The sequence below is a fragment of the Sorex araneus genome, chromosome 11 (assembly GCF_027595985.1).
Source record: "Sorex araneus isolate mSorAra2 chromosome 11, mSorAra2.pri, whole genome shotgun sequence".
Taxonomy (NCBI): domain Eukaryota; kingdom Metazoa; phylum Chordata; class Mammalia; order Eulipotyphla; family Soricidae; genus Sorex; species Sorex araneus.
Genome location: NC_073312.1, coordinates 32,338,901 through 32,402,840, shown reverse-complemented (window position 1 = coordinate 32,402,840; position 63,940 = coordinate 32,338,901). Strand labels below are relative to the sequence as shown.

At 38.2% G+C, this 63,940-nt stretch overlaps 2 protein-coding genes across 2 annotated transcripts in view; both read left to right on the top strand.

Annotated features, from left to right (window-relative positions):
* Positions 1–3,262: 3,262 nt before the first annotated feature.
* Positions 3,263–42,664, top strand: LOC101541249 (cytochrome P450 2C19-like). The gene is made up of 9 exons (XM_004607346.2): positions 3,263–3,483; positions 9,609–9,771; positions 9,928–10,077; positions 18,082–18,242; positions 20,595–20,771; positions 21,901–22,042; positions 25,050–25,237; positions 41,466–41,607; positions 42,320–42,664. Exons 1-9 carry the CDS (start codon positions 3,316–3,318, stop codon positions 42,499–42,501), a joined length of 1,473 nt encoding a protein of 490 aa, XP_004607403.2. The 5' UTR covers positions 3,263–3,315; the 3' UTR covers positions 42,502–42,664.
* Positions 42,665–59,292: 16,628 nt separating this feature from the next.
* The window catches only part of LOC101542671 (cytochrome P450 2C15-like), an 18,592-nt gene continuing 13,944 nt past the window's right edge, over positions 59,293–63,940 (top strand). Inside the window, exon 1 of the mRNA XM_055118660.1 lies at positions 59,293–59,460. Coding sequence (XP_054974635.1) covers positions 59,293–59,460 — 168 coding nt within the window. The remainder of the gene's footprint in view (positions 59,461–63,940) is intronic.

Below are 63,940 nucleotides of genomic sequence, written 5' to 3'. Positions count from 1 at the left end.
GGTTTTTATTCCCTTTTAGTAGTGCACGTATGGGTTTTCTTGGTACTTCATTTATGGAGTAGAATTTTGATGGAATGAGTTTGAGAATATATTTTCTGTTTAAATACAAAATTATCTAATTTTATGGTCTATTTCTTTTTTTTCAATTTTATTGAATCGCTGTTGAGATAGTTATCATCTTTCATGTTTAGATTACAAGCACACAATGATCAAACACCCATTCCTCCACCAGTGCACATTCCCCACCACCAATATCCCCTGTATACCCCTCTTCCTTGCCTCGATAAGGTCTATTTCTATCACATAATTAACCTGATGTTACACAATGATCTTATCAACTAACTTTTTCTGAAAAATACTGACAGGTAAAATTGTAGCAAAAGTGTAGATTGTGACTCAACATTACACTGACTTGGTTTCATTTACTAGTATTATGTACAGACATTGTATAAAGAAATCAACTGGTCATTGAATTAACTTCTTCAGTTAGAACCTGATCTGTCTATTTTGAGCACATAATACTTTTTTATTTGCATTTCTATTCAACTAATCCAACTAATGCTACTCTAGTAGCTTTTTGTGTTTCAGTAAGTGGCGGGTTTTTTTTTTTCAGGTATTTGAGGCAGAAATTTTGGTGTCATTCTTGACTCTCTTGATTTTCACTTTCCTCACCTTTCACATCTCATTCTGTAGTAAATCCTCAATCCCTTAATAGAATGGAGATCCCTATAGATCTATTATACCCATCTCTTTCTCTAAGAGTCCTTATTTCTTTACGGGTTCTCTTTCTAGTTGGTCCATGCAATGATGAGAGTATGTAGTAAAGTATCTTACTCCTACAGTATTGCTGTCAATAGTTTCTTTATGCCTGCTAATAATTGCTGTATGTATTCTGATGATCCTTTGTTTAATGCATAAGTGTATACATTTTTTGATTGATGTGTAATGTCCGTCTCTGTCTTTTATTACCTGTATAGACTGAAGTCCATTTAATCTGATATGACTATTTCTACCTTTTCATAGCCTTGTCAGTATGATTTGTTTTTAACTGTTTTTTGCTTTAAGCCTGCATCATGATAGTTCAAGTCACAATAGATAGTTAAAGTGAGCCTCTTTTAAAAAGAAGAAACTTGGATTCTATTTTCTGATCCATTCAGTCACTCTGTTGGGCTGTAGCATAACACAGTAGAGCAGGTGAAGGCCCTAGGTGATGGTGAAAGTGTTATTTATTGTGGTCAGGGAAACTGATCAATGGGCTAGAGTACATGCTTCATATATGATAAGTCTGTGTTCAAAGATTGTTTAGAGTGAACCCCTGACACAAAGCTGGGAAGAGCTTCTGAGTAGCATTGGGCGAGCCTTCTCCCATCAAACAAATAAATAAAAGTGTTCCTGTTGGTGCAAAATCTGGCTCAGCCACTAGAGAAAGCAGTATGGAGACTTTCCATAAAAGCAAAACTAGAGCTTCCGTATAACCCAATGATTCCACCTTTTTGCATATAAGTTTCCAAATACAAAAACATTAATTTGAAAAGATATTTTCACACTAATGTTCATTTTAGCTCTTAGTGCTATAGCCAAAACCTGGAAGCTACCCAAATGTCCAATGACAGAAGAATGGAAGAAGTTGTGGCATAGACACATAATGGAATACTATGCTTCTGTAAGAAAAATTGGCACCACACAGTTTGCCACAATGTGGATATAACTGGAGTATATCATGTCTAGTAAAATAAGCCATACATTGAAGCATAAATATGGTATAAATTTACTCATCTGTGATATATACACAAATACATGAGGAAATGGATGGTATCAAATGATAGCAAAACTTTGACTCTGGATTACAGAAGCAAGAATACCAGATAAAGTGGGTAGAGGAACAATGAAGTATACTGATATAACATGGGAAAATTGGCCTATGGTCTTGGACACTTCGGTGATAGTGAGGTGAGGTAACTGTACATCAGAACTATAAGCATTAACAGTAATAAGTATGTGATGCAATCTATATTAAATTTAAAAAATGAGTTTGCCAAGGGAATGGCTGATGGGAGGAGACCTTGAGGTGTTGGGAGAGGGATACTAGCATTTGCGGTTGGCATTGAGTTGCAATATTTTATGCTTGAAGCTATTATTTATAATTTTTTTTGCTTTTTTTTTCGGTCACACCCAGCGATGCTCAGGGGTTACTCCTGGCTTTGCAGTCAGGAATTACTCCTGGCGTGCTTGGGGGACCATATGGGATGCTGGGGATTGAACCCGGGTCGGCCGCGTGCAAGGCAAACGCCCTACCCGCTGTGCTATTGCTTCGGCCCCTATTATTTATAATTTTACTATAAATCAAAGTCTCTAAATTATGAAAGAAAAAAACACTTATCTTTGTCCTATTAAAAGCTATGTGAAATCAAAATGTACTCACTCAAGTTTAAAGGTTGCTTGAAGAAACTTTTCTGACCCTGATTTTAAACAAATTATGTAATTATTAACTAGACACATTTGAAAAAAATCTCAATCCAATCTATCTGGAAACACTGAATCATAGTGCAAATCTAGTTAATTTGGTGGTCTTTATAACTATTGTAGTAGGAAACAGATCTTAGTTTAATTCCTAGTTAAGAAATATTAAGTATGCAATAAAGACAGGGAAGGCAACTAGTTCTTTCTGTTTACCCCTTGTTTATTAAAAAAATACAAAGTCCAATATCTTCTTTTTCAGTTTTTTCAGGAATATGTGTAAAGGAGGTAATATCTCCTGGAAAACACATACAAATGTACTTAAGTGAGTACTTTATATATTTTTACTCATTCAAGGTGTTTAATTATATGAAATGTTTTATGTATAACGTTTTTCATTTTCACAGTATTTTAAGATATAAAAATGTCCAATTTACAGAAAAGCATCCTATTAATCTACATAACAAATATACTTCAGTACTACGATATATACACTCATCTTCAAAGTCATAATTTCCAAATCAATATGAACCTAGAGATAAGTCATCTGATATTAAATTATTTACTTCCATGTTTATAAATCATGGCTGCATATCGGAATCACTTTATTAAGAGTTTTATAACCTGTTCCTCCAGGCAGTCCAAGAGACACAAACTCTAGTGAACTCATTGATTGGCTTGAAGAAAATCTGGACAAAAGTGCATTTTCATTTAATCAGTATTAGTAGATCAGAGTCCACACAGGAGAGTATAAAGTGGATGTAACAAATTGTTTCTTTCATAGCTTCGGAGGCACAAGCTGATTTATTAGGGAGTGTTCAGTTTGAGGTTCACGGTTATCTAAGTAGTAAAGCTTCAATGGATCTGCTTGTGTTCCTGGTGCTCTGTATCTCCTGTTGCCTCCTCCTTTCATTCTGGAAACAGAGCTCTCAGAAAAGACATCTCCCTCCTGGCCCTACTCCTCTCCCAATTATTGGAAATATCTTACAGATAGATGTTAAGAATGTCAGCAAATCCCTGAACAATGTAAGTATGTTTTATGATCCTCCAGTGACTTGTTATGCGTAAATAAATTAGCTTCAAATTTGAAAATGATGTCTAGTCTTGGCACACTATTAAAATCAATCAATGCAAATAAAATTATTCCCTGAAATGATTCACATTTCTTTTGCCATTTTCAATGTATCATCACAAATAGTAGAATGAAATGATGTATTTGTCGGTAAAGAAAAATTTAGAGTTTTGTATGATGGAATCAATATACTACTATGGCAAAAATTTTGTTTCAGTCATTTGCTATGATTTTTGGTTCAGGATAAATGGAAGGAAGAGTTTTGTGATTATAGATTTTATGCCATATTCCTCTACTATAGAAAGTGTGTTTTTCTAAGAGTAACAGTGAACATTGATGTACTCTGAAGTGACAAAGTGGTCCTGATTTCAATAAATTGGTCTAGGAAGAGCTTGACTGACTGAAAGAAAGAAGTAATCAGCAGGACCCAATGTTGGTAACCAAATTCATATGAATGCTAACAAGAACTTCTGTCTGTATATTATGAAGACTCAGACTGGAAAAATTGTGTTTCCATGAAGTGCTGCATGTGCTAAATTACCTCTGTGATACCACTATTCTTTATATTTGGAGGGTTGCAACTTATCAGCCTGGGCATTAGAACATTTCAACCTTCTCATACCTGCAGGCCAGCACCCACCCAGGGACTGGTAGTTGAAGCACAATGCATTAGAGCACCTGAATCTATTTATTTATTTACTTATTAAATGTACTTTTTATTTAGTAGCATTGGCTAAAGGAGTGGAGATCTTATATCTAGGACTACATTGTTTTTTAAAATTTTTTATTTTATAAAGTGGTTCGCATATTTGATTATATTTAATATTAGCACATCAATCCCACTACGGTTATACCTTCCCAACACCATATTTTAGATGTTTCCTTCCTGAACTTCCATTTATCCACCCCTGCCCCAAGAGCAGAAACAAAATAATTTGTTTTCTATTGTTTGTTATGAAAAACCACTGAAAATGCTCCAAAAAAGTTTTCTTCCATTTATCCACCTCTACCCCAAGAGCAGAAACAAAATAATTTGTTTTGTATTGTTTGTTATGGAAAACCACTGAAAATGCTCCAAAAAAGTTTTCTTAGAGAAAAGAATGTGAAAATTGTTATACTTCACCTAGGGCCCATTAAGCCCTTCTATAAGAAATCAGACATGTTGCTGAAAGTCGAGCCTTGTGTGAAAATATATATATATTATATTTTAAATATTCTTTTAAGACTGGTTGCCTCCTACTTAATCCCCATCAATCAAATGTGGTCAGTACCCTTGGAGTATGAGTGGTGTGAGGTATGAGTTGCCATGAGGCCACCAGTGCAACTGTGTGGTCTACAGATACATTCATTTCTCGATGAGGCTCACCCCAGCATGTGGAGACCAGCCCTGAGCATGGCAGCGGTTGAGAGCTAGAGGTTTTCAGCTGACAGGGCTGGGTTCCTTGGGGTCGGGAGGGGTCTCACCGCTCTCCGCAGAGCACCCTGAATTAAGTGGAGTCCGGGGCCATGGTTATGGTGTGTGTCGTGTTATGCTCCATTCTGGAGAGAAGCACATGAGACTGTGGATCGTGGCCGATGATGAAATTATCTGGCGCCAGCCAGAGTTGGTTTATGGGCTGAATGCTGAGTTGCCAGGAAGCAGCGGGATACAGGCAGAGGATCCCTATTTCAGATTCTGTTGAATCCAGAGTTTTCAGTCACAAAATCCTGCATACCTGGGTTCAGGACTATATTGATAAGACACCATACCTGTCAACAAAATATCAATATCCCCAGACTGTCAGGAGAGTCTCTAAGGGTTTGATTGCATTGGACGTTGTCTCTCTTCTCTCTTCTTGCTTCTTGCTTCATTATATAACGTGTGTGAATGAGAACTTTTGGCATATATCTTTCTCCTGAGTTTCTTCTTAGCATCACCTACACTAGTTTTATTCATGTTGTAGAAAAATGTAGGATTTCTTTTTCTTTTTCCCGTCTTGTAGCTGAGTGATATTGCATTGTCTATAAATAACAAGTGTTTTTTATATATGTATATACATATATATATCTTCTCATTTGCATTTTATGCCCGTAATACCCAAGAAAGAAATTGTTGGATGATGGAGCTCTATTTTTATTATAGTTGAGGTAACAGAGTTATTATAATTATGTTAACATTTATGAATATGATATACAAAGTTACTGCATTTCTACCATCTCTGAAGTGACAAATACTGCTATCATTCTGTTATTGAATGCCTAAATTGTATTTTTTGTTTGTTTTTGCCACACCCAGCAGTAATCAGGGTTACTACTGGTTCTGCTCAGGGATCACTCTTGATGGGACTCAGGGGACCACATGGGATGCCAAGAATTGAATTTAGGTTTTCCACATGCTTGACAAACACACCACTATCTGTACTATTACTCCAGCCCCCTGAATTGTATTTTGGTGTGTGTGTGTGTGTGTGTGTGTGTGTGTGTGTAGGAGAGTTGCCTATTCCCATTTTAAAAATAGGAAAAATAAAGATGAACACACCTACTAGAGATCTACATTTTGAAAGTAGTATGCTTACAACAGTTTTCCCTGATAGCTAAAAACCAGGTTATATATCTTTGTTGAAGTTCCAATTAATAATTTACTCACCGTATTAAGAAATGTGAGGAAGTCAAACAGGGGAATACTATGTTGCTTAAGATGGTTGATGTGGGCTAAATCCATGATCCCAGAGACTCAGAAACAAATCTCGGAACCCAGTGGCTTTTGGCAAAAATGCATCCAGATTTTGCATTAGGTTACCAGCCCCCCGGTCCACCCCAGTTGGGCAATGGTGCCATCTGTCTGCCGGCTCCCCCTGGTGGCTCAATGGCTACTGTTTTCCAGAGGACAATGGTCAACCAGGTAAGGGTGTGATATCATATGCTATTCATAATCAGCAATAGAATACAATTTGTCTGTATGAGCAAGACTTAAACCTGAAAGCTTTGTAACTGCTCTATGGTTTTTCGTCCCTGTCACTGTCATCCTGTTGCTCATCGATTTGCTCGAGCGGGCACCAGTAACATCTCCATTGTGAGACTTGTTATTGGTTTTGGCATATTGAATACGTCACGGGTAGCTTGCCAGGCTCTGCCATGTGGAAATTTATTAGAAAAGTACTAATAATATAAAAAAGTTGTTACTAAGCAGCACCTTGGTCCTATACTATAATGATGCTCAAAGAGTTGAATGCCAGGACCCAAAGATGACAATATTGATTGGGTCCTGAAGTTCTGGAAACCACCAGGACCAAATATGGTGGTGCTTTTGGGACTTTAGGGTAGCACCCTATAAATCTCAGTAGTTGGAAACCTGTGATGTCAGGGATTGAATCAATTTCATATGTGCAAAAAATATGCCCTAACTACTGTCGTAAGAGTTGACCCTTATTGGGGCCAGAGCAATAGCACAGTGGGTAGGGCATTTGCCTTGCACGCGGCCGACCTGGGTTCAATCCTCGGCATCCCATATGGTCCCCCAAGCACCGCCAGGAGTAATTCCTGACTGCAAAGTCAGGAGTAATCCCTGAGCATCGCTGGGTGTGACCCAAAAAGAAAAAAAAAAGAGTTGACCCTTATTTTGCTATTTATCATAGTATTTCAAAATCCTGACATTGTGTGCAATCTAAATTTTATGGAAAGAAAGTTAAGAAATAGATTTATGAATTTCAATTCGAAAAAGATAGTTGATTTAAACAAGTGTCAGGATTTGTACTCTGTGGGAGAATATTTACCCTAAATACATGAGGTCCTAGGTTTGACCCCATGCTTCAAAAAAAAACAAACAGAAAATAGCTGAGTTGGATTATTTTTAAACTTTAACCACTCTATTCCTTAAATTAGTGATGTGCTCGGTTTTTTTCTCATACTTTGTCCTATTGAAGTTCTCTTCCACTGAGTCTTTACTTCACTGAGCAAGGGTCCAAGAGTTTGACCGAGTTGCTTTGAAGTCTTAATCAGGGAATTTAGAAAGCTCTTACTTGCTAGCGCACTTCCCAGATTTTTGTCTCTGACCATCTGGCAGGTGAGTCTCTCAATTTTTTCATTATGTCTTGTGCTATATAAAGCTTGCAAGAAAGTCCTGTGTTCAAGAAGTCCTCAGTAGTAATTGGGAATTCATCACAATAAATTCCAGACAGTGATTCTGTAATTTTGTGGACTTGGATGACTGATAATGTCATAAATTTCTTGCAGCTGCTATTGAGACCTGGACTGAGACCCAGGCTAGTGCCTGGTAATTGAGTAGCAATGAAATTCAATGGGCCTGAGAAGTTGTTGAGGATTTGTGGTCTTGAGTGTGCAGTAGCAGCTGTAATACTCAGCAGACCCACATCTACTAATGGATCTGAATTTTCCAGAACCTGGCAGCAACTGTAGTAGCAAGGTCATTAGTAGAATCTTGTGATCAAGATTGCAAAAGTTTGTCAAGACTCATTGTACCACATTTTTGTGGAAGTTGCCTCTACCAAATTGATGGGTTCCCAGCATCTGTTCAGAAAATCAGTCAGTGAATCCTGGGATGGGTCCAAGAGTTTGACGTAGTAAATGCCTGTAAACGCTGCCTGTCATGTTTGAATGAATAAGCCTGTGAGCTAGCCTGGGTTTGAGATGGCCAGTAACATGGTACTCCTTTTTTCCTTTTTAATTGAATCATTGTGAAATACATTGTTACAAAGATTTCACAATCAGGTTGTAGTCATATAAAGTTCTAAAAACTATCCCTCCACCAGTGTATATTTTCCAGCACCCATGTCCCCAGTATCCCTCCCGCCGGCATCACCCCCAGCCCGCCTCTATGGCTGACACATTTTTTCTTTTTCTCTCTACATTTGGGCATTATGGTTTTCAATACAGATACTGAGAGGCCATCATGTTTGGTCCTTTACCCACTTTCAGCACACATCTCCTATCCATAGTGAACCCTTCTAACAGCCATTGTTATAGTGGTCCCTTCTTTTTCACAACTGTCCTCTTCCCCAGCCCTTGAGGCCGACTTCCATTCGTGGACCAATCCTACTGGCTATTTTCTCTACTATTCTTTGCTGGATACTCCTGTACCTCAAGTTTGAAAAAGTCTGAATGATGACAAGCGTGCACAGTCACAAGAAACTGTGTTGGCTCCATATCAAGTTCAAGCTTGCTGAAGTATGACATGGATACAAATCTCCCAGAACCCCTTAGAAGCAAAGACTAAGAGTTGAAACTTAGGGATTTACAGGGGATGTTGTGCTGAAATTTGCAATAGACCTAGTGAGTATAGAGGGGATTTGCGGTCAAGATTGTGAGTGCCCAGATGTTCCAGAGCTCCAAGACAAAGAGGCCTAAGTGACTACCAGAAATTCAATATCTAATGTTGACAGCCCCTCATCTGTTCTGCTGTAGTCAAACAGGCCTCTGTGTGGCTTAAGAATTTGTGGAGGAGTGGCCTTAGGAGAAAGCTATGCTTCAGTCACACAGTACAAGCCCCAAAGGAGCTGAATGGAACACAGCAGACTATGGGAGATGCTTTGCTAGCTGGCTGGGCTCTGGAAGTGCCACAGAGTGCTTTCTGGCTATAGGCATGTTCCTAGCAGTCAGATGTGGACTAGAGTGGACTAGACATGTTTGGTTAGGCTTAGGCAATTCAGATATCTCAGTTCCCAGTCAGCTCAACTACTATAATGGGATGTTAGAGCACTCCTTGGGATCTGTTTCTAAGAAGATAAATATCTTAGTTGTTTCCTCATTTTGGGGCAAATAAACCTTATTAAATGAGGCAAATAAAGCTTTTGCAGATTTATTTGATAGTTAATTTATGCAATTAATTAACAGTAACAACAAGTCTCACAATGGAGATGTTACTGGTTCCTGCTAAAGAGAATTGATGGACAATGGGATGACAGTGCTACAGTGCTATTAATTATAACCCGTGTACTGTTTCTTGGGCCATTGTTTGACATATCCTAGGTCATCCATAATTGGCAGCTACTACAGTAACTCATGTTTATGTTTTAAATTCAGAAAATTTATTCAGATTATATCAGAGTGTCTTCTTTGACAATCATATGCATCTTCTTTCCAGCTTTCAAAAATCTATGGTCCTGTGTTCACTGTGTATTTGGGAATGAAACCCACTGTGGTTCTGCATGGATATGAAACAGTGAAGGAGGCCCTGATTGATTTTGGAGAAGAATTTTCTGCAAGAGGCAGTTTCCCAATGGCAGAAAGAGCTACTAATGGAAATGGTAGGTGTGAATGCATTCATGTGTAGCATTACTAATTTGGAAGATGATAGAAGTCATATATCAAAAGTGTGTGTCCATTAAAGTAGCTGCCACCTCTTGATTTCATCCTTTTTTGCTTAGGACTTCACTTATACTTTGTATTTCTTCTTCTGGTAGGAATTGTTTCTAGCAATGGAAAGAAATGGAAGGATGTAAGGCGTTTCTCTCTCATGACCCTGAGGAATTTTGGAATGGGAAAGAGAAGCATCGAGAATCGTGTACAAGAAGAAGCCTGCTGCCTGGTGGAGGAGTTAAGAAAAACCAATGGTATAGATACAATGCCCAACTGTTACCCTCTCTAATGACATTCTTGGAAACATTTCAGAGAGAGCCAATTTTCATTCAGGTAGTAGCTGCCAGCTGTTATGTAGTGTAGGGAGGATTTGAGGCATAAAACCAAGAGCTTTTGTGTGTCTGTTTGCTGTGTTTGTGTACACCTCATGTGTGTGCGTTTAGTGTGAATATAAAAGATTGTTTCATCTGTTTTTCTCTTAAGTCTGATAGTTTGTTTTAAATAAGAAACCATGAAGAATAGGTGGTCTACCTAACACATGTATATTTTGACATTTTTCTTTAATATTTGAAACTTCTTTGAGTACATGATTCATTATTGATTTGTCAGAGAGTCTTTTTCTTCATGATCTGGTACTGTTAATTTTACATATCTAGGACTTCATTTCTTCCATGTTAGTTTACTTTGTATGTTAATATTTCCATTCTTATCATTAGTAAATAATAATATTATTAGTATTACTGTGTGTTATAGGTATTAATTTTAATTGAGTAATTTCTCTCTTTATTCTATTTTATTTTATTATTAAATTTTTTTTTAATTGTATCACGATGTGGAAAGTTACAAAGCTTTCAGGCTTAAGTCTCCAGTATACAATGCTCGAACACCCATCCCTTCACCAGAGCACATATTCCACCACCAAGAATCACAGTATATGTCCCCCCTACCCCCATTCCCTCCGTCTGTGTAGCTGATAAATTTCACTTTACTTTATCTTTACTTTGATTACATTCAATATTTCAACAAAAATCTCATTATTATTGTTTGGAGTTTGCCCCCCCCCCCCAAAGTCAGACCTGCTCTAAAGGAAGCATTTGATAATTTGTTTTCTATTGCTGAGAATGAAGAGACATGAGATCTTGCGGCCGCGCGGTTTTGGATTTCTGTATTTTAGTATTTTAGTAACTAAGTTCAGAGAAATTTCTGCCAGAAATTGCATCATTGCAAGCTTGTACCTCTCTGCTACTTTATATTCCACATACAAGTGCAATCTTTCTATGTCTGTCTCTTTCTTTCTGACTCATTTCACTCAACATGATACTTTCAATGTTGATCCACTTATATGCAAATTTCATGACTTCATCTTTTCTAACAGCTGCAGGGTATTCCATTGTGTAGATGTACCAAAGTTTCTTTAACCAGTCATCCGTTTTTGGGCACTCCGTTTTTTTTTTCCAGATTTTGGCTATTGTAAACAGTGCTGCAATGAACATAGAAATGAAGATGTCATTTCTACTATACCTTTTTGCCTCTCCACGATATATTCCCAGGAATGATATTACTGGGTTAAACAGAAGCTCAATTTCTAATATTTTGAGAATCATCCATTGTTTTCCAAAAAAAAAAAAGGACTGAACTAGCTGGCATTCCCATCAGCAGTGAAGAAGAGTCCCTTTCTCCCCACATCCACGCCAACACCGGTTGCTTTTGTTTTTTTGGATGTGTGCCAGTCTCTGTGGTGTGAGATGATATCTCATTGTTGTTTTGATTTGCATCTCCCTGATGATTTGTGATGCCGAGCATTTTCTCATGTGCCTCTCAGCCATTCAGATTTATTCTTTGGGAAAGTTTCTGTTCATTTCATCACCCCATTTTTTTGATCGGGTTGGCAGTTTTCTTCTTGTGGAGTTCAACAAGTGCATTGTATATCCTTGATATCAACCCTCTATCAGATGGGTACTGGGTAAATATCCTTTCCCATTTTGTAGACTGTCTTTGTATTTTGGTCACTGTTTCTTTTGAGGTGCATAAGCTTCTCAGTTTAAGATAGTCCCATTTATTTATCTCTGTTTTTACTTGTTTGGCCAGTGGCGTGTCATCTTTAAAGATACCATTGGCTTCAATGTCGTGAAGGGTTTTGCCGGCCTTGTCTTCAATGTACCTTAGGGATTCTGGTCTGATATTGAGGTTTTTAATCCATTTTGATCTGACTTTTGTACATGGTGATAGGTGGAGATCTAAGCCCATTTTTTGCATGTGGTTGTCCAGTTTTGCCAGCACCATTTGTTAAAGAGGCTTTCCTTGCTCCACTTCACATTTCTTGCTCCCTTATCAAAGATTAGATGATCATATACTTGGGGGTGTGTGTCAGAATATTCCACCCTCTTCCATTGGTCTGCGGGTCTGCCTTTGTTCCAGTATCATGCTGTTTTAATTATTACCGCTTTTAGTAGCGTTTGAAGTTGGGGAGGTTGATTCCTCCTATTTTCTTTTTTCCAAGAATTGCTTTAGCTATTCGTGGGGCATTATTGTTCTATATGAATTTCAGGAGTGCTCGCTCCATTTCTTTGAAGAATGTCAAGGGTATCCTTATAGGGATCGCATTGAATTTGTACAATGCTTTGGGGAGTACTGCCATTTTGACTATATTAATTCTTCCAATCTATGAGCAGGAGATATCTTTCATTTCCTCGTGTCCTCTTTTATTTCCTGAAGTAGCGTTTTGTAGTTTTCTTCATATAAGTCCTTTACCTCTTTAGTTAAGCTGATTCTGAGGTACTTGATCTTTTGAGGCACAGTTGTGAATGGGATTGATTTTATCATATCGCTTTCTTCTCTCTCATTATTTGCATATAAAAAGCCATGGACTTTTGGGGATTGATTTTATAGCCTGAAACTTTACTATACGAGTCTATTGTTTCTAGGAGTTTCTTGGTAGAGGTTTTAGGGTTCTCTAAATATAGTATCATATCATTTGCGAATAGTGAGAGCTTGATTTCTTCCTTTCCTTTCTGAATGCCCTTAATATCTTTTTCTTGCCTAATCGCTATTGCAAGTACTTCTAGTACTATATTGAACAGAAGTGGAGACAATGGACATCCTTGTCTCATCCCTGTTCTTAGAGGGAAGTCTCTTAGTTTTCCCCATTGAGGATGATGCTTGCCGTAGGCTTGTGATAAATGGCTTTGACTATATCGAGGAAATTCCCGTCTATACCCATTTTGACGAGAGTTTTCATCATAAACAGGTGCTGGATCTTGTCAAATGCTTTCTCTGCATCTGTTGACATGATTATATTATTTTATCTTTTCTTTTGTTGATGTGATGGATTATGTTGATTGATTTCCAAATGTTAAAGCATCCTTGCATCCCCAGGATGAATCTCACTTGGTCGTGTTGTATGATCTTTTTCATGAGTTGTTGAATTTTATTTGCTAATATTTTGTTGAGAATCTTCACATAAGTGTTCATCAGGGATATTGGCCTGTAGTTTTCTATTTTTGTGGTGTCTTTGTTTGCTTTCAGTATTAGGGAGATATGAGCCTCCTAGAAACTGTTTGGGAGGGTTTCTGTTTCTTCAATTTCCTGGAAAAGCTTGAGAAGAACTGGAAACAAGTCCTCTTTAAATGTTTGGAAGAATTCTCTAGTGAATCCATCTGGACCTGGGCTTTTGTTTTGGGGAATACTTTTGATTACAGTTTCAAGTTCCATGGTATTAATAGGACTATTTAGGTGCTCCAGGTCTTCTTGGTTCAGCCTTGGGAGATTATAGGAATCTAGGAATTTATCCATTTCTTCTAGGTTCTCTTGTTTCGTGGCACACAGATTTTCAAAGTAGTATCTCATGATCTTTTGAATTTCTTTGGTTTCTGTTGTGATGTCCCCCTTTTCATTTCTGATTCAGTTTATAAGGGTTCTCTCTGTCTTTCTTTCTTTGTGAGTCTTGCTAGTTGTTTATCAGTCTTGTTTATTTTCTCAAAGAACCAGCTCTTGGTTTCATTGATCTTTCAGATTGTCTTTTGGGTTTCCATGTCTTTGATTTCTGCTCTAAGTTTTATTATCTCTTTCCTTCTGTCTGGTTTGGGCTCCTCTTTTTGGTCCTTTTCTAAGCTCTTGAGCTGTGAAGTCAAGTTATTTATGTGGGCCCTTTCTTCCCTCTTGAGAAATGCTTGCAGAGCTATAAATTTTCCCCTTAACATGTCTTTAGCTGCATCCCACAGGTTCTGGTAGCTCGTGTCTTCATTCTCATTTGTTTTTAGGTACCTTTTGATTTCTTTCTTGATTTTATTCCTGACCCACTTATTGTTCAACATTGAGTTGTTTAATTTCCAGGTGTTTGATTTGATTTTCTCATCTGCACATGATTAACTTCTATCTTCAGTGCATCATGGTCTGAAAAGATAGCTGGTGCAATGTCTATCTTGCTGATTCTGTTGAGGTATGTTGTGTGGTCCAGCGCATGCTCTATTCTGGAAAATGTTCCATGTGCACTGGAGAAGAATGTGTAATCCTTTTTTTGGGGGGGATATGAAGCCCTGTATAGATCTATTAGCCCTCTCTCTTCTATTTCTTCCTTCAAAGCCAGTATTTTTTTTTGTGAGTTTTAATCTTCTTAATCTATCCAAAAGTGATAAGGTGGTGTTGAAGTCTCCAACTACTAATGTGTTGCTCGCGATATCCTTCTTAAGGTTTGTTAGCAGTTGTTGTAGGTATTTAGCTGGTCCCTCATTGGGTTTAGGAGTGTGGTTTCTTATTGCTGTACATATCCCTTGATTAATAAAAAGTGGCCTTCACTATCCCTTCTAATCTTTTTCAACCTGCAGTCTATGTTGTCCAATACTAGTAAGGCCACCCCAGCTTTTATTTATTTATTTTGTTTTTTTGGGTCACACCCGGCGATGCACAGGGGTTACTCCTGGCTCATGCACTCAGGAATTTCTCCTGGTGGTGCTCGGGGACCATATGGGGTGCTGGGAATCGAACCCGGGTTGGCCGCGTGCAAGGCAGATGCACTACCCACTGTGCTAGCTCTACAGCCCCCACCCCAGCTTTTTTGAGGGAGTTGTTTGCTTGCAGGATTGTTTTCCATCCTTTGACTTTGAGTCTGTGCTTGTCCTGGCTATTCAGATGTGTTTCTTGCAGGCAGCAGAATGTTGTGTTCAGTCTCTGAATCCATTTGGCCACTCTGTGTCTCTTAATTGGTGAATTAAGACCATTGACATTGAGAGAGATTATTGTTATTGGGTTTTGTGCCATCTTTGTGTAAGGGTTTGTTGTGCTTGTAGGGGTTTTTCTTGTCTTACAGTAGCCCCTTTAGTCCTTCTTTTAGGTTTGGCTTTGAGTCTGTGAAGATACTGACTTGTTTATTTGCAAAATAGTGTATTGTTCCTTCGAGTTTGAATGAGAGTTTGGCTGGATGAAGTATTCTTGGTGTGTTAAGGTCTAGCAGATTTCTATTGGGGGGAGGCTGGAGGAACGAGACCAAGACAACTCTTCTGCAAACACACAGGATTTATTCAAGCCAACATGTCAGTGACCCTGCAGCGCGCACGAAAACCGGCACAGCTGAGGGCCTCGAACTCAAAAATCAAACCGTTTTTGTATCCTTTTGGGGGAGAAAAGGCAATCACGCATACTGGATCAAAGGGAATCACACATATTGGATCAAAGGGAATTACACCTATTGGATCAAAGGGAATCACACCTATTGGATCAAAGGGAATCGCACATAGGTCACTTAATTTGCTTATCTCAACATTTGTCAACGGTTAACTATTCCCTTGCAAATGTTTGCTTACAGTTCCTAGAGCAGTTTGTTGGCCCACTTGGTGACCATTTACTGCCCAGCGGTAGGTCGAGAAAACATCTTTCAAAGCAGCCAAGCAGTTACAAAGGCAAATTTAACCCTTAACCTGCCCTCCTCTTCAGGTGAAGCATTCATTTAATTGATTTTTTCCCCCACTATATCCCACCACTGCCTTTGGTCTTGGAGGGTTTCCTCTGATAGGTCTACTGTGAATCTAAGGGATGCTCCTTTGAATGTGATTTCCTTCTTCGACCTTGCTGCTTGCAGTATTGTGTCTCTATCCACAATGTCCATCATTCTAACTGTGATACGTCTTGGAGTTTTTCTGTTAGGGTCTCTTTTGGCTGGCACCCTTCAGAATCTGGATGTCTGCATTATCCACCTCTGGGAACTTTTCAGCAATGATATTTTTGACTGTGGCTTTTTCATTGGGGTTGGTTCCCTGTCTTTTTGGTACTCAGATGATTCTAATGTTGTTCCTCTTGTAAACATCCCCTAGGACTCTGATTCGCCCTAGAGCTATTTTGAGATCTCTCCCCATTGTTTGTTGTTGCCTGTAGGGTTCCTGAAGCTCGTCTTTAAGCTCAATGATTCTGTCTTTCGCTGTATCCATTCTATTGTTGATGGCACCCACTGAGTTTTTTTTAATTCATCTACTGAATCCTTTATTTGTGACATTTTATTTTGTAGCTTTTTTTATTTCTGCTCTCATTTATACCCATAATTTTTCGGCTGTCTGTTGTAGCATTTCTGTCAGGTCCTCCTTTAATTTAACGAATACCTTGTCAATCTTTCCATTGAGTTCATTGAACATCTTCAGTATTTCAACTTTGAATTCTTTATCGGAGAGCTCAAGTTTGTAGGAAATGTCTATTGAGGCTTCTGGACTCCTTTCAATGTCCTCTCCTTGTGGTGGGGATTTGCACTGTTTCTTCATGTTGATGTGGTGGAATGAAAGAGGGACCTTCAAGTTCACTATCACTGTTCCTTCTGGTTGTGAAAAAGGATTCTGAATGGGCTCCCTCTCGCATGTGAGTGAACCTAAACGAGCGCCCATCTACCCCTTTTCCACCCTCCAGCGCCGCTGTGCCCAGTTTGCTCCCTCCTACTGGGTACCCAAACATTGCGGTAGTGGGCGTGGGCTCCTTTGGAGCCAGCTATATTTTCTGAATACCAAGCAATTTGTTGTTACATCTCAGTCTTCATCACCTATGTCCCTGGTATCATCCTAGCTATCCCCAAAATAGTTTGCCAATAGGTTGCTAGTTTATGCCAATTTCTCAGAAGTACCAATGAATATAAGCAGCTGTTCAAGTCCAAGGTAAAGGAGCACATTATCAAAAAGCCTCACTTGAGGCCTCGTGTAAAGATTAGAGGAACATCAGAGAAGGACATGTACTAGAGGTGGTACAGAAGAAGGTGACCACCACAGACCAAGTAATTTCTCTTTTTATTTTCTCTAGCAGAGTCTGTCAATTTTGGTTAAGTTTTTCAAAAGAGCTCTACTTTTATTGCTGTGTCCCATTGTTATTCTTATCTATTTTATTTATTCCTTCTTTAACCTTTATACTATCCTTTTTTGCTTTAGGCATAATTTTCCTTTTCCTAGTTTCTTGAGAACTAAAGTTACATTGTTTATTTGTTATCTTTATTTCTTCTTTTTTGGAATATAGGAAGGGCCTCTCAAAATGGAGCTTGGAGGTGAGGCACTTGTAGTGATATGAAATCAAGTATATTGAATGGTTCAGAGTGAAGGCCTGAGGATATGGTGGTGTTCATATCATTGTGGCTAGGGACCATCAGGTCAACCAAGGAGGTGATTTGGGGCTTCAGAGATATATCTGATGATACTAGGGCATTGGAGATGTACAGTGCCAGAAATTGGACCTATTGGACTAGGTCCAATGCATGTGTACCATTTCTCTTGCCCCATCTTTCTTTTATTATTAATGTAGCTTTTTTATCACTTATAAATTTTACTCTTAGAATTGCTTTTGCTGGCACATATGCTGCCTGAGCCCATGTGTTGCTTGCTACTATGTGGCCAAGCACATGTGTCACCCGCATCTCCCCTCTTGAGATGTGTACTTTCATGCATTCATGTCTAGTGCTAGGATGTATGTAAGGGCTCTCTCCACCCTTGGATAAGCCCGCATTCTCTCTTGAGTGCATTACTCTTACTATTCTCTCTTCCACTTATCCCTTCCTCCTTCCCTCAAAAAGCCTCTAAATGAAATCTGTTTACTTCAAAAAAACAAAGAATTGCTTTTGCTGTAAGCCATTAGTGATTTGTCTGTTTGATGCTTATCAAATATTTTATTGTTAAGGGAATTTATAAGTAAGATGTTGCTCTTAAGTTTCTAGTGATAATTTTTTTCTTGCTACAACAAGCATATGTCTGTATTTTCATTGATTAATTTGGTTAAAATTTTTTTTTATTATTCTTCTGTAGCGTCACCATGTGATCCTACTTTTATCCTGGGTTGTGCTCCCTGCAATGTGATCTGCTCCATTATATTTCAGCATCGTTTTGATTATAGAGATCCACATTTTCTAAGTCTAATGGAAAAACTTAACGAAAATTTCAGTATTCTGAGTTCTTCATGGTTGCAAGTGAGTGTAAATTCCTTTCCTTTTTTTTTTAGTTTTATTTACTCCTCATGCTTTATAATACTGTTTATGATGCATTGTTCATTTGTAGATGAAGTTCTTAAGTATGCATTGTTCCAACATATGAACACTGTTCCATGCAAAATTCCTTTCCTTTTTTTTTTTAGTTTTATTTACTCCTCATGCTTTATAATACTGTTTACGATGCATTGTTCATTTGTAGATGAAGTTCTTAAGTATGCATTGTTCCAACATATGAACACTGTTCCATGCATGACACTTTTGTCCACGCATACAATATTCCAGTACCATCCCTTCCACCAGAATGTCCTCTTCCCCTTGTCCCACCCCAAATGTCCTTGAGTAGCCCCCTATTCACCCTTACCTTTCATCCCTTGGTGGAATCAGTTCTATAGACCAACTTTCTGGTTCTGTTGCCTTTGATCCTTTGCTGTTCCCTTCTATATATCTATATAACCCATATGTGAAAAAAGAGAATTCTGTAGGATTGTGGGGGTTTTGTGTGTGTGTGAAGCAAGGTAGTTTTTATTGAAACTTATTTAGAAATATATGAAGGGAGAGAGAGAGGGAGTAGTACATGTTCAATAGAGAACATAGGCTTCTCCAGAGTGGAGATAAGAAAACAAAGAAGCATAGAGATAATCAAGATACATGTTCAAGGGAGAACATGAGATTGAAGAACAAGCTGAATGTTTTTCCTATTAATCATAATGTTTGCTGTTTTCTCCAAGTTCAAACATCTAGTGCACCAAACTATGAAGTAAATGTATGAATCACAATTTCTACTCAGTGCTTAGCTTCATAGAATGCTCTTTAAATATAGGAAGAAAAATTCTGTACAGAATAAGAAACAGAAATTCACGATAATTAAGCCTTTTAAGTGTTCTTTTTTCCTACAAAAGCCCAAAGTTCAGCTTTCACAAAATAATTTTGTATTTTCCTAAAAAATGTGCACACTGCTAAACATCCACACTTCCTTTATTCACAGATAACATAATATATTCAACACTTATCAACATCATTATATTAGTTGCTAGAAATAAATTAGGAAGAGAATATCTTATTTAAGAAAAGAGCATTTTAGGGTTCACACATGATGTCAAATAACACTGATTAAAGTGAGAATCTTTGATGATTTTCTTTATTTTTTTGCTTTTGAGTCAAGTCCAGTGATGCTCAGGGGCTACTCCTGATTCTGGACTTAGGAATTACTTCTGGCAGTGCTCTGAGGACCGTTTGGGATGGAGATCTAGCCCAGTCAGCCATATGCAAGGCAAATGCCCTATGTACTTACTATTGCTCCTGCCCTTTTTAATCATCTCTTTTTTATATCTTAATAATCAAGGCAATTATTTATTTATTTATTTGTTTGCTTTTTTGGGTCTACCCAGCGATGCTCAGAGGTTATTCCTGGCTCTGCCCTTAGAAATTACTCCTGGCTTGGGGGACCATATGGGATGCCAGGGATTGAACCTGGGTCAGTTGCGTGCAAGGCAAAAGCCTTACCTGCTGCACTATCACTCTGACGCCCTCCAGGCAATTATTTTCGAGTGATAAAGTAACTGGGTTTATGATTTCCCAGCCACAAACAAATATCAAGCATTACCCTGTAACTAGATAAGATGTTCTAACTTCTGTTTAAACCATGTGATATCACCCGAAAATTTAATTTAACTACTCTACTCATAGTTACTGTGTATAGAAAGTTGAAAGGTGCTGCATAGTATATTCAGGATTTTCCCACTTCTAAATTGTTGATTCTGTTTGAGGCTATGAGACCTAATTTAAAAAAAGCAGTATAAAACTATAGCTATATCAGGATGCTCATCCTACCTTCACCTCTATTACCCACACGATGGGAATCTTAGTGTTTATGTCATCCAGAATTTCAATACTGTAGGGAACTGAAGTAAACAATAAAATAATTAATGCAAGATGCTTCATATTATAAGCATGATGTATGAATATAGAAAATAATTGTGATCTTGATCTGCTTGTCAGAATTTTATCCTTCAAACACATCTATCAATGTATAAATTATTAATGAGTAAAACAAATTTTCCCTTTAAGACAAAGAACACTTTTAAAATTTTTGGCCAACGTTTGTCATGTGGTGTATGTCTTCATTAAACTTTTATTTTTCATTGGACTGAAGAGACTGCTCAGGGATTAAAGCACTTGCTTTGCACGTAGCTGGCCCTATTTGTTCCACATCTTTGACAGGAGTAATCCCTGAGCATAGATCCAGGAGTAAGCACTGACCAGCACCAGGGGAGTGCACCCCCATGAAATACTCATTTCAAAACTTTAATAAATCACTGTTTTCTCTTTTAGCTTTGTAATGCTTTCCCTATTCTCATTGACTATTTCCCTGGAAGTCATAACAAAGTATTCAAAAATGTTGATTTTGTTAAGAATTATATTTTTGAGAAAACAAAAGAACATCAAGCATCTCTGGACATTAGTAATCCTCGGGACTTTATTGACTGTTTCCTCATCAAAATGCAAGAGGTAAAATGTGACTGGTAGTTTAGTTATTTGGTTTATTAAGAATGTTGTATTTAAAACGAGTGCTATATTTAAGAGGGAGCATTCTGTGTAAGGCAACTAATGTTGACAATGTCTTTTGCTATTTCTTGCATAAGTTAATATAAACAAAATATTACAGAAGAAGTAAAATTAAATTGTTAAGATAAGTGGAATATATAAGTTCTTTAGGCACTTATAGTGGGGAGGTGTCGGGAGGAGAGAATTACACTTTAGGTAAAGTAGAATCAAAGGATTACAAATAAGTTACAAAATGCAAAATATCATTCCATAATTGAAGGTGGATTCTGATCGTGGCACACTTAATATTGAAGACTAAACCAAAACTTCTATTTTTCTGAGTTTTCTGTATGTCTGGTAATTGGAAATAAAAGTTAAAATGTTGTTGCTGTAAACAGTTGAGGGAGTTTCAAATAACCAAATTGTAAGAATGGAGGAATAGAGGTGAGGATTGGGTGTGAATTGGTGGATGGAAGAGAGAAACCACTACTGGTATAAAGTGGTATTAAATGATATAAATGCAAAATTGGAGATTGATATCTACAAGTACAAATTTTTGCTACTTGAATTGAAAAAGACAATTCTTCTAGCATGAATTTGTATTGCATCAGGTTAAAAATCAGTTGACTGAAAATGTAGTCATAGTTGCTTGCTTGTAGGAAGTTTTTTAATTGAGAATCATGAGTATCCCGACTTTCTCATTTTTTAATTTTCAGCTAGGATACCAGGATAGGCTTGGGAGATACCAGGCTGTACTCAGAGCTTACCCCTGGCCCTGCACTCAGGGGTCACTCCTGGTGGGACTCAGGGAACCAAATGCGGTGTTGGGGATGGAACCTGGATCAGCCTCTGCAAGGAAAACAACCTACCTATTGTACGCTTGCTTTGGCCCAGATTTGTCATTATAAAGTTTGTTTATCCTTTTCTGGGTCTCTTGACTTTCAATATAATTTTAGGATAACCTTTTCAACTTATGTTGATAAGCCTGCAAACTTTTGATATGTTGACTTAATTTTTTAACAGAATGAATTCTTTTGGATTTACTAGTTCTGGAAAAATTATATATCAAATAATCATATCAAATTATTCCTAGGAAAAGAACAATAATAACCTGGAGTTTACTTTTGAAAATCTGACTATCACAGCTGCTGATCTGTTTGCAGCTGGGACAGAGACAACAAGCACCACGCTGAGATACGCTCTTCTCCTCCTGCTGAAGCACCCTGAGGTCATGGGTATGAGCAATATAATAGATGGATGGAATGCAGAAATATCTTGCAAGGTTTAGATGTGCTTTCCATCTTGCTTCTTAGAAAGCATCAGTAAATAAATATCTGTATGATCAAATTAATGAAAGGATCATGATGGGAGGGTTGGAGCAAAAGCACAGTGGGTAGGGCGCTTGCCTTGCAGTAGACTGTCCCGGGTTCAATTCCTCCGCCACTTTCGGAGAGCCTGGCAAGCTTCCGAGAGTATGCCGCCCACATGGCAGAGCCTCACAAGCTACACGTGGCGTATTCAATATCACAAAAAAAATAACAAGTCCCACAGTGGAGATGTTATTGTAGCCCACTCAAGCAAATCGATGAACAACAGGACCACAGTTCTATATCATGATGGAAAATCTTTATATAATACAAGAAGATGAAATCTAGGAAAGGTGAAGATACTACTGACTACTGGCAATATACAAAGTAATAAATGATGATCTGGGTTTCAAGGGAGGTTTTTTGTGTCAGTCATAACCAGCATCAATTAATCGGGACAGCATACTAGATTTTTATGAAAAGTTCTCTTTGAATAGAAGGTAGTTTATTTACAGATCTAGAGATCTGTAAATAATATATACAATTCTAAAGTATATTGTTCTTAAGTCATAGTAATAAAGTGGGAAGTTTTCTTATCAAAACTAAGTAGGAATTTAGAAATCTAGTATTTTTTGGAGAAAATGTACTCATTAAGGAATATGTTTAAAAAAGTCAAATTCAGGACAAAAGATAGTACAGCAGTTAGGGAGCATGTCTAGTATGCACTAGACCTGGGTTTGCTGGGTTTCATTCCAGGAACCACATGGTGCCCTGAGCATCGTTGAGTGTAACTCTGAAAGCCCCGGAGCACCACCAGTTGTAGCACTAAATTTCCCCAGCACCACCTGGTGACTTTGGTGTCCATAGGATCCGAATAGTGTTGATGTACTTGGCCCTTGGCCTCCTGAATCCGATGTAGTGGAGGAAATGGAACCCAGTTAGGATCTCCTGACATCCTAACTGCTGTACTCTTTCCAGGCCTCACCACAACTCCTTTTATCAGGTAATGGTTTCCCTCATATGATGAGAGAGGGTTACTCCCCAGGGACAGTACATGGACCTACACTCAACCACACTCACAATGCAAAGGAAAGCATTATTTGCACAACTGATAAGAAAGATTATGTAAGAATCAATCTCCCAAGCTTAGAAACTTTGCTCTAAAATTGGAAATTAAGTTGTATATCAATCAAAAGAGATGCATTTTTAAACCTGTGTTATTTATAATTTATTTCCCTCTTATCCCTTTCTCATTTGAAAGTCATAAATCGCATCATAGGAAGTCATGGGATCAGAGAACTCTTGAAGGGGAATGAAAGTGTCAGTAAGTCAGACCTAGAAAAGAACACATCAAAATTAGGGTATAAATTGAGGGGAGATGGTAGGAACAACAGAGACGTGAGAAATCACCTCAGATTTTTCTCATGTTCACTGTATCACTGTATCACTGTCATCCCCGTTGTTCATCAATTTGCCTGAGCAGGTGCCAGTAATGTCTCCATCGTCCCAGCCCTGAGATTTTAGCAGCCTTTCCTTACTCGTCTTTCCAAACGATAGGAGGTTTCTTTCAGGGTCAGGGGAATGAGACCTATTATTGTTACTGTTTTTGGCATATCGAATATGCCACAGAGAACATGCTAGACACTGATGTGTGGGCGGGATACTCTTGGTAGCTTGCCTGGCTCTCCGAGAGGCATATATATTTATTTCCCTCTATGATAATGTGTTGAGGGTTACGCGGTCCAGGAACATTTTCAATCATGTGTGAGACTCGGCCCGAGCTTGTGGAAAGCAGCCTGGAGTGTGGTGGCAGTCGTGTAGTGGCGATACCTTATAGAAAATAAAAAAAAATTAAAAATTAATTGACAACAAACAAACAAAAAAGCAGCTGGAGGCTATGGGTTCAGTATTAGAAAGTGAAAAAAAATTGGGGGATTGCGTTGGACCACACTTGCTTGGTGCTCAGGGGACCATATGGGGTGCTTGGCATTAAATATGAGTCTACTGCATACAAGGCAAGTACTCTACTTGCTGTACTATTGCTTCAGCCCAGAAAGTAAAAAAAAAATTATCATAACATCTGAATTGTGTTTTTGATACACATTTAGCAACTTTGAGTTTTAGAGAAATAATTAAGTACTAAACTTTCAAGTTTTCTGATTTGCTCCATCAAAGACCACTTTTCGATACTTAGTAATTTTATCCTCTAATTTCTGTATTAGCAAGGAGCTCTCTATAAAAAATTTATTGTTGTGGGTTTGAAACTATATGTTCCTATTTGGAAATAATAATGAGATTGTATAAAATTATAATTTAATTTTGAGAGACATGGTTAGGTCCAAGTAAGTACTCAAAATGATTATGGTTATATTGCTGGGGTGCATTGTTTATGTAATCAGAATGACATTGAAATAAAGATTCTGATAGTACTTTTGGTGTAAACATATTAAAGATGTAGAACCTGGAAATAGGAGGTGAGGATGTAGGTGACCTCCAGACTAGCCAATCTGGTAGATAAGAGATATAAATAGTAAATACAAAAAAATGAAAACTCAACACCTACAGATAGTTACATTATAATTTAGTTTTCAACCATTTTTAATTTTGATTAAAACAATGCTTGATTTCTTTTTGTGTGATTGAAGACTTGAATTTTCTGATTGAATTTTCTGATGTAATTCTGTTCTATTTAAAAGCATTCCTGCATTTTCCTTTGTATTGTGTATTATAATAATAGATAGGTATAGACTATCTTTTTTGGCTTATAGGTAATGATATTTATCTGTATAATAGAATTATCTATGTCTAAGTGCATTTCGTGACGCAAAAATTATGTTGTGATAACTTCACAAGTCTATTTCATGCATCCTTGAAGTGGTATTCCAATGTGGCTTGAGTTTTTCTTTTTCTCTGAGTCATGATTTGTGTCTTACAGCTAAAGCCCAGGAAGAGATTGAGCGTGTGATTGGCAGACACCGGAGCCCCTGCATGCAGGACAGGAGCAACATGCCCTACATGGATGCCTTGGTGCACGAGGTTCAGAGATTCATTGACCTCCTCCCTCTCAACCTTCCCCATGCTGTGACCCGGGATATTAAATTCAGAAATTACATCATTCCTAAGGTAAGATTTATTTTTCTTATACTGACCTCTGCTTACCAATTTCCCTTTTCACATTATACATATCCAATTCTTTATGAACACAGAGAGATGTACAAAAATAAAAAAAAACATATCTGGTTTCTACCTATATGTCTTCCTTAGAATGATGACTATTCAAATCTTCTGCTAATTTTTATCTTTTTTTTAGGTAGTTTTTATTGAATGAAACTGCTTACAAAGATGTAAGGGGAGTGAAAGAGGGAAATGTGTTCAAGAGAGAACACAGGCCTCTCCAGAGTAGTAATAAACAAGCAAAGAAATGTAGAGACACTCAAAAGAGAAACGTATTCAGGAGAAAACACAGGCTTGAAGATCAAGTCTTGTACTCATTTTTAAATTGAGTTGTTTTTGAACGTTTTGTTGTTGTTATTTGTTCTGGATTTTTAGGTCACATGTGGCTCTGCTCAGGTTTATTCTTGATTGTGTGTGCAGGATGACTCCTGGAAAGACTTGGGGATCCATTATGAGGTGTGGGGGATCTAACTTCAAGGCAAAAGCCTCCCCAGCTGAGCTCTCTGGCCCCTGTTTGTTTTTTGTTGATGAGCTGTAAGCTTTTCATATGTTTTGAATAATTGTCCTTTGTCCTATATATGGTGTTCAGATATCTTCTCCCAGTCAGTAAGCTGCCTTTTTGTGTGTGTGTGGTTTCTTTGACTGTCCTAAGGATTTTAGTTTAATTTAGCTAATTTATTTTGAATTTTGTTTCTTATGTCATTGGATTTGAGTCCCAGATACATCTCTGATGTGATGTGCACTGTCTATCTGATGTTGGAGTGTGCATTGTCCATGCTTTCCACAACGTAATTTGTGGTTTTAAGTCTTACAGCCAAGTCTTTAATACATTTTGAGTTATTTTTTATACATGGCATAAATATTTAGTTTTATTTTTTATAAATAATTTTTGATCAGTAAAAAAGGGTTATTGAATTTTTTGTTGTTAGTTTTCTGAATTATTTTTTTTTTTTTTTTTTTTTACTTTTTGGGTCACACCTGGCGATGCACAGGGGTTACTCCTGGCTCTGCACTCAGGAATCACCCCTGGCGGTGCTCAGGGGACCATATGGGATGCTGGGATTCGAACCCGGGTCGGCCGCGTGCAAGGCAAACGCCCTACCCGCTGTGCTATCGCTCCAGCCCAGTTTTCTGAATTCTTTATAAATCTTGGGTATCAGCTCTTTGCCAGATGTATGGTGTGCAGTTATACTCTCCCATTCATTTGGGTGCCTCATCATTTTAACATTGTTCCTTTCACTTAGGAAAAGGTCTGTAGTTTGATGAGATCACGTTTGTTAGTTTTACTTTTGTTTTTCTGCCAATTGCAATTGAGTAAAGAAAGTGCCCATAGGACAATATTTCCACTCCTATTTTTTCTATGTGTTTTGTTGTTTCTAGTCTTTTTTCATTTAATTTTATTTTTTAATCTTTATTGTCATTAAAATTATAAGAATATTACTTACATAATATTTGATGTTTTTTATTATTTTTTTCTGAATTTATTCTTTATTTGTTCATTCTTTTTTTATAATTTACTTTTTTAATTGAATCACTATGTTGAAAGTTACAAAGCTTTCAGGCTTAAGTCTCAGTTACATAATGCTCAAACACCCATCCCTTCACCAGTGCATATATTCCACCACCAAGAACCACAGTAAACCTCCCCTCCAGCCCCCCACCCCGCCTGTGTAGTTGATAAATTTCACTTTACTTTCTCTTTACTTTGATTACATACAAACAAAAAAACCTCACTATTATTGTTTGGAGCTTCCCCCCCAGAGTCGGACCTGCTGGAAAGGAAGCATTTGATAATTTGTTTTCCATTGCTGAGAATGAGGAGATATGAGATCGTGTGGCCACAGTAGCGGCCGTGAGGTTCTAGATTTCTGTATTTTAGTATTTTAGTGACTAAGTCCAGAGGGCTTTCTGCCAGAGGTTGCATCATTGCTAGCTCGTACCTCTCTGCTACTTTATATTCCACATATGAGTGCAATCTTTCTGTGTCTGTCTCTTTCTTTCTTCTGACTCATTTTACTCAACATGATATTTTCCATGTTGATCCAGTTATATGCAAATTTCATGACTTTATGCTTTCTAACAGCTGCGTAGTATTCCATTGTGTAGATGTAACAAAGTTTTTTAGCCAGTCACCTGTTCTCGGGCATTCGGTTTTTTTTTTCCAGATTCTGGCTATTGTAAACTGTGCTGCGATAAACATACAGGTGCAGATGTCATTTTGACTATACTTTTTTGTTTCTCCGGGGTATATTCCCAGGAGTGGTATTGCTGGGTCAAATGGGAGCTCAACTTCTAATTTTTTGAGAATCGACCATATTTTTTTCCAAAAGGGCTGAACCAGTCGACATTCCCACCAGCAGTGTAGGAGGGTTGCTTTCTCCCCACATCCACACCAATAGCGGTTGTTTTGTTCTTTTGGATGTGAGCCAGTCTCTGTGATGTGAGGTGGTATCTCATAGTTGTTTTGGTCTGCATCTTCCTGATTATTAGTGATGAAGAGCATTTTCTCATGTGCCTTTTAGCCATTCGTATTTCTTCCTTGAGAAAGTTTCTGTTCATTTCTTCGCCCCATTTTTTGATGGGGTTGGATATTTTCTTTTTGTAGAGGTCAACCAGTACTTTATATACCCTTGATATCAACCCTTTATCGGATGGGTATTGGGTGAATATCCTTTCCCATTCTGTAGATTGCCTTTATATTCTGGTCACTATGTCTTTTGCAGTGCAGAAGCTTCTTAGTTTAATATAGTCCCATTTGTTTATCTCTGTTTCTACTTGATTACTTAGTTCCGTGTCATCTTTGAAGATACCTTTAGCTTCAATATCGTGAAGGGTTTTGCCGACCTTGTCTTCGATGTACCTTATGGATTCTGGTCTGATGTTGAGCTGTTTAATCCATTTTGATCTGACTTTTGTGCATGGTGTTAGGTCGATGTCTAAGACCATTATTTTGTATGTGGCTGTCCAGTTATGCCAGAACCATTTGTTGAAGAGGCTTTCCTTGTTCCATTTCACATTTCTTGCCACCTTATCAAGGATCAAGTGAGGATATATTTTGAGTTGCATATAGGGATATTCCACCCTGTTCCATTGATCAGAGGCTCTGCCTTTGTTCCAGTACCATGCTGTTTTAATTGTTACTGCTTTGTAGTAAAGTTTGAAGTTGGGGAAGGTGATGCTTCCCATCGTCTTTTTCCCAAGAATTGCTTTAGCTATTCGTGGGTGTTTATTGTTCCATATGAATTTCAGGAGTGTTTGATCAATTTCTTTTAAGAATTTCATGGGTATTTTAATAGGAATCGCATTGAATCTGTATAGTGCTTTGGGTTGTATTGCCATTTTGACAATGTTAAGTCTTCCTATCCATGAGCAGGGAATATGTTTCCATTTACTCGTGTCCTCTTTTATTTCATTGAGTAGTTTTTTGTAGTTTTCCTTGTAGAGATCCTATACTTCCTTAGTTAGGCTGATTCCTAGGTACTTGATCTTCTGGAGCACAATTGTGAATAGGATTTTTTTAATGTCACTTTCCTCTGACTTGCTATTTGCGTATAGAAAGGCCATAGATTTTTGAGTATTGATTTTATAGCCTGAAACTTTGCTGTACAAGTCTATTGTTTCTAGGAGTTTCTTAGTGGAGGTTTTAGGGTTCTCTAGGCATAGAATCATGTCATGTGCAAATAGTGAGACCTTGATTTCTTCCTTTCCTATCTGGATGCCCTTAATGTCTTTTTCTTGCCTATTTGCTATTGCAAGTACATCCAGTACTATGTTGAACAGAAGTGGTGAGAGTGGGCATCCTTATCTTGTCCCTGATGTTAGAGGGAAGGCCTTTAGTGTTTCTCCATTGAGCATAATGTTTGCCATGGGTTTGTGGTAGATGGCTTCAACTATCTTGAAGAAAGTTCCTTCTAAACCTATTTTGGTGAGAGTTTTCATCATAAATGGGTGTTGGATCTTGTCAAATGCTTACTCTGCATCTATTGAAATGATTATATGGCTTTTATTTTTACTTTTGTTGAAATGATGGATTACGTTAATTGATTTCCAAATGTTAAACCATCCTTGCATCCCCGGGATGAATCCTACTTGATCGTGATTTTTTTTGTTGTTGTTTCTAATTTATTTATTTAGGTTTTCTTTTTTTTTTTAACAACACACAGTAAAAATTTATTCATATTAATAACTCCATTTGTCATGGGGGTTGTTGCTTAGATGTATGGGATGGCACATGCATGCTGGCTCTCTGAGGTTACACAGGGCTGGCTCTCTGAGGTTACGCAGGTGCTGGCTCTCTGAGGTTACTCAGGTGCTGGCTCTCTGAGGTTACGCAGGTGCTGGCTCTCTGAGGTTACTCAGGTGCTGGCTCTCTGAGGTTACGCAGGTGCTGGCTCTCTGAGGTTACGCAGGTGCTGGCTCTCTGAGGTTACTCAGGTGCTGGCTCTCTGAGGTTACTCAGGTGATGGCTCTCTGAGGTTGTGCCGGTGCTGGCTCTCTGAGGTTACACAGGGCTGGCTCTCTGAGGTTGCGCAGGGCTGGCTCTTTGAGGTTACTCAGGTGCTGGCTCTCAGAGGTTGCACAGGTGCTGGCTCTCGGAGGTTGCACAGGGTTGGCTCTCTGAGGTTACACAGGTGCTGGCTCTCGGAGGTTACACAGGGCTGGCTCTCTGAGAGAAAAGGCCTGCCGGTTCTCTGTGGATTGTGGCATCAAGATGGCGCCGAGGGTGGGTCGAGGGCGTGACTTCCGGCGGCCGGGACCACTCAGAGTTTGGGCTGGCGCCGCCCCACTCCAGTGGCCCCCGCGGCTCGGATCTGTCCCAGTCCCGAATCCTGGAGCCGTGTTAGTTGCTGCTCAGTGTCGCTGGGGTTCCATCCGGAGAAGGTGTGCAGGCGGCACCTCCTCCCTCCGGCCCCCCGGTGTTGCTGGCCCCGATTCGGGTCCGGAGCATTGTCCGGGCCGCGTTGCTCACCAGAATGCCTGCCGCTTCTCTGATCGTGATTTTTTTAATGAGTTATTGGATTCTATTTGCTAGTATTTTGTTGAGAATATTTGCATCCGTCTTCATCAGGGATATTGACCTGTAGTTTTCTTTGTTTCTGGTATCTTTGTTTGCCTTTGGTATTAGGGAGATATGAGCTTCATAGAAACTGTTTGGGAGGGTTTATATTTCTTCAATTTCCTTGAATAACTTGAAGAGAACTGGCAACAGGTCCTCTTTAAATATTTGAAAGAATTCGCTAGTGAATTCATCCGGGCCCGGGCTTTTGTTTTTGGGAAGACATTTGATAACAGTTTCAATTTCCTTGATATTAATGGATCTATTCAGGTATTCCAAGTCATCTTGATTCAGCTTTGGGAGATTGTAGAAATCAAGGAATTTGTCCATTTCTTTTATGTTCTCTTGTTTCATGGCATAGAGATTTTCAAAGTAGTCTCTGATGATCTTTTGAATTTCATTGGTTTCTGTTGTGATATCCCCCTTTTCATTTAAAATTCGGTTTATTAGGGTTCTCTCTCTTTATTTCTTTGTGAGTCTTGCTAGCGGTTTGTCAATCTTGTTTATTTTCTCAAAGAACCAGCTTTTTGTTTTATTGATCTTTCGGATTGTCTTTTGGGTTTCCCTATCGATAATTTCTGCTCTAAGTTTTATTATTTCTTTATTTCGGTCTGGCTTGGGTTCCTTTTGCTGGTCCTTTTCTAAGATCTTGAGCTGTGAAGTCAAGCTCTCTATGTAGGCCCTTTCCTCCCTCCTGAAAAATGCTTTCAGGGCTATAAATTTTCCCCTTAACACAGCTTTAGCCGCGTCCCATAAGTTCTGGTAGCTTGTGCCTTCATTCTCATTTGTTTCAAGGTATCTTTTGATCCCTTCCTTGATTCCCTTTTTGATCCACTTATTGTTCAACAGGTAATTGTTTAATTTCCAGGTGTTCGATTTGGTGCTTCGTGTTTCTGTGTGCTTAGCTTCTATTTTCAGTGCATCATGGTCCAAGAAGATGGTTGATACAATTTCTATCTTGCAGATTCTGTTGAGGTATGTTTTGTGACCCAGCACGTGGTCTATTTTGGAGAATGTTCCATGTGCACTGGAGAAAAATGTATATTCTTTCTTTTTGGGGTGTAAAGCCCTGTATAGGTCTATAAGCCCTCTCTCTTCTATTTCTTCCTTCAGGGCCATTGTTTCCTTGCTGAGTTGTGTTCTTGTTGATCTATCCAGATGTGATAAAGCGGTGTTGAAGTCTCTGACTACTATTGTGGTGCTAGTGATGTCCTCCTTAAAGTTTGTTAGGAGTTGCTTCAAATATTTAGCTGGTCGCTCGTTAGGTGCGTATACGTTTTCTTTTTTTTTTTTTTTTTTTTTTTTTTTTTGCTTTTTGGGTCACACCCCAGCGATGCTCAGGGGTTACTCCTGGCTTTGCACTCAGGAATTACTCCTGGCGGTGCTTGGGGGACCATATGGGATGCCGGGGATCGAACCCGGGTCGGCCGCGTGCAAGGCAAACGCCCTACCCGCTGTGCTATCGCTCCGGCCCCCAAGGTGCGTATACGTTTAAGAGTGTGATTTCTTCCTGTTGTATGTATCCCTTCATGAATAGAAAATGACCGTCACTGTCCCTTCTAATTTTTTTTAATCCTGAAATCTATATTGTTAGATACGAGTATGGCCACCCCAGCTTATTTGAGGGAGTTGTTTGATTGTAGGATTGTTTTCCAGTTTTTGACTTTGAGTCTGTGTTTGCTCTGACTGTTCAGGTGTGTTTCTTGTAGGCAGCAGAAAGTTGGGTTTAGTTTCCGAATCCATTTTGCTACTCTGTGTCTCTTGATTGGTGCATTTAGGCCATTGACATTGAGAGAGATTATTGTCATGGGATTATGTGCCATCTTTCTGTAGGGTTTGTTGTTCTTGTTAGGGTTTTCCTTTGTCTTATAGCAGCCCCTTTAGACCTTCTTTTAGGCTTGGCTTTGAGTCTATGAAGTTCTTGAGTTGTTGTTAATCTGAGAAATAGTGTATGGTTCCTTCGAGTTTAAGTGAGAGTTTAGCCAGATAGAGTAATCTTGGTGAGACGTTCATTTCGTTGAGTTTTTTCACTATATCCCACCATTGTCTTCGGCCTTGGAGGGTTTCCTATGATAGGTTCTGCTGTAAATCTAAGGAGTGATCCTTTGTATGTGATTTCCTTCTTTGACCTTGCTGCTTGCAGTATTGTGTCTCTATCCACGATGTCCATCATTCTAACTGTGATACATCTTGGAGTTTTTCTGTTAGGGTCTCTTTTGGCTGGCACCCTTCTGAATCTGTATGTCTGCATTATCCAGCTCTGGGAATTTCTTAGCAATGATGTCTTTAACTGTGTTTTTTTTTCGTTGGGATTAGTTCCCTGTGGTTCTGGTACACCCATGATTCTTATATTGTTCCTTTTGAGGTTGTCCCCTAGGACTCTGATTCGCCCTAGAGCCATCTTTATGTCTTTTGCCATTATTTGTTGTTGTTTGTAAGCTTTGTGCAGGTCATCTTCAAGCTCACTGATTCTGTCTTCTGCTGCAGTCATTCTACTTTTGAGGGCTACTAGTGAGCTTTTTATTTCATCTACCAATTTCTTTAATTGTGTGACTTCTGTTCATAGGTTTGAAATTTCTGCTCTCATTTCTTCTGTATTTCTTGGTGGTCCGTTCCAAGGCTGTGTTCATATCCTCCCTTAGTTTACTAATTGTTTGTTCCATGGTTGTGTTCATATCCTCCCTTAGTTTATTGGTTGTCTGTTCCATGGTTGCTTTGAGTTCCTCGACCATCTTCACAATTTCATCTCTGAATTCTTTATCTGAGAGGAGGTTGTATTTGTGGGTGATCTGTATTGAGGTTTCTGGAATCTCTTCATTTTCTGTTTGTGGCGGGTTTTTTCGATGTTTCTTCATGTTGTTATGGAACGATAGAGGTGAAATCTCCTGATTCTATATCACTATTCCTCTTGCTCCAGGAGGGGACTGTAGGCGAGTTAAATCGATAATGGTAATCTTTCCCCCCTTCTAGAATAATTCCTTATATTACTGCGATATTCCTAGTTTATGTAGGGCTTCTAGTCAAGGCTTGAGGCTATGATCTGTTTATGAGAGCTTTGTGTACCTTCTTGTATTCCTGACACTTTTTCTGGAATTAGGATGGGTTAATGGCTTATTGGCATATAGTGATTGAGATGGCCAGCTTATTTGAGTACATAGATCATAGAGATTTGTGACCTAATGTGCAGTATAGGAGAGGGGGAAAAATAACTGCAGCCGCCTTAGGGGGCGCTGCTCTGAAAATAGGCCACGCCCTTTTAGGCCACGCCCCCTGACGTAGGGGACACTCCCCCACCAGCCAATGGGCTGGACGCAGGTGGCAGGAGGACTGGGATCCCCGCCCTTGCAGACCCCCAGGCTGGGCGGATCTGGCGTGAGAGTTCTTTTTTTTTTTTTAAATTTATTTTATTGAATCACCAAGTGGAAAGTTACAAAGTTCTCAGGCTTATATCTCAGTTACACAATGCTCAAACACCCATCCCTTCACCAGTGCCCATATTCCACCACCAATAAAAACAAAAACAAAAGCAAAAACAAACCAAAACAAAAACAGTATACATCCCACCCCTCACCCCCCAACCCACCCCATACGTGAGTGATAATTTCACTTCCTTTTCTCTTTATCTTGATTACATTCCAGATTTCAACACATAACTCACTATTGTTGTTAGAGTTTCAAAACAGACTCACTATTTTTGTTGGAATTTATCCCCTAAGAATACAGCTCTATTAACAGGGAAATATTTGATAATAAGTTTTCCACTGATGAGAATGAAGAGATAAAATGTTGCGCGGCCGCTACTGCGGCCGTGCCGTTTACAATTTCTGTATTATAGTAATTAAGTCCGCGAAGATTTAAGTTGGAAAATGAATCATTTCTCTTCCTGGAACAGCATGTAGCCAAAGTTAGTTCACAGTCTCCATACATGGGTGCAAGCACTTGCTGGAACCCCAAATCCTAAAGCTGTCTCTGGTTCCCGCTCGTTCCACATCCACCAGCTGTGCAGAGGCAAGGGCACCCGGGCCGAAACCCGGCCGGCCAGAGCCGAGCACCGGCCACGGCTGGGGCTGCCCCGGTATCCCGCGGCTGTTTCAAGTTCAAAGCACACATTTTTTTTTTGGCGTGAGAGTTCTTTCAGAGGGGTGGGAAGAAGAGGGCAGGATCCGGAGTCTGTTTCTAGTCTTATATGCAATACCATAATCTATTTTGAGGTAATTCCTATTTGGTGTTAGGCAGTGGGCTACTTTGATTCTTTCTTTCTTTCTTTCTTTCTTTCTTTCTTTCTTTCTTTCTTTCTTTCTTTCTTTCTTTCTTTCTTTCTTTCTTTCTTTCTTTCTTTCTTTCTTTCTTTCTTTCTTTCTTTCTTTCTTTCTTTCTTTCTTTCTTTCTTTCTTTCTTTCTCTCTCTTTCTTTCTTTTTCTTTCTCTCTCTCTTTCTCTCTCTTTCTTTCTTTCTTTCTTTCTCTCTCTCTTTCTTTCTTTTTTCTTTCTTTCTTTCTCTCTTTCTCTTTCTTTCTTTCTTTCTTTCTTTCTTTCTCTCTCTCTTTCTTTTTTCTTTCTTCTTTTTTTCTTTATTTTCCTTTTTCCTTCTCTCTTTCTTTTTCTTTCCTTCTCTTTCTTTCTTTCTTTCTCTCTCTCTTTTTCTTTCTTTTTTCTTTATTTTGTTTTTTCCTTCTCTCTCTTTCTTTCTTTTTCTTTCTTTTCTTCTTTCCCTCTCTCTCTCTTCCTCTTTCTTTCTTTCTTTCTTTCTTTCTTTCTTTCTTTCTTTCTTTCTTTCTTTCTTTCTTTCTTTCTTTCTTTCTCTCTTTCTTTCTTTCTATTCCTTTCTTTCTTTCTTTCTTTCTTTCTTTCTTTCTTTCTTTCTTTCTTTCTTTCTTTCTTTCTTTCTTTCTTTCTTTCTTTCTTTCTTTCTTTCTTTCTTTCTTTCCTTTCTTTCTTTCTTCTTTCTTTCTTTCTTTCTTTCTTTCTTTCTTTCTTTCTTTCTTTCTTTCTTTCTTTCTCTTTCTTTCTTTTTTTCCTTCCTTCCTTCCTTCCTCCTTCCTTCCTTCCTTTCTTCTTCCTTCCTTCTTCCTTCACTTCCTTCCTTCCTTCCTTCCTTCCTTCCTTCCTTCCTTCCTTCTTCTTTCTTTCTTTCTTTCTTTCTTTCTTTCTTTCTTTCTTTCTTTCTTTCTTTCTTTCTTTCTTTCTTTTTAATTTTTTATTAGTGAATCACCGTGAGGGTACAGTTGCAGATTTACATATTTTCAGGCTTGTGTTTTGGTCATAAAATGCTCGAGAACTCATCTCTCCACCAGTGCCCATTCTCCACCACCGATGATTCCAGTATCCCTCCCACTCCCCAATCCCATCCCTCCCCACCCCACCCACCCCACCTCTGTGGTAGGGCATTCCCTTTTGTTCTCTCTCTCCTTTTGTGTGTTGTGTTTGCAATAGGGGTATTGAGTGGCCATTGTGTTCAATCTATAGTCTACTTTCGGCACGCATCTCCCATCCCGAGCAGGTCCTCCAACCACACATTACTTGGTATTCCCTTCTGTATCTGAGCTAGCCTTTTTCCCTAGCATGTGAGGTCGGCTTCCAAGTCATGGAGCAAACCTCCTGGTACTTATTTCTACTATCCTTGGGTGTTAATCTCTTATTCCGTATTTTATGTTCCACAGGTGAGTGCAATCTTTCCATGTATGTCTCTCTCCTTCTGACTTATTTCACTTAGAATGATATTTTCCATGTTGATCCACTTATAAGCAAAGTTCATGACTTCATCTTTTCTAACAGCTGCATAGTATTCCATTGTGTAGATGTAACAAAGTTTCTTTAACCAGTCATCTGTTCTAGGGCACTCTGGTTTTTCCAGATTCTGGCTATTGTAAACAGTGCTGCGATGAACATATAAGGGCAGATGTCATTTCGACTATACTTTTTGCTTCTCCGGTATATATTCCCAGAAGTGGTATTGCTGGGTCAAATGGAAGCTCAATTTCTAATTTTTTTGAGAAGGGTCCATATTGTTTGCCAAAAGGGCTGAACCAGTCGGCACTCCCACCAGCAGTGTAGAAGGGTCCCTTTCTCCCCACATCCATGCCAACACTGTTTCCTTTTGTTCTTTGGATGTGTGCCAGTCTCTGTGGTGTTATGTGGTATCTCATACTTGTTTGATCTGCATCTCCTGATAATTAGCGATGAAAAGCATTTTTTCATGTGGCTTTTGGCCATTTGTATCTCTCCTTGAAAAGTTTCTGTTCACTTCTTTGCCCCATTTTCTAATGGGGTTGGATGTTTTCTTCTTAGGGACTTCAACCAGTACCTTATATACCCTTGATATCAACCCTTATCAGATGGGTATTAGGTTAATATTCTTTCCCTTTCTGTAGATTGTGTTTGTATCCTGGTAACTGCATCTTTTGCGTGCAGAAGCTTCATAGTTTAATATAGTACCATTTGTTTATCTCTGTTTGCACTTGCTTGGCCAGTGGCGTGTCATCTTTGAAGATACCGTTGGCTTCAATGTCATGAAGGGTATTGCTGGCCTTGTGTTCATTGTACCTTAGGGATTCTGGTCTGATATTGAGGTGTTTAATCCATTTTTATCTGACTTTTGTGCATGGTGATAGGTGGAGTTATAAGCCCATTCTTTTGCATGTGGTTGTCCAGTTATGCCAGCACCATTTGTTGAAGAGGCTTTCCTTGTTCCACTTCACATTTCTTGCTCCCTTATCAAAGATTAGATGATCATACATTTGAGGTTGTGTGTAGGGATGTTCCACCCTGTTCCATTGGTCTTCGGCTCTGCCTTTGTTCCAGCCCATGCTGTTTTAATTGTTACTGCTTTGTAGTAGAATTTAAGGTTGGGGAGGTGATGCCTCCCATAGTCTTTTTCCAGTCCCATGCTGTTTTAATTGTTACTGCTTTGTGGTAGAATTTAAGATTGGGGAGGTGATGCCTCCCATAGTCATTTTCCCAATAATTTCTTTTGTTATCCATGGGCGTTTTTGGTTCCATATGAGTTTCAGGATTGCTTGATACATTTCTTTGAAGAATTTCATGGGTATCCTTATAGGGATTCATTGAATCTTTATAATGCTTTGGGGCGTATAGACATTTTGAAAATGTTGATTCTTCCTATACATGAGCAGGGAATATGTTTCCATTTCATCATGTCCTCTTATTTCATGGAGTAGCATTTTATAGTTTTCTTTGTAGAGGTCCTTTACTTCCTTAGTTAAGCTGATTCCGAGGTACTTGATTTTCTGGGGCACAATTGTGAATGGGATTGCTATTTTCATGTCTCTTTCCTATCTCATTGTTTGCATATAGGAAGGCCATGGACTTTTGGGTATTGATTTTATAGCCTGCGACTTTATTGTAGAAGTTTACTGTTTCTAAGTGTTTCTTGGTAGAGGCTTTAGAATTCTCTAGATATAATATCATATCATCTGTGAATATGAGAGTTTGATTTCTTCTTTTCCTATCTGGATGCCCTTAATATCTTTTTCTTGCCTAACTGCTATTTCAAGTGCTTCCCGCACTATATTGAACAGAAGTGGTGAGAGTGGACATCCTTGTCTTGTCCCTGGTCTTAGAAGGAAGGCCCTTAGTTTTTCCCCATTGAGGATAATGCTTACCATGGGTTAGTGGTAGATGGCTTTGACTATCTTGAGGAAATTTCCTTCAAAACTCGTTTTGGTGATAGTTTTAGTTATTCACGGGTGTTTTATCTTGTCAAATGCTTTCTCTGTTAACTATTGACATGATCATATGGTTTTTATCTTTACTTTTCTTGATAAGATGGATTATGTTGATTGGTTTTCGAATTTAAACCATCCTTGCATCACCGGATGAATCCCACTTGGTCATGGTGTATGATGTTTTTGATTAGTTGTTGGATTTAATTTGCTAATATTTTGTTGAGAATCTTCGCATAAGTGTTCATCAGGGATATTGATCTATAATTTTCTTTGTTATTGGTGTCTTTGTTTTCTTTTGGTGTTAGGGAGATATGTGACTCATAGAAACTGTTTGGGAGAGTTCCTGTTTCTTCAATTTCCTGGAAAAACTTGAGAAGTGCTGGCAACAGGTCCTCTTTAAATGTTTGCAAGAATTTGCTAGTGAACATCTGGACCTGGGCTTTTGTTTTTGGGAAAACTTTTGATTACAGTTTGAATTTCCTTGATATTAATGGGTCTATTCAGGTATTCCAAGTCTTCTTGGTACAGTCTTGGGAGATTGTAGGAATCAAGGAATTCATCCATTTCTTTTAAGTTCTCTTGTTTCAGACTTTCAAAGTAGTTTCTGATGATTTTTTGAATTTTATTGGTATCTGTTGTGATGTCCCATTTTCATTTCTGATTCAGTTTATTAGGATTCTCTCTCTCTCTCTTTCTTCGTGAGTTTTGCTAGTAAACCACTAGGCAATCTTGTTGTTTGTTTTTTTTTTTTTTTTCTGAAAGAACCAGCTCTTGGTTTCATTGATCTTTCAGATTCTTTTTTTTTATTTTTTTGTTTCCATGTTGTTAATTTCTGCTCTAAGTTTTGTTATTTCTTTCGTTCTATCTGGTTTGGGTTACTTTTGCTTGTCCTTTTCTAAGGTCTTGAGCTGTGAAGTCAAGCTATCTATGTAGGGCCTTTCTTTCTTCCTGAGAAATGTTTTCAGAGTTATAAATTTTCCCCTTAACACAGCTTTAGCTGTGTCCCATAGGTTTTGGTAGCTCGTGTATTCATTCTCATATGTTTCGAGGTATCTTTTGATTTCTTCCTAGATTTCCTTCCTGACCCACTCATTGTTCAATACTGAGTTGTTTAATTTCCAGGTGTTTGATCTGGTTCTCTGCATCTGTGTGTGATTAGCTTCTATATTCAGCTCATTGTGGTATGAAAAGATAGTTGATACAATTTCTATCTTCCTGATTCTATTGAGGAATGTTTTGTGACCCAAAACATGGTATATTTTGGAGAATGTTCCATGTGCACTGGAATAGAATGTGTATTCTTCCTTTTTGGTGTGTAAAGCCCTGTATAGATCTATTAGCCCTCTATCTTCCATTCCTTCCTTTAGAGCCAGTGTTTCCTTGCTGAGTTTTGTTCTTGTCGATCTATCCAGAGGTGATAAGGTGATGTTGCAGTCTCCAACTACTTTTGTGGTACTAGCGATGTCCTCCTTAAAGTCTTTTAGCAGTTGCTTAAGTATTTAGCTGGTCGCTCATTAAGTGTGTATACGTTTAAGAGTGATTTCTTCCTGCTGTACATATCCCTTGATAAATAGAAAATGACCTTCACTGTCCCTTCTAATCTTTTTCAACCTGAAATCTATGTTTTCGGATACTAGTATGGCCACCCCAGTTTTTTTGAGGTAGTTGCTTGCAGGATTGTTTTCCATTTTTTGACTTCGAGTCTGTGTTTGCTCTGACTGTTCAGGTGTGTTTCTTGTAGGCAGCAGAACGTTGGGTGTAGCTCCGGAATCCATTTTGCCACTCTGTGTCTCTTGATTGATGCATTTAGGCTATTGATATTGAGAGAGATCATTGTCATGGAGTTTTGTGCCATCTTTCTGTAGGGGTTTGTTGTGCTTGTAGGGGTTTTTCTTTTCTTACAGAAACTCCTTTAATCCTTCTTTTAAATTTGGTTTTTAGTCTATGAAGTTCCTGAGTTGTTGTTTATTTGTGAAATAGTGTATTGTTCCTTCGAGTTTGAGTGAGAATTTAGCTGAATAAAGTATTCTTGGTGAGGTGTTCATTTCGTTGACTTTTTTCGCTATGTCCCACCTTGTCTTTGGGCTTCAAGGGTTTCCTTTGATAGGTCTGTTGTAAATCTAAGGGGTTCTCTTTTGTATGTTTTGTATGATTTCCTTCTTTGACCTTGCTGCTTGCAGTATTGTGTCTCTATATGTGGCATTCATTATTCTGACTATGATATGCCTTGGAGTCTTTTTATTAGGGTCTATTTTAGCCGGAAACTTTCGAGCTCCTTGGATCTGGATGCCTGCATTAATCAGCTCTGGAAATTTCTTAGCAATGATGTCTTTACCTGTATTTTTTTCATTGAGATTACTTCCCTGTTCTTCTGGTACTCCAATGATTCTAATGTTATTTCTCTTGAGGTTATCCCCTAGGACTCTAATTTGCCATAAAGTCATTTTGACGTCTTTGCCATTATTTGTTGTTGCCTGTAATCTTTCTGCAGCTCAAATTCAAGCTCACTGATTCTGTCTTCAGTGATAGTCATTCTACTATAAGGGTACCTACTGAGTTTTTTATTTCATCTATCTATTTCTTTATTTGTGTCACTTCTGTTCGTAGCTTTGAAATTTCTGCTCTCATTTTTTGCTGTATTTTCTTAGTGGACTGTTCCAATGCTTCATTCATAGCCTCCCTTAATTTATCAGATGTCTGTTCCATGGTTGCTTTGAGTTCATTGACCATCTTCAAGATTTCTTCTCTCAATTCTTTTTCTGAGAGGTCGTATTTATTTGTGGGTAACCCCTGTTGAGGCTTCTGGAATCTTTTCTTCATCCTCTCCTCATGATGGGGATTTTTGCTCTTTCTTCATATTGTTATGGAAATACAGAAGTAGAACCTTCCAGCTCTCTGTCCCTATTCCTTCTTGCTGCAAGAGTGGATTCTGGATGAACTAAGTTGATGATGGTGGCATTTTTCACCTTCTAGAATACTTCCTTACTTTCAGGCACTCCTCCTGGTTTATATGGGGCCTCCAGTGAAGACTTGAGACTACGCTCTCTTTATAAAGGGTTTGTGCAGCTTCTTATGTTCACTGACAGTTTTTTGTAAAATTAGAATAGGCTACTGGACTAATGGCATTTGGTGACTGAGATGGCCAGGGTGTTCTTCAAAGAAATAGGTTATACAGAATGTGATCTAATTCTGCAGAGCAGGGAAGGGAAAAAAATAACTGCGGCTGAGTTAGCGGCCGCCAGGGGCCTGGAACTGGGTCTCTGATGGGCCAGGCAGGGCAGAGAGGGTCGCAGACCTACTTTGATTCTTTGTAATCTCAGTATCCAGTTTTTCTAACATTTATTGAAGAGAAATCCCTTGCTGCTTAATATTATGCCGTATGTTTTATCCAGCTTTACAAATGCTTTATGACCCAGATTAGATGTGTTTTATTCCAGGGCACAACTGTAATTACATTACTGTCTTCTGTGTTGCATGACGAAAGAGAATTCCCGAAAGCAAAGGTGTTTGATCCAGGCCACTTTCTGGATAAGAGTGGAAAATTTAAGAAAAGTGACTACTTCTTGGCTTTTTCAGCAGGTATTAAAATTTATTTTCTTGGTACATCAGCAGTCAATTGACAATGGATTTGCTGACAATACAGAGTGCTCACTCTAGGGCTAGTAGAATAGTTCTTTGTTCATGATCAAGAACACAATCTTACTGCCCAAGCATTTTTCCCTTGTTCTGACACACCTTCATTATTGGGCCAGATCACTGATCTTTTGGAGAATTCATTCATTTCTTCCAAATTCAGAAAGAATTTTTGAAAAAATATGAAATATTAGAAAATTGCATTTTATAAAATGGGACAGTGTGAGATAAAACTTGAAATTTCATGATATATTGGAGATTATTTAGCATGAGTTTTGTTAAAGTAGGAAAAAGAGTCAGAAAAAATGGACAGATCATCTAATATCAAATTAGAAACAGAAAACACAGCTAATGTATTTGTTTCAAGAAAAATATTAATGGAATCCTTATATATGAAAGCAGGAGTTATAATGTAAAACTACTTTTCAAAGTTCTTCCTTTGTGTTTGTCTCAGTAACTGTTGAAAGAGCACCTTTAAAATAAGTTGTTAGGCAATGTATGTGTGTGTATGTGTGTACACTTTTCATCCATTTGTTAGACCATCATATTTTTTATTCACCCATTTAACCACTCTTTAAATAATTATTGCATATTTTCCCTCTGATATCCAGAAACAGGATTCAAGGACTAACTTTTCTTCGTATTTGTCTTTTTTCAGGTAAACGCTCATGTGCAGGAGAAAGCCTGGCCCGCATGGAACTTTTCTTATTCCTGACCACCATTTTACAGAAATTTAACTTGAAATCTGTGGTTGATCCCAAGGACCTTGATACTACCCCTGTTGTGAACGGATTGGTTTCTCTACCCCCTTCTTACAAGCTCTGCTTTGTTCCTCTGTGAGAAGAATAGATCACCTACTTCTTCTATGATTTTGTCTGAAAATCCCTCCATATAGGGCTTTGTTTACCTCCTTCCCTCTTTATCCTTTTCCTCAGATGCTATCTCTGATATCTCCTCCTCTTATCTGTCCATTGTCTCCAGATTAAAAGACATCCAGTGTTCATTAAAGATGGATTTTCAGAGTTTCACTTTAAAGCCATGTTATTTCCCCATACTCTGTAACATTTTTATGGTCATCACTGTCATTACTGTCATCCCATTGCTCAACAATTTGCTCGAGCGATCACCAGTAACATCTCCATTGTGAGACTTGTTGTTACTGTTTTTGGTGTATCAAATATGCCACCTGTGGCTTGCCAGGCTCTGCCGTGTGGGCGAGATACTCTCGGTAGCTTGTGGGGCTCTCAGAGAGGGACAGAGGAAACAAACCCTTGGTCGACTGCGTGCAGGGCAAACGCCCTACCCTCTGTGCTATTGCTCCAACCCTTATATGCTCATGCTTTCTAAAATTGAATCACAGCATCAATATGCTCATACCTTCAAAAATTGAAAATCAGCACTATAAAATTGAGCAAGGGATTAGTGTATGCCAATATACAGCAAATTTTTCTTATCATCTTCTAAATTTAAAAAATAAAATTTTATGAGCCAATTTTCAAACTTCCTTTTCTCTCTCCATAATGCAGGCAATAAACATAAAAATTAATCCAAAGGGTTTGGGGTTATGTTTGTCCTCATAATGACAGTCACAGAGAAGGACAAAGAGGATTAGTGTAGATGAGCTCTAGTGACTACATGCCTCCTGGAATTTCTTCATGTATCATCTTGGAAATGAAAGAAATTATGCACTGGAGAATTTTCATCCTGTTGGGAAAATATTGACAACAGTGTTCTAAAAGTGTTTATTTAGAGTTCTAGAAACACAAAACTAATTGATTGTTATAATCCAGAGTACTGGTTGCTTCTGAGGATTGTTTAGAAACAGGAATGAATGTGAGTTTTAGTAGAATAGGACTGTTGTCTACCAGAGAAATGAAATTTATCAAACCTGACTAAAGTGTATATTCAGCTTTTATCAGAAGACCTGGGAAACACCCATTAAGAGTATTCTTTGAGGATAATTCTAAAACAAAACAATTTGAAGTTCTTGAAAATAAGTCTTTTCTACATCATTTTATATGGATGAACATTTTCTTTTTTTTTAATTCTTTTATTGATTCACCATGTGGAAAGTTACAAAGCTTTCAGGTTTAAGTCTCAGTTATACAATGCTCAAACACCCATCCCTTCACCAGTGCACATATTCCACCACCAAGAATCACGATATACCTCTCCCCTTCCCCCCACCTCCCCAGCTCCCCACCCCGCATGTGTAACTGGTAAATTTCACTTTACTTTCACTTTACTTTGATTACATTCAATATTTCAACAAAAAATTTACTATTATTGATTTGGAATTTCTTCCCTCTAAAGTCGATCTGCTGAAAAGAAAGCATTTGGTAATTTGTTTTCCATTGCTGAGAATGAAGAGATATGAGGTCAGGAGGCCTCACTAGCAGCAGCATAGTTTTGGATTTCTGTATTTTAGTATTTTAGTAACTAAGTCCAGAGAAATGTCTGTAAGGAATCGCAACATTGTAAGCTTGTACCTCTCAGCTACTTTATATTCCACATATGAGTGCGATCTTTCTATATCTGTTTCTTTCTTTCTGACTCATTTCACTCAGCATGATACTTTCCATGTTGATCCACTTATATGAAAATTTGGAGGAACATTTTCAAACTTATTAATGATAGTTTTCTGAAGCAACATTTTGGAGTATGGGCTGTGGTGTGTTGGAGCCCCCGGTTCAGTTACTGAACCACATGGTCACTACATTTTGCTGGAAGTTACTACACCAATATATCCCAAGTACTGTGTTCAGAGTGTTTCTTTGTATGTCTCCATGTCCCCCCAAACAAATGCAACATTGTTATAGTTGCATAGTACTTCAAGGGAAAATATACCAGCACTAATATAACAATCACCTTCACACAGGTTTTGTGCACCTCTCTTTGTCAACCTAAGAATAAATAAAAACAATTTTCTGTGACAGTAAAAAAAAAAGAATAAGTCTTGTAATAGCCATCCTAATGTATATTATCCAAGGCTTTATCTACACTTGTGTTTTCAAAGCATAGTTGAACTTTGTACTTTTTAATTAAAATTGCAAATTAAACTTGATAAAAAAAATTTATAGGTTCTGAGGAGTTAAGACATATGTCTAGAATTTGTAAGGTAAGGCTGTTAATCTGATACCTATCGAATGTCTCCTGGGTAGCCTTGTAGCCCTGATGTTTCTCAAACACTGTTGGGTGTGACCCTAGTTACTTCTGAGCACTGCTGTTGGTCCTGGTGGTCCTGACTTCCCCTGGGCCCAAGAACTGTAGTGAACTGTCACACCTATACTACCTGTAGACATCACTTGGAGTGGTCCATATGAAAATTACTTCTGCTGAAAAAAAAGAACAATTATAAACTATTGATATGTGCATATGCAGAAATTCCCTGATGAAAAGCAGTCAAAAAATCATTTCTTTTAAAATATCTCTCGCATTTCTTTCTTTTCTTTTTGTTTTGTCTTTTTGTTTTCTTGTTCATTGTTCCACACCTGGCAGTGTTCAATGCTTACTCCTGCCTCTGTGCTCATGGATCACTCCTGGTAGATTCGGAGGTCCATATGATGTGCCAGAGATTGAACTCGGGTCAGCTGTATATAAGGCAACTGCCCCAACTTCTGTACTATTGATCCAGTCCTCTGGTTTTCAACTAACCTCTTTCATACATTTTTGTTAATTTGGGTCTCACACCCAGAAGTATCAGGAATTATTCCTGGCTCTGTTCTTAGAGATCACTCCTGACAAGATTTGGGGGCATATCCAGGAATGACTGCATGCAAAGCAAGCATCTTAGCCCCCACACTATCACTCAGGCCCTAAATTTTCTCTGTTTTATGATGCTTTGTCAAAGCATTTGAGAGTCTTACAGAGAAACTTCTACTCAAGTATGAGTTCTATGATTTCAAGATGACAAATTTTCAGGTATATGTTATACACATACCTGCTACCAAAGTATCAATGAGCCTCCCTATAGACCACTGGATCTTCTCTATCTTTTCCTACCATCTTGAACTCTTCTGATCATTTTATTTCTGGAGTCAGAATTCAGAGACTGGTTTTGTTCTTTGTAGTGTATATATTTCATGTGAATGAAATTATCCACAGTTGCCTTTCCCTTATTTCACTTAACTTGTTGACCTCCATGTTATTGAATAAGGCACAATTTTATCTTTTTTATGGTGGTGTAGTATTGCATTAAAAGTGTATTTACTACAACCTATTGAAGAATCTGTCAGTAAGTATTAAGGTTGATTTCATATTTTTGGCTATAAGAAATAATGTTACTGTGAACACTAGAGTGCAAATTCTAATTTGTATTTTCTTTTTGTTGTGGAAATTCTCATATTGAGGGAGAAAAAACTAAGCAGTGAGTTATGAGGAAGGACACAACACTATTTATTTCACTGGTAGGGCCCAATTGAGCTTGTGTGTGTGTGTTCGGGGGTGGTGTGGCAGTTAGCCCTCTGGAGTCAATTTGTGTTTCTGTGTGTGGAACACCAGAATATTAGAGCCAGGCTGAAATCAGAAGTAAAAGAAATTCTTAGACCTGAGCAAGATGCATCATCACTAGAGATTGAAGTGATATGCAAACCAACAATTTAAAAAAATTATGTACTTTTGGATCTTGTTAGACCAGTATTAGACGGAAAGGTTTGGTTTCTAAAATGAAATATTGATTTCAGTTGGCTTTAATGAGAAGTTAGGCTGTTTTACAAGTAAAAGAGGCACAGAAGCCATCAAAGAAGGCTTTTTGTGTTTATCAGCATTGGAAATTTAAGAGTTTTCTTATGCTGGTATCTAAATGTTTAGTAAAAGATCAAAGGCCTTTTTCTGTAAGTATATGTGTTTGTTTTGTTTCTGTGTGGAAGTGTTAGAATATCTGGCCCAGATAATTCATGATTTGAAATAGTTATGATAAAATGCAAAACTGGTTCTCTTTTAAAAATAAAAAACTGGCCTTTTAATTTTTATTTACTTTTTTATTTTTACTGAATCACCAGGACAGACATAGTTACAAAGCTTTCATGATTGGGTTTCAGTCATACAATGTTCCAACACCCTTCCCTCCACAGTGTACATTTCCCACCACCAATGTCCAAAGTATCCTTCCTGCCACCAAATTTTAAAACTTTGACACTTAAGTAATTAATCAAGTTTTTTCTCATAAAACTAATAGAAACAAGCAAACATGATATTGTGGTTTAAACTGTATAGTCTGTAAGTTTGACTTCTATCAGTCAACGTGATAGTGCTCTTCTTTATCATTAGCCCTAAAATCATTAGGCCCTAAAATCATTTCAGGCCTACAGTCAGGCCTTAAGGAATGTTAAACAGTCTCACAGTCTTGGCCTTACAGGATTGTGTTAATGTCAAGTCATTATATAAATGATATCTTAATAGTCACCCAAACTGATGATCACCTTCAAACTGATATTCCAGTATTAAAAGATCAGTTGGCTCAGACAAATCTTTGGCTAGTTTCTGATAAAATTCAGAAGGAATATCCAATTCTATATTTTGATCATTTAATAAATAGAAATATCATTGTGCCACAAGAAGGTACAGTTTATATTGATAACTTAAACACCCTAAACCACTTTCAGAAATAGAGATATAAACTGGATCTGAACTATTTTAGGAATTCCCACTTAAGAAATTTGAATTAAAATAGGTACAAGATAAAATTTACAAAACCAAATTAGGGCATATCTCTTTAAATGCGGAAATAAGCCTGTTAGCTTTCTTCCAAAATTCCTCTACAGGAGTTTTTAAATGAACAAGAAATTAAGGACTGGATATTTTTACTTCATGGACAAGAAGAAGAAGAGAGACTTGAAATTTACTTACACAAAATAGGAAGAATACTTAAAGATGCTGACATTTACACCAATTAATTAATCAAGGTACAAATAAAACAGTCTTTGTCCTTACTAATTTACAGGTAAAAAAAACACTTCAATGAATTTGGGATGGATATTAGAACTTACTGACTTCATTAGGGCTGAGTGATAATGAAAACACTTCCTCTAACTTGTTTCAATTCTTAAAAGTAATGAATTGGATTTTAAAAGGAGCCTATTGGGGACCCACTATGAAGATGTGGCAAACACTTTATTCCTAAGCCCAGAAAGTGGGACTGGTGGCAGTGATTCAATTATTAACAGATGTGACAGAAGAAATAAATATTGTTTCTGATAGCCAGTATGTAGTCAGAGTAGTGCAAGTATAGAACATATTAATCTTTAGGAGCCCATAAAAAAACTGATCAACTTTAAAGGCATTTACAAAATTTCCAAGTTAATGTATTTATTATGCATAGAACATTATTTGCAAAAACACCCCCCACCCTTTTTTTTTTGTCTTCAAGGAAAAGGAAAATTATGCTGCTGAAAACACTGGTAACTAGCCAGTGATAAAATCCAGAAAAATGAGCATCTGGTTTAGGGATGAAGAAAATGGGAAACAGAATAAATAGGAAGATGCAAATATTTGGTGGAGAAGATATGCCTATATTTTTACAAGAAAAGATACCCAACCTGTCCCTCAAAAGATCTAAGAGAGTGATCCATCAGGCATTACTGCACAGCTGGGGACTAATAAAGAAGTTAACCCAGGAGGCAGAAAGAAGTTGTTTTCTTTTCTTTTTAATTGAATCACTGTGAGATATAGTTACAAACCTGTTCATGATCAGGTTTCAGTCATACAATGCTCCATCACCCTTCCCTCACCAGTGTTCATTTCCCACCACCAATGTGCCCAGTATCCCTCCTGCCACACTCAAGGACTGACTCTGGCAGGCACTTTCTCTCTCTTTCTCTCTCTCTCTCTCTTCTTTTGGACATTATAGTTTGCAATACCGATACTAAGAGGTTATCATGTTTGTCCTTTTACCTACTTTTAGCATGCCGTCCTTGTCTAGAGGGATCATTTCCAACTATCATTGTCATAATGGTCCCTTCTCTATCTCAACTGCCTTCCCCTCAGCTCTTGGGAGAAGCACTAGGTTGGAAACTCTAGGCTTCTAACTCTGGACTAACCCTCCTAGCCCTTGTTTCTACTGTCCTGGGGTATTAGTGTCATTTTATGTTTTATTTTATATCCCACAAATGAGCGCAATCATTCTGTCTGCCCCTCTTCTTCTGACTCATTTTACTCAGCATGATACTCTCCATTCGTTTATAAGAAAATTTCATAAATTTATTTTTTCTCACAGCTGCATAGATCATGTGGTATAGATGCACCAAGTTTCTTTAACCAGTCTTCTGTTCTTGGGCACTTGGGTTGTTTCCAGATTCTGGGTATTATGAAAAGGGCTTCAATGAACATAGAAGTGCAGATAGCATTTCTGCTGTGTATCTTTGAGACCCCAGATATATTCCAGAAATGGTATTGCTGGGTCAAATGGAAGCTGTATTTGTAGTGTTTTGAGGAATGCCCATATTATTTTCAAAAAGACTGAACCAGTGAGTATTCCCACCAACAATGAATGAGTTCCTTTCTCTCTATATCTGCACCAGCACTGGTTGTTTTTGTTCTTTTTGATGTGTGACAATCAGCATGGTGTGAGATGATATCTCATTGTTGTTTCAATTTGTATCTCCCTGCAAATTACTGATCTAGAGCCCTTTTTTCCTGTGTTTTTTGACCACTTTTATATTTTTTTGAGGAAGTTTCTGTTCATTTCTTCTCTTCATTTTTTGATGGGGTTGTACTTTTTTTCTTGTAAAGTTCTACCAGTAACTTATATATCTTGTATATTAATTATTTATCTGATGGGCATTGGGGAAATAATTTTTCCTATTCCATGGGCTGTCTCTGCATCTTGGCCACTATTTCTTCTGAGGTGGAGACCGTTCTTAGTTTCATGTAGTCCCATTTGTTTTTAGTGCTTCTACTTGCTTGTCAGTGGTCTTTCATCTTTAAAGATGCCTTTAGCTTCAGTAGTCATTCATGGAGATTCAAGCCAGGAAGAGAGTATTGATCCAGACCAATACTGCTAAGACACCAACTACTATGTTTCTAGCTATAATTGATATTATTGGTATGATAAGCTGGTGAGCACAGTTACAGGGCTTTCTTCACTCCACACGTGACCATGCAGGTAGTGGAATGGGAGATATACCACCTTTGGAATTCATTAATGAAACTATATGGATGCCAGGTCCCTGGCTTCAGAAAAATCAGTGGAAAAAAGGAATATTTCTCAGAAACACGCCCTTGGATTTTTCCACTTTCCCAATCTGCTAAGACTATGGAGATTGTGTCTCAAATTAGCAAATCAAGTCTCTTGATAGACATATAAACACTACAGAAGGGGATTTGGCCTTACAGTTGTTATTAGGCTTTTCTCTTAAATGGCTTGGACCTGTGACTCAAAAAGATATTGGAGTTACAAATATCTCCAGGCCAGATATGTTAAGTTATAAAGTCAATCCATCTGACCTTTGGTTCTAGATTGTGTGTAATATGGAACAATGAGTAAGCAGAGTAGGTAGAGTCCTAATAACTATCCCCCATGGCAAGATAATTGACTGCAGACCTTTGGTTTTGCCAGTGCACACAAAAGATATGTGGGCGAGACTGAAACTATGACAGCTTATTCCAACATGATTGTACTATGGAACTTGGGAGAACTTTCTCCTCCAAAGCCCAGTATTCCAGGCAGCCCTCAACATCTGGAACTATGGAGGTTTACTGCAACTTTAAAACTCCTGAAAGGATGGGTAGGGAAGTACCAAAACATTAGTAGAGGAACTCTGTCTGACTTCAGTTTCACAGAAATTGACACTGATTTTATACAAACTATCGTGAAAATACCCTATCCTATCAATCGGAAAAGTAAGATTTGATAAAGAAAAGCAAACCATATTCTGTGTCTTTTGCAGATTATTTACTTGCCTAAAGTCAAGCATTTCCTTCCCTTTACTTACTTTAACCCATGGACGCCTGTTAAGCTTCCTAGGGCAGGCAGGACTCTCCTTCAATGTGCGTTGTAGAAAGTTTTGTAGAAGATACTGAAAGGATCATGAAGGTTTATATCAATGCATATCTTTGGAATCCTGGGATTAATAGCATTAATGTCTACCGCAGCTGTTGGTGGAACTGCCCTTTATCAGGGCATTCAAACTGTCCATTTTGTTGAGAACTGGCAGCACATTACTTTATTATGACATAGTCAACAACAAATTGATACAAAACTGTTACCCAAAGAGCAGACTTGTAACAAGCATTGTGTGTGTGTGTGTGTGTGTGTGTGTGTGTATGTGTTTAGGGGATGAAGTACAAAATTTACAAACTAAAGATGACTTAATATGTAATTGAAATTTTACCAAGTTCTGTGTTACTCCCAACATTTTTAATGAAACACAGAATTCATGGAAATAAATTAGAAAACATTTGCTTACTCGGGGAAGTATTTCTTATGATATACAACATTTGCAACATGAAATCTTTGATACTTTTCCTCATAAATTACAAGTTCTTTCCCACTGAGATCTACTTGAAAGCATGATAAATGTTATACACAGTTTTAGTCCCCTAAAATGTTTCTCATCCCTTATAGCAGTTCTCATAGTTCTTTTTTTAGTCATTATGTTTTCACTATTAGGTGCACTCTGGAGATGGCACTGCAGAGTTTGCATCATCAACAGGATGGAGATGTTTGCCATCTTGAGGCTATTAGCCATGAAGCCAAAAAAAAAAGAAAAGAAAAGGTGAGAGCAGGCAGGGGAATAACATTACTCCTGTCCCCAGGAGCAAAACCTGAAGGTCAAATACATCATTATTTTTGTTTAAATGTGCAGTTCAATAATGTTTTTATAATTATTTGTATGAAAGTTATGGAAAGTGCATAAGGTTATAGGAATTGGATTTGATAAATTTAAATAATTTTGTTAGAGATCATTTATGCTTGTCTTAAGTGATCTAAGAAACTCTTGAACCAAAATTAAGGCAATGCATTACTACTAAAATATTATTATTTGAACTCGGTTCATTTCAGGGTGAGAAATGAGGGCATCATACTAATTTTGAAAATTGCTGTTGGTTTATTGCATGCTACCTTTTTTTTTGGCTTTTTGGGTCACACCTGGCAATGCTCAGGGGTTACTCCTGGCTCTGCACTCAGGAATTACTCCTGGTGGTGCTCGGGGGGGGGCCATATGGGATGTTGGGAATCAAACCCGGCTTGGCCACGTGCAAGGCAAATGCCCTCCCCACTGTGCTATCACTCCAGCCCCTAGAAATTAAACTTTTTTCTCACTTCTTGCCTTAGGAATTAGCACCATTAAATAATTTGTATTTATTGAATATAGTCTAAATATATCTAAGTTTATAATTTTGTGTCAATGAGGATTTTTAAAATTATTTTGAGAAAATAATTTCAAAGAACACTTTGAAAGGAAAATCCAGATACAGTTTTCATGTTGTTTAGTACATACTTAGTATAGCCACTAGATTTTAGTGTACTGGTTAATGAATTTTGAGAAGTGCTTACCCTAGGTACCATCCAGTTTAAGTTAATGAAAGTTTCATTATTAGGATTTTTAATTTTGTACTCTTTGTAGTCATTTGCCATGTTTCCGTGCCCCACACTAGAAATCATATATTGTTTGTTTGCCGAATACTATTTTTCCATTTTTCTGTTGATGAATATTGGTGTTGTTTCTAGATTTTTAATTTTGTAAGCTGCATTTCTCAATTGTTTATGGACACAGCAGTTGGTTTTTATTGTTTTGTTTTGTTGGGCTTACTTCTTGTTCTGTGCTTAGGGATCATTCCTGGCAGGTTCACGGGACCATGTGGAGTGCAGGGGATTGAACCTGGGTTGACTGCCCTATCCAGGGTGCCCTATATGAGACAGCCTAAGGCAGGGTGTGGAGGCATCTCTGCAGCTCACATATATTTTCCTGTTTTGATAGATTCTCAAATCATGACACTTTTGTTTTGTTATGCTGCTTTTATTGACAACATGCTTTTACTAAGTAGTATTACGTTAAACTTTGAACTAATGTCATAATATCTAATATACTGCCTGGAGCCATGTTTATTTCATTTTAAAAAAATTGGACAGAAGACTCACTTCCTATAACCAATTAGATGTTGTATTGCAGGATAACATTGGTTTGTCCTTTCTGCCTTATCACAGGGAGCGTAGGTTTAGTGGGTTTCTCCCATCACAGTGCTCCCATTCCTTTGTGCTCAGTTGTAACTTCTTTCTTTGTGCTCTGTTGACTTGTAAATATTGTTTTTCTCTTCTCCTTAAGTCCTTTGCATAGTTAATTCAGAGCAATGTCCTTTTCATAGGGATACAAGAAGAGAGTTAATGCTATGCTTTTGTAAATTGGAAGTTAATTGACTCTGAATGATATTTTCCTCCTGGACATCAGTTCTCTTAACTGAGTTAAGCGACAGTTGCCCTTACTTCCTAGCACCCCTAAAGCAGGGTCTTGATGAGGAACCGGATGAACCCAGGGCAAGCTGGCATTGAAATGGTTCTGGCCAAAGTGCTATAATGCTTAACTATAAGTTAACAGTATGGTCATGGACAAATGCGGTCATGATCCAAAAAGTAATAACTAGATTCAGACCCTGCTAGGGTTAGGAAAGATTAATCTAGCCTGAGTAGTCCAGTCCTAGTCTGTGGTGAGATGTTCCCAGGAGAGCCACCCCATAGGCTCAATCTATTTTTTACTGTGTCCATACAAAATTTCTAATATTAAGAATTAGAATTTAGATGTTAATCAAGTTATTAAACTTAGAAGAAGAGGAACACCCCTAGGTGCTGTTTCTGCCCTTGAGCTGATGGGCCATCAGGAAGGGCTTTCTTATGTTGACTGGGTGTAGCTGCTGGCGAGTTGGAGAGAGACTGGAGAGTTGGAGAGAGAAGAGAAAGTTGGGGAGAGATAAGGGAAAGAGCAGGGCAGCAAGATGGAGAGCAGAGAGAGTCACAGAGGGGACAGAGAGAAAAGAATGTAGAAGAAGAAGAATACAGGAGCAGGCACGTGGAAGGAGAGAGCCCAGGGTGTGAGATGGAGCTCGGAGAGATGAGCGGGAGAGACAGGAGGAGATGGGAATGAGGGGCAGTGTGAGACTAGAATGGGGAGCTTAGTGAGACGGGAGCAGGCACGTGGGGAGAATGGAATAAATGGCAACTGATATATCAACTAGCCTGGCCCTCATTTCCTCCTCCATCCACCCATGACATGGGCCGCCCCTGGTTGGGGGAGCGGCAGGAGAATACCCAACCCACTGGGGCCCTCCCTAGCTGCTGGAGAGTCTACACTGTATAAGTTTCTTTTTTGTGTATTCATACATAAAATTATATACAGTCTCAATGTCTCAATGGTGCTTTGTTTTTTTCCTCTTTTAGATAAAATGAATTCATCAGACCATGTTAAAGAAAAGATGGGGATTTTTCAGGACAGTAGAAAAATTCTAAAGATTCCAGTTCTGAATGTCTGTTTTACGTTGAAGCTAAAGAATATCTAAGAATATCTTGAAAAATTACTAGTTCATATCTTGGATTTTACTTTTATTACTGTTAAAATCCATATTGTCCTCCTTTTTGATTATATCAGTTTGCATACTAGTACCATTGCATAATAAATAGATGGTAATTTTCTGAGCCTTGTTAAGAGCAAAGAAGTATTCATATAAAGTTTAGATTTTTGACTGAAAGTAAACTTGACCAATGCCAGAATTACACAATCTTCCTGTGGAAGTTGAATAAACACTTTTTTTTTCCTTTTAGTAGTACCTGTATGGGTTTTCATGGTACTTCATTTATGGAGTAGAATTTTGATGGAGTGAGTTTGAGAATATATTTTCTGTTTAAATACAAAATTATCTAATTTTATGGTCTATTTCTTTTTTTTCAATTTTATTGAATCACTGTTGAGATAGTTATCATCTTTCATGTTTAGATTATAAGCACACAATGATCAAACACCCATCCCTCCACCAGCGCACATTCCCCCCACCAATATCCCTGGTATTAACTCCCCTTTCCCACCCTCACTAAGGTCTATTTCTATCACATAATTAACCTGATGTTACACAATGATCTTATCAACTAAGTTTTTCTGAAAAATACTGATAGATAAAATTGTAGCAAAAGTGTAGATTGTGACTCAACATTACACCGACTTGGTTTCATTTACTGGTATTATGTACAGACATCATATAAAGAATTCAACTGGTCATTGAGTTAACTTCTTCAGTTCTGAAGATCTGTCTATATTGACCATGTAATACTTTTTTATTTGCATTTCTCATTCAACTAATCCAACTAATGCTACTCTAGTAGCTTTTTGTTTTTCAGTAAGTGGGTTTTTTTTCAGTTATTTGAGGCAGAAATCTTGGTGTCATTCTTGACTCTCTTGATTTTCATTTTCCTCACCTTTTGCATCTCATTCTGTAGTAAATACTGATATATATGTGTGTATTTATATATATAAATCCTCATATATATGTATATATGTGTATACATATATACTATATATATATGTCCAAAATCCTACCATATCTTGCTACTATACATCAGTTAGCCCCACTGGGATTCACCCATGGATTATACTGTATATTACTCTTTATTTTCCTTGTTGGTCTTTTACCAGTGGTGTGAGGTGTGTTTGCAGTGAGGTGTAATATGTAGAGCTTTCATACTCATATCATTTCTGGAGGGATCCAGGAACCTTATGGGATACCAGGAATTGAAATGCGGTCAGCTGCCTGCAAGGCAAGAACCCTACCACTTTCTATCTTTCCAGCCTTGATTCTCTCCTAACTCTATTATTCTTGAAACATTTATTTAGGCACCATGATTAACAACACTACTAATAACAAAGTTTTAGGTAGACAGCATTCCAATGCCACACCCCTTTTCAAAGTCTTAACATACCTCTACTACTATCATTCCCCTTTGCTTCACTGTCTTGCCAAACACTTCTTTTGGCTAGTCTCAGGACCTAAAGCCACCAATCATTTGTTATTCTCTTGTCATGTTTCTTTATGTTACACACATGAGAAAGATTATTCTCTGTTTGTCCCTCTTCCTCTGAGTGATTTCACTCAGTGTGATTCCCTCTAGTTCTGTTCATTAACTGGCAAATTGCATGATTTTATCTATTACTTATTCTCTTTTTTTTTGTGAGATCAACAATCTTAACACACTTTTTTCTAAGAAACTTTATTGGATCATTTCTAATGCATTATTCGTAACAAGCAACACAAAATAAATTATTTAGGTCTTGTTTTGCGGGAAGGCTTTGTGGGAGCGGGGTTCAGGGGAAAATTCAAAGTTATGGTCATGCGAAAGTTTAATGGTAGTGGGATTAGTGTTGGAATATTGAATGCAATAAATTATTGTGAACAACATTATAAAAATAAAATTAAATTTTAAAAAAGAACGAAGGACTAGAGAAATATTACAGCAAATAAGGCACTCTCCTTGCACATGGTCAACTTGGTTTTAATCCCTGGCAGTCCATATGGTCCTTGAGCCAACCAGAAGTGATCCCTGTGCACAGAGCTAAGATAAGCCCTTAGCACCACTGGGTGTAGCCCCAAATAAAACAAACAAGAATTATCTTTGAGTACAGAAAAAGAAAGTGAACTTAGCTTTTGGTGATTGGAGAGCCCTAGAGATCTATTATACCCATCTCTTTCTCTATGAGTTCTATTTCTTTACTGGTTCTCTTTCTAGTTGGTCCATGCAATCGTAAGTATTGTAGTAAAATATCTTACTACTACTATGTTGCTGTCAATAGTTTCTTTTTTTTTTTTTAAGAAATATTTTATTGAACCACCGTGAAAACAAGAAAAAAAAATACAAAGCTTTCAGGTTTAAGTCACAGTCAAATACTGATTAAACCACCATCCCTTCACCAGTGCACCCGTTCCACCACCAAGAACCCCAATACACCCCCCTCCCACCCCACCCCCCATCTAAGTAGCTAATGATATTCCCATTATTCTCTCTATATATTGAGTACATTCCATATTTCCATACAGAACTCACTATTATTGATTGGAAATTTTCCCCAACAATCAGGCCTGCTGAATAGGCATCATCTAATAATTTCTCTTCATTGCTAAGAGTGAAGACTTTGAGTCCGCGCGGCCACGATAGCGGCCGCGCGGTTTTGGGTTTCTAATATTTTAGCTCAGTTCACAGTCAAAACGGATGGCTGCAAGAATCCGCTCTGGTGCCAAAATGGGTTAGGAGACCTCAGGATCACAGTCAATAGGCGCGGAGGGTCTGCTTCTCCTGCCGCGGCTCTCGGTTCATCTCTGGGCGGAAGGTGCGCCGGGAACGCCCCCCCTCCCAGGACCACCTACAGGCTACGTCACTAAAGAAAGTCCTACCTCCTGGTGGAGGGGTCTTAGAGGGTGGCTCTCACCGCGTGGCTGCTGCCGCTGCCACCATTTTCGCTCAGAAAAATGGGGTGGAGAGGGAAAAAAAATCCCTCCCCGGGCTGCACAAGGTTTTAGCTCAGTTCACAGTCAAAATGCATGGCTCAAGCATCCGCTCTGGTGCCAAAATGGGTTAGGAGACTGCAGGATCACAGTCAATAGGCGCGGAGGGTTTGCTTCTCGTGGCTGGCACGGCTTGCGGTTCATCTCTCGCTGTCAATAGTTTCTTTATGCCTGCTAGTAATTGCTGTATCTATTTAGATGATCCTCTGTTTAATGCATATATGTTTAAGATTGTTTTTAGTGTATACATTCTTTGATTGATGTGTAATGTCCATCTCTGTCTTTTATTACCTGTATAGACTGAAGTCCATTTAATCTGATATGACTATTTCTTCCTTTTCATAGCCATTTATGTCAGTATGATTGGTTTTTAACTGATTTTTGCTTTAAGCTTGTATTTATTATGATAGTTCAAATTTCTTCAAGCAACCTTTAAACTTGAGTGAGTACATTTTGATTTGGCATAGCTTTTAATAAGACAAAGATAAGTGTTTTTTTTTCTTTCAAAAATCAAATTCTAGAGACTTTGATTTATAGTAAAATTATAAGTAATAGTTTCAAGCATAAAATATTCCAACTCAATGCCAACCGCACTTTTAAAATTTAATATAGATTGCATCACATATGTATTACTGTTAATGCTTATAGTTTTTTTTTTTCTCTTTGGGTCACACCCGGCAATGCACAGGGGTCATTCCTGGCTCATGCACTCAGGAATTACCCCTGGCGGTGCTCAGGGGACCATATGGGATGCTGGGATTCGAACCCGGGTTGGCCGCGTGCAAGGCAAACGCCCTACCCGCTGTGCTATCACTCCAGCCCCTAATGCTTATAGTTTTGATGTACAGTTACCTCACCTCACTACCACCGAAGTGTTCAAGACCATAGGCCAGTTTTCCCATGTTATATCAGTATACCTCATTGTTCCCCTACCCACTTTATCTGGTTTTCTTACTTCTGTAACCAAGAGTCAAAGTTTAAAAAATGAGTTTGCCAAGGGAATGGCTCATGGGAGGAGATCTTGAGGTGTTGGTAGAGAGATAACGCAAATGCTGGTCCTTTTCTGACCCTGATTATAATCAAATGTAATTATTGACTAGACACATTTGAAAAAAATCTCAATCTATCTTGAAACACTGAATCATAGTGCAAATCTAGTTATATTGGTGGTCTCCGTAACTATTTTAGTGTGAAACGAATCTTAGTTTAATTCCTAGTTAAGAAATATTAGGTATGCAATAAGGACAGGAAAGGCAACTAGTTCTTACTGTTTAACCCTTGCTTATTTAAAAATTACAAAGCCCAATTTCTTCTTTTTCAGTTTTTTCAGGAATATGTGTAAAGGAGGTAATATCTCCTGGAAAACACATAAAAATGTACTTAAGTGATTACTTTATATATATTTACTCATTCAAGGTGTTTAATTATATGAAGTATTTTATGTATAACTTTTTTCATTTTCACAGTATTTTAAGATATAAAAATGTTCAATTTACAGAAAAATATCCTATTAATCTAAATAATAAATATACTTAGATATGCACTCTTCTTTGGACACAGCGGGTAGGGCGTTTGCCTTGCTTGCAACTGACCCGAGTTCCTCCATCCCTCTCAGAGAGCCCGGCAAGCTACTGAGTGTATCCTGCCCACATGGCACAGCCTGGCAAGCTACCCGTGGTGTATTCAAAATGCCAAAAACAGTAACAACAAGTCTCATAATGGAGACGTTACTGGTGCCTACTCAAGCAAATCGATGAAAAATGGGATGACCATGCTATGATACATACACATATCTTCAAAGTCATAATTCCCAAAACAATATGAATCTAGAGATAAGCCATCTGATATTAAATTACTTACTTCCGTGTTTATAAATCAAGCCTGCATATTGGAACCACTTAAGTCAGAGATCTCTAACCTGTTCCTCCAGGAAGTCCAAGAGACACAAACTCTAGTGAACTCATTGATTGGCTTGAAGAACATCTGGACTAAAGTACATTTTCATTTAATCAGTATTACTAGATCAGAGTCTACACAGGAGAGACTATAAAGTGGATGTAACAAATTGTTTCTTTCATAGCTTCGGAGGCACAAGCTGATTTAGTAGGGAGTGTTCAGTTTGAGGTTCACGGTTATCTAAGTAGGAAAGCTTCAATGGATCTGCTTGTGTTCCTGGTGCTCTGTATCTCCTGTTGCCTCCTCCTTTCATTCTGGAAACAGAGCTCTCAGAAAAGACGTCTCCCTCCTGGCCCTACTCCTCTCCCACTTATTGGAAATATCTTACAGATAGATATTAAGAATGCGAGCAAATCCCTGAGCAATGTAAGTATGTTTTATGATCCTCCAGTGATTTGTTATGGGTAAATAAATTAGCTTCAAATTTGAAAATGGTGTCTAGTCTTGGCACACTATTAAAATTAATCAATGCAAATAAAATTATTCCCTGAAATGATTCACATTTCTTTTGCCATTTTCAATGTATTATCACAAACAGTAGAATGAAACGATGTATTTGTTGGTAAAGAAAAATTTAGAGTTTTGTATGATACAATCAATATACTACTATGGCAAAAATTTTGTTTCAGTCATTTGCTATAATTTTTGGTTCAGGATAAATGGAAGTAAGGGTTTTGTGATTATAGATTTTATGCCATATTCCTCTACTATAGAAAGTGTGTTTTTATAAGAGTAACAATGAACATTGATTTACTCTGAAGTGACAAAGTGGGCCTGATTTCAATAAATTGCTCTTGGGAAGAGCTTGACTGACTGAAAGAAAGAAGTAATCAGCAGGACCCAATGTTGTTAACCAAATTCATATGAATGCTAACAAGAACTTATGTTTGTATACTATGAAGACTCAGGCTGGAAAAATTGTGCTTCCATGAAGTGCTGCATGTGCTAAATTACCTCTGTGATACCATTATTCTTTATATTTGGAGGGGGGCAACTTATCAGCCTGGGCATTAGAACATTTCAAGCTTCTCATACCTGCCGGCCAGCACCCAACCAGTTACTGTAGTTGAAGCACACTGCATTAGAGCACCTGAGTCTACTTATTTATTTACTTATTTACTTATTATATGTATTTTTTTTATCGAGTAGCATTTGTTAAAGGAGTGGAAATCGTATATTTCGGACTACATCGTTTTTTAAAAAATTTTATTTTATAAAGCAGCTTGCTATATTTGATTATATTTAATATTAGCACAGCAATCCCACCACCATTATAGCTTCCACCACCATATTTCAGATGTTTCCATCCTGAACTTTAACCTCTGCCCCCAGAGAAACAAAATAATTTATTTCGTATTGTTTGTTATGAAAAACCACTAAAAATGCTCCAAAAATGTTTTCTTAGAGAAAAAAATGTGAATATTATTATATTTTACCCAGGGCCCATTAAGCCCTTCTATAAGAAATCAGACGTGTTGCTGAAAGTTGAGACTTGTGTGAATATATATGTATATATCTATATATCATATTTGTTAAAAAATATTTCCCTTTAAGATTGGTTGCCTCCTACTTAATCCCCATCAAATGTGGTTGGTACTCTTGGAGTATGGGTGGTGTGAGGTATGAGTTGTCATGAGGCCACCAGTGCAACTGTGAGGTCTAGAAATACATTCATTTCTCGATGAGGGTCACCCCAGTATGTGGAGACCGGCCCTGAGCATGGCAGCGGCTGAGTTCTGGAGGTTTTGGGCTGACAGAGCTGGGTTCCTTGGGGTTGGGAGGGGTCTCACTGTCCCCCTTCGGAGCACCCTGAATGAAGCATCATGGAGTGGGGTCTGGGGCAATGTTACGGTGTGTGTCCTGTTATGCTCCATTCCGGAGAGAAGGACATTAGAGTCTGGATCATGGCCGATGATAAAATTATCTGGCACCAGCCAGAGTTTGTTATGAGCCATGGTCCTAGAGACTCAGAAACAAATCTCGGAACCTAGTGGCTTTATGGAAAAATGCATCTGGACTTTGCATTACGTTACCAGCCCTGGGTCACTCCAGTTGGAGAATGGTGCCATCTATCTGCTGGCTCCCCCCATGGCTCAATGGCTATCATTTTCCAGAGAACAATGGACAACCGGGTAAGGGCTTGACATCATATGCTATTTATAATCAGCAATAGAATATAATTTTTATGGTCATTTCTTCTCCCCATTTTTTACAAATGGCCAAAAGGCATATGAAAAATGCTCCACATTGCCAGTCATCAGGGAGATGCAAATCAAAACAACAATGAGATATCATCTCAGACCACAGAGATTGGCACACATTCAAAAGAACAAAAGCAACCAGTGCTGGCGTGGATGTGAAAAAAAAGGGACGCTCTTTCTCTGTTGGTGGGAATGCCGACTAGTCCAGCCTTTCTGGAAAACAATATGGACAGTTCTTTAAAAACTAGAAATTGAGCTAATAATTTATGACCCCGCAACACCACTTCTGGAAATATATCCCGAGGGTGCAAAAAAGCAAAGTAGAAATGACATCTGTACCTATATACTCATTGCAGCACTGTTCACACTAGCTAAAATCTGGAAACAACCCAAGTGCCACAGAACAGATGACTAGTTAAAGAAACTTTGGTACATCTACACAATGGAATATTATGCAGCTGTTAGGAGAGATGAAGTCATGAAATTTGCTTATAAATGGATAGACATGGAGAGCATCATGCTAGGTGAAATGAGTCAGAAAGAGAGGGACAAACATAGGACTACACTCATTTGTGCAGTATAGAATAACATTACATATGGCTGACACCCAAGGACAGTAGATACAAGGTCCAGGAGGATTGCCCCATAGCTGGAAGACTGCTTCATGAGAGGAGGGGAGAAGGCAGATGGAATAGAGAACGGATCACTAGGAAAATGATGACTGGAGTCGGGATGAGACATGTGTGCCGAAAGTAGATAATGGACCAAACATGATGACCTCTCAGTGTCTGTGTTGCAAGCCATAATATCCAAAAGTAGAGAGAGAGTATGGGAAATATTGTCTGCCACTGAGGCAGTGGGAGGGTGGGGGGGGTATACCGGGAAAATTGGTGGTGGGGAATGTGCACTGGAGGAAGGATGGGTGTTTGATCGTTGTGTGACTGTAACCCAAAGATGAAAGCTTGTAACTATCTCACAGTGATTCAGTAAAATAAAAAAAAATACAAATTGTCTAATGTTGCCTTTATGGCAGATCTGAGTGCTGGGGTAAAATCCAAAATAATAATGGTGGGGTCTGGTGTCAAAATATCGAATGTAATCAAAGTACAGAGAGAGTAATGTGAAAATCATCTGCCACACAGGTAGAGGGAGGGTGTGGGACGGGGGGTATACTGGGTGTTTTGGTGGTGGAAAATGTGCACTGGTGAATGGACAGGTATTTAGTCATTGTATGACAGAGACTTATACCTGAAAGCTTTGAAACTGCTCTATGGTGACTCAATAAATAAATATATTAAGTCACTGTCACTGTCATCCCGTTCCTTATCGATTTGCTCGAGCGTGCACCAGTAAAATCTCCACTGTGAGACTTGTTGTTACTGGTTTTGGCTTATCAAATACGCCACAAGTACCTTGCAAGGCTCTGCTGTGCGGAAATTTATTAAGAAAAGTACAAATAAGATCCCGGAGGCTGCACGTGTGCGGCCTTACCACAGCTGCAAGAGCATGACTCCAGAGGGCAGCTAAACTACTTTTGGTACTGGCAGCTCCTTGCAGAATGTCTCCAGATAGAACTAAGCCGAGGCCCCATTCCTGCTCAGGAGGGGAAAGGTTTTTCTCTCGCACCTTTTCCTTGCCGGGGAGGGGGCGGGTGGCGTGGTGACCGTCATGTTATGAGGACCACAGATGAGAGATACAAGCTTGCAATGATCCAATTATTCCTGGAAGAAATTTCCCTGGACTTAGTTGCTAAAATACAGAAATCCAAAACCACATGGCTGCCTTCGCTTCACAGAGACCTCATATCTCTTCACAGCAGGTCTGACTCTAGTGGGGAACTCCTAACAATAAGAGTGAGTTTTTTTGTTGAAACATTGAATGTAACCAAAGTAAAGAGGAAATAAAGTGAAAGTTATCAGTTACCCAGGCCAGGGGAGGGGCTGTGGGGGGGGGTGAGGAATGGGAGGTATACTGGGTTTTTTTTTGGTGGTTGAATATGGGCACTGGTGCGGATGGTTGTTTAAGCCTTGTATAACTGAGACGTAACAACGAAAGCATTGTAATTTTCCACATGGTGATTCAATTAAAAAAGAGAAAAGTACATATAATATAAAAAATTGTTACTAAGCAGCACCTCGGTCCTATACTGTAATGATGCTCATAGAGTTGAATTCCAGGACCCAAAGACAACAATTTTGATTGGGTCCCGAAGTTCCGGAAACCACCAGGACCAAATATCCTGGTGCTTTTGGGACTTTACGGTAGCACCCTATAAATCTCAGTGGTTAGAAACCTGTGATGTCAGGGATTGAATCGAGATTTCATATGTGCAAAAAATATGCCCTAACTAATGTCGTAAGAGTTGACCCTTATTTTGCTATTTATCATAGTATTTCAAAATCCTGACAATGTGTGCAATCAAAACTTTATGGAAAGAAAGTTAAAAAATAGATTTATGAATTTCAATTCAAAAAAGATGGTTGATGTAAAGAAGGGTCAGGATTTGTACTCTGTGGGAGAATATTTACCCTAAATACTTGAGGTCCTATGTTTGACCCTATGCTTCAAAAAAACCAAACAGAGAATAGCTGAATTGGATTATTTTTAAACTTTAACTATTCCTTACCTTAGTGATGTGCTCGGAT

Bases quoted from the DNA above. Each gene is read 5' to 3' on its own strand.
- LOC101541249 (XM_004607346.2), top strand. From the start codon at position 3,316: ATGGATCTGCTTGTGTTCCTGGTGCTCTGTATCTCCTGTTGCCTCCTC. The intron at 20,772-21,900 runs GTAAAATGTGAC...AATTATTCCTAG, and splicing joins TCCTCATCAAAATGCAAGAG to GAAAAGAACAATAATAACCT. The intron at 41,608-42,319 runs GTATTAAAATTT...GTCTTTTTTCAG, and splicing joins CTTCTTGGCTTTTTCAGCAG to GTAAACGCTCATGTGCAGGA.